At 44.6% G+C, this 72,089-nt stretch overlaps 1 protein-coding gene and 1 long non-coding RNA gene across 2 annotated transcripts in view; both read right to left on the bottom strand.

Annotated features, from left to right (window-relative positions):
• Positions 1–1,770, bottom strand: part of LOC149873590 (uncharacterized) — a 15,716-nt gene extending 13,946 nt beyond the window's left edge. The window contains exon 1 of the long non-coding RNA XR_016439866.1: positions 495–1,770. This is a non-coding gene — a long non-coding RNA (uncharacterized LOC149873590). The remainder of the gene's footprint in view (positions 1–494) is intronic.
• A 12,657-nt stretch (positions 1,771–14,427) lies between these two features.
• PARP1 (poly(ADP-ribose) polymerase 1) lies at positions 14,428–68,862 on the bottom strand. Its single transcript, XM_090047626.1, has 23 exons — positions 68,677–68,862; positions 58,816–58,978; positions 56,458–56,576; positions 55,235–55,449; positions 47,828–47,924; positions 45,901–46,017; positions 44,941–45,117; positions 43,011–43,152; positions 41,268–41,408; positions 38,003–38,245; positions 33,717–33,785; positions 32,682–32,814; positions 29,628–29,823; positions 27,383–27,511; positions 25,012–25,095; positions 24,207–24,329; positions 23,196–23,324; positions 21,926–22,024; positions 20,968–21,120; positions 20,473–20,600; positions 20,018–20,079; positions 16,701–16,815; positions 14,428–14,994 (listed from the first exon to the last, which is right to left on the bottom strand). Exons 1-23 carry the CDS (start codon positions 68,794–68,796, stop codon positions 14,913–14,915), a joined length of 3,036 nt encoding a protein of 1,011 aa, XP_089903752.1. The 5' UTR covers positions 68,797–68,862; the 3' UTR covers positions 14,428–14,912.
• Positions 68,863–72,089: the final 3,227 nt, after the last annotated feature.

Raw genomic sequence — 72,089 nt, 5'->3', positions numbered from 1 at the left:
TTTTTAAAGAAAGAAGAACAATTAGAATAAAATAGGGGTGCACCAATAAATATTTTTTTTGGGCTGATACCAATCCAATTGTTTTGGGAATTGTTACTCTAGGTGGCATTAGGGCATGTAGTGTTGAGATGGAGAAATTCTAGGCTGGTACACTAAAGAGGTTGCCAGGCAAGGTGCGAAGATATTAACTCCTCATGAATAGGAAACTGCTGGATCACATACTGCTTCAGTGCATACACATCTGAATGTAGCTCACATTGCAGGGCCTTGCAGCTTTAGGTCCTTCTTACTTTAAACCAGGGATTTGTGCCTGGTTCCTTAGTTGAAAGATCCCATTAAGGTTGTCCAAGGAGGTAAAAACTCTCCCCACTCCCCTCCGGTTTAGCACCCTGTGCCTGCCTCTGTTACTTGGCAGGACCTGCAACTGCTCCTTTGGGAACTGATGCTGCTGCCTACCTCTTGGCAGCCCCTGTATTAACTATGTCCATGCTTACCGCAATGTTCTTTGTTGCAAACAGACAAGGGGTTGGAGCCACACTTTACAGCCTGGCTCATCCCATCTGCTCCTCCTGCACTCCTGGCACCAGCCAACACAGGGTGGGTTGCAGGGATGGTTGCTGGCATCTGCAGGAGCAGCTTTAGCAGCAGGGGCTCCTGTTGCCCCCTCAAGTACAGACAGGCAGGGAGGGAGCAGCACTGGAAAGAGCACAGCAGAGTCAGGTCCTACCATTGCTGCCTTTACCTAGCACCAGCTAGATCAGTGGTTCTTAATCTTTTTAGCCTCAAGGCACCTCTCTGCCTCTTCTGATGCAGGTTGGGGCTGAGTCACTCTCAGCTGGAGTGCCTTAAAATTCAGAAAAGTTATGGAGGGGTGCCTTGAGGTTAAAAGGGTTGAGGACCAGTGCTGTAAAGCCTTAGCTTTGAACAAAATGCTTCAGTTTCATTTAATCACTGGGATTTACTGTATTTTCCCCTTTGACTCCATATAATCATTTGCCCATGTGATTGGGGTTGGCATGTGTTCATATTTCTTACTATTCATCTCCAGTCTTCTGTTGGCACCACCTGTGTGATAGTGCATTGACAGTAATCATCTGATTATTGGGAAGCAGTTCTGGAATGCTAAATATTGTTTACTTTCATCTGAGAGTCATTTGTTTTTGTACCATGATAAAGAAGTAAAATCTTTGTTCTTTAGAGATGCCCACAAATGCTTTGGTATAGGATGTGTGATACAGCCTTTTCTGCTGCTTGGCATGTAATGATTGGTTCCTAAAAATGGCTCAGTTGTGCCTCCAGTGACTCGCATCTGTGGATTCTTGTAATCTGGAATTTGAAAAGCCTTTTACCTGCTGTAGAGACCTACATCTATGACTGGGACTGTGCTAGTGTTTGTTAATCACACATGAATATAAGGACTCCTTTGAGTGACTTTCCCTTGCCCTAGATGAGACTTATTTCTTTCATTTGCCTCGTGAATCTGTTCAGCGAGGGTGTGTATTTATAACTGCACATAGTCTGGAAAGTAACTGGGCTTTTAAATAATTTCTCATAATGTTTTTGCTACCACTTAGAAAACTTTATTCATTCCTCACTATAAGTACTTAAGGATATAAATCTGTATCTAAAAATATTAGGGTGATAAATCCTTTTATGGAAAAAAAAATTCCAGGCTCTTCTTAACAACTCACCTAGAATAGATGTAGTAATACATGAAGCATCTGAGAAGGAGGGTTAGTATATTGTACCATATTTTTTCTAAATGAAGAGTCTTTTAATTTAAGAAAACAGTGGTCATTCTAACATCTAGCCTTCTCTGACTAGAATACTACAGCTCCTTTCTCCAAGCTTGATGTATTGTATTTTCCCCTTTGACTCCATATAATCATTTGCCCATGTGTTTCTTCATTTTTTTAAGTTCTACTTCACAATAATAGAAAATCTCATTGAGAGTTGCTTTATATTACACCCTGCTATTGTTTGTGAGCTGCTTTTCATTGCTATTTCACTCTGAAATAGGCTCATCTTGGTTATGCTACTTTTGCCACCAAACATTAAACTATAACAATTATGTTTATTGTTAGCTGGTATAGCTTGGTTAGAGCAGGATTGGCCAGCCTGTGGTATTGGTGCCACAAGTGGCATAGGCAACCTCATTATGGCATGCAGAAGATCAGGGGCAGGCAATACAGGGGCAGAGGCAGGAATCAGAAAGCAAAGCAGTAAATGGTGTGCTGAGCACAGGGAAAGAAAAAGAAAGCAGAACAGCAGGGAGCAGAACAGCAGATGGGGATTGGAGTGGCACTTGGGTTATGGGGCTGATTTATAGCATATCTGCCAAAATTGTTGTCTCCCACTGACTTAGAACATACTAGCATGGGTTAAAAGTGCTGCCTGTCTTCCTAGGGATGGTCAGTAGAGTTGCTCATTGTGCATTTTTACTTTGTTGCAGCATCTTGTTGAAGTGGCAGCAATTTAAAGCAGGGGCTTTCAACCTTTTAAAATAAGTGTACACCCAGTGGCTGGATGCAGAGGAGTGGGGGACAGGGTGGCACGCAGCTGGATGTGGAGCAGAAGCGTGGGGTGGTGGATGGCAGTGGTCATCGCTGCATGCAAGCTTCCTCCCCCCAGAGTCTGACCAACTGGGCAGTGCCTGCATGGCCTGCAGAAGGGTGTTACTCCCCTTGCCCCACCAGAGCTCTGCTCCTGGGAAGTGGTGGCATGGGGCAGAGAGTGGCAGCACTCCATCCCCACTTGCCCATGCATACCCACTAAGGCTTCCCCAAGTACTCCCAGGGGTCTGCATACCCCTGGTTAACAAGCCCCGATTTAAAGGGAAGCCCCATCTAGGACAACTTTCTGGATTGGTAATAGCCAGGGATGCTAGACCCGTCTCTGCAGGGAGACCCAAGCATTCACATTTTGCTGTAGTATCCCTGCTGGCAGAATCTGAATGTGAACATAGCATGTTAAAGGTCTTGACTCTTCATGGGTACACTGGAAGGATGCAACAGGCTACAATCAGACCAACCAACCAGCTGTTCAGCTGGAAGCTAGGATCCCATCAATTGGGAACAACTGATGAGGACAACTTGGGTATATTCGTTTGTCACAAAAATATTATGATCTCCCAATCCGATGCAACTATGAGTAAGGGAAATGCAATCCTAGAATGGCATAGTAAGGTATTTCCAATAGAAGTAAGGAAGCATTAGGGTCATTGTAAAAGGAACTGGGAAGATTTTGTCTGGAATACTGTACACAATTCTGGTTACCCATGTTCAAGAATGATAAATTCAAACTAGAACAGATGCAGAGAAGTGCTATTAACACATTTTCAGCTGGCCAAATTTTGGTAGTGTAGGCATGTAAAGAAGCTAGAGAACAGAATGTCCAAGGCCCAAATTTCACTGTTCTGCTGGTTCTAATGCATTGCAGTCAGCATTACTGCATTGGTTAAACAGTGTGTAGAACCTGTCCCCAGGCTTTTCTTTTCCATCTCTGAAAATATTACACCTAAACTGAACTGTTTCCTGTGGTGCGCTGTGTAAAGGAATCAAATGCCTTGTGCTACCATCCATCCATTTTGCTTATTTCAGATATGCTTCAGATAAATACTGCAATGGATGAAACAATGTCTCTGTGCCTTCCTCTGCAGAGGGGTAGCTGTGTAATACCTATTGACATTTACTCCTACTACTTCTTTCCTAGTGCTATACAACATGTCCAATTTGAAAGAATGCAAATGTTTTGCAAGTTTTAATACTAGTGACAATACAAAGGCAGAATTATCTAACCCCAGCCCATAGCCTCCTACATATCACTAAATGCACTTAACGTTCTTCCTACTGTGGTTAACAACTGTGAAAGTGTTGCATGAAACTCATGTCTTCAATTATACCAGGTTCATGTTTTTACCACCATCTCTCTTCAAGTTCAGCCACTCAACCAACCAGCTGTTCTAATGAAAATGCTTCCATCTGATTGCAAACTCTTTCAGATTGGAAACATGGCCATTGAAAATGGAAAACAGCATTAGCCAACAAAATTCTTTCTAGGAATGACATCTACTGTAGACAACTAACTGAGGTTGCACGCATCTTTTTGCAAATACTGAAGCAATTCAGACTTTTTTTTTTAATTAAAAATTAGTGCAAGGGTATTAACATTGTAGGATCCAGCATTCTCTTAAGCTTTGCTATTTCACAAGCAACAAGCGCTTCAGTAACAGATTTTTTGTGTTAATATATACCACTTAACATGATGAAGCAGGTTGCCATCTTAAGTCCTTCTTAAGACTTCTGTTTCACATACAGTAGAACCCTGTTTTATGCGTATTCAACTTACCTGAGTCTTGCATTTACACGAATTAATATTAACACCCAAGCAGAAAAATATACCCCGAGACACGCGTCATTCACGTATATATCAGAGATGTGCAGAGCGAGTCAAATGGAGTTATGCACAGCTTGGGTTCCCAAGCAGGATTCTGGATTCAGGCTGTGCCACCATTGTGTTCAAGATGAGTGCTTCTAGTAGTGATTCTACAAGTGCTTTCGCCTCTCCGAGGAAAAGAAAAGCTATAACTTTGGAAGAAAAACTTGAAGTTGTGAAGAGTTATGAAAGAGGTGAGAAGACAAAGGAAATTAGGTGTGCTACAGGGCTCAGTGAGTCAACTCTCCATACAATTAGGGACAATGTGGAGAAAATGAAGAAGTCCTGTAAGAGTGCTACACATTTATTTACTGCCCATGTTTCATTAACAAGTTTGATCATCATGGAGAAAATGGAACGCATGTTGACAACATGGATCGAGTACCAGAATCAAGAATGTGCTGCTTTTGACCCAGGTGATTCAAACAAAGGCACGCAGCATTTATGAAGTATTGAAGCGTGATGATCCTGAAGCCAAGCCATTTAATGTAAGTGCTGGCTGGCTTGATTGATTTGGAGCACGCCATGGATTTCATGTTCTCAAACTGGTGGGCGAAGCAGCAGCTGCTGATAAAAGTACTGCACATAAATTTCGTTCAATCCTACAGGCTGCCATTGAGGGAAACTACGGTCGGAGGCAAGTTTTCAACTTGGATGAAACCAGACTCTTCTGGAAACGGATGCTGAGTTGAAGTTTATCTATTGAGGAGAAAACCGCCCCAGGGTGCAAGGCCATGAAGGATCACTGCACACTGCTGCTCGGAGCAAATGCAGCTGGCAACTTCAAGCTCAAACCGCTAATGGTTTACCACACTAAAAACCCTTGGGCGCTTAAGGGTTATGCAAAGGGACACCTGCCTGTTTATTGGCAAGCCAACCAGAAAGGATGGGTTATTGGATCGTTGTTTGAAGATTATTTTTCCAGTCTGCTGCATTTGGAATTGAAGGCTTATTGTGACAGGCAAAATCTACCTTTCAAAATTCTACTGCTTTTTGATAATGCTCTAGGACACCCCACAGGCCTTGGTGACCTCAGTGAGAACATTAAGGTGCTGTTCTTGCCACTGAACACAACGTTGCTCATCCAGCCCTTGGATCAGGGTGTTATTTGAGCTTTCAAGAGCTGTTATCTATGGAGGACCTTCAAAAAGCTTATCAATGAGACAGAGTCAAAGGAAAAGGCAAATGTCAAAGAATTTTGGAAGACATTTAACATCAAGATGGCCATAGACATCAATCTGAGATGCCTGGAATTATGTTATGCAGCAGCGCCTTAATGGTGTCTGGAAAAACATCTGGCCTGATGTTGTGAATGATTTCTGAGGCTTTGCTGCTGACGAATTTATCAGTGAAGCAAGGCATGAGATCGTTGAGATGGTTAATAGTGTGGGCTTTGTGCAGGTCAATAAGGAAAATGTGGCTGAGCTGCTCAATTCCCATAGGGAGGAACTCTCAAATGAGAATCTCCTTGAGCTGGATAGGGAGTGCCATGAAGAGGAAGAGCCCATGAAAGAAAATGAAAGGCCCTTCCCCCAAGTTCTCACGATGAAAGGCATGGCTGATGTGTTCAAACTTTTGGATGGTTACCTAGCCTTCTTTGACAAAAATGACCCTAATTGTGAAAGAAGTGCTAAGGTTGCCAGGCTGATGAAGGAAGCCAATGTCTGTTACACAGAGTTTTACAGGGAGAAGCAGCACTGCTCAGTGCAGTCTTCCCTGGACAAGGTCTTCAGGAAGTGGGACAGCACTATCTCGACTCAATCAACCAACTTGCAGCCCTCCACTTCTGGGGGCAGCCAGCCACTTCTTGGGGAGAGATACTACCACCATCTTTTGATGTGTTCGACCTGGACTCAGCTCCCCATTGATGGATGGACTGAAGATTGTTGTATGTTTATTTTGTATTTTTTTATTATTTTACTTATAATGTAACTGAATAAATGTTTACAATGTTTTTGTAACATAATAAATAAAGTATTGGTTGAAAAAGGTTTTATTTGGTACCTTTGGTGTCATAAATGTGAGGTCCAAGGAACACAATCCCTCACTTTTTTATTATTTCCTATGGGAAAATTCACCTTGAGTTGTGCAAATTCAACATATGCAAGGTTTCTCAGGAATGCAATATACGCATAAGTCGGGGTTCTACTGTACATATAGCTTAATAGTTTTTTAAAATATAGCAGACAATAGAGCTAAGTGTAAATGATTAAGACAAGCTCTCTCTAATGGTTTGATCTGTAATGGATTGCTTAGAAAGTTATTAGTCTAGTAGTCATTAATTAAGAACTATTTGTAAACTAGTTCAATTAATGGAAAACAGATGCCCTGGTTTAAGCTGAATGTTTACATTTTCAGAGTAGAAACTTAAGGAAGGCAAAGCAGAGTTAAGACTGTGGGTTCCCCTCTAAGAGTTCCCTAGTACTACAGTGATCCACAATTTATATTAGCATGCTTGCTGAGCAGTGGTAATTTATGACCCTACCCTAAATTATGATAGGGTAAATGACTGCTTCATACAGATGAGACATGTTGATTGATATTAAAAAGCACAGAGGAAAAAAGGGAGCTGGAACACTAGAGTCAGTAGTAAATTTCACTTGGTAGCTATGCCTTAAAGGAAAAAAAGTTATTTATAAATAACAGAAACAACATGAAATAAAAATTAACCTGACTTTTGGGAAACTTAGGATCAGCAGAACTTTGTATTCTCAGCACTGAAAAGACATGGTGCTTAATTAAAGAGGACACTGGATTTAGATCAGCTTCTGCATAGGTAGAAGAACTCTAGTCTCTTCTACTTCTCTATATCCAAAGGATAAGACGCACACTGACTGGACATCTATCAGTATGAACTGTTACTCTAGGTAAAATAAATATCTATTTGAACACATTCAGGCCACATGGGACAATTAAGAAAAGTAAAATAAAATGGACTCCAGGGCCATGTCCACACATGGTGTAGACATTTGATTCCCTGGGGACAGCTAGCAGCAGTGCAACTTGTGCCACTACTAGTTGTCCCCAGGGAATATGTTCTACATGCCCTCTGGCATGTAGCAAGTTACCCAGGGTGGGGCAGGGAAGGCTGGGGCTAGCACTGTGCTGGCCTCCGCAGCCTTACCTGAGGTCCTGGGGGCCTCTCGAGGCTGCAGCAGCGGCAATCCTGCCACACAGAGCCCAGCTGGCAGCCATAGTATCTCTTCAGCTGGCCAGGGTCTGCTTTTCAGCAAGGCACGCTGAACCAGTGTGTACCGCTCTGCTTTTCTTCTCCATGGGTTTTATTGACCTCTGGATAGCCATGGGTAAAAAACCCCAAAAAGCCCGTGAAAACCTCTGTGCTGCTTCCCTACAGTGCGGCAAACAACTGACTGTGCAACATGTGGTGCCACAGACGGGTCTATGGCACCATGTACCCCATGGCCACACTTGTCTGGATGCAGTTAAGGGTTCCTGAGAGCTTCTAAAATGAAAGCAAGCATCCACCTACAGGTTTCCCTCATTTCATGTGGGTTCCGTGTGTGCGAATTTGCTCCTTTTTATACCAAAACTTCATTATATTCGAGGTAAATTCACTCTTATGCGATTGGTGGTGGCAGCCTGCAGTCAGCTGCTTTGTGGTGCATTGCGGGAGTGACACACACCAAAATATAGTCTGCTGTGTGCATCTGTGCTCCTTGCTCATTGTCTGTGGCATGTTTCTGTAGTTGCCAGCCCCATTATGATAGTGTCCTGTGCTTGTGTGCACTGTCTGCTGTTGGCAAGTACCAAAACTGTCTCATAAAAGTGGTAGAAATGGGGCTGGGGGTCAGTACAGTCGAGGTCTTGGAACATATCCCTATTTATTACATTGTATAATATGTTTATATGAATTTGATTTATGTGCTGTTTTCCAGGAATGTATGTACAGCATAAAGTGAGGGAACCCTGTATTCCAGTTTGAAAACTGCACATGAACAGGTTGGGTTTTTTTGTTTGTTTGTTTTTAGAAATGTTGGCTTGTTCTTCTCTGCTCCGCTGATTTATAAAAGTATGAAAGGGTTGCTGCTGCCTGCTTTAAAAATCTTAGAAATATTAAAAATGCCAACTGTTTTTTGACACACAACTTGCTGGAGGAGGCTGCTAAATTGATGGGGTTTACTAATATATTTGAACAGTTAACACTTGTGCCAAAATATTAAAAGTTAATTCTAACTTCAAAAAGTTGACCAACACTGCCTTCCCATCATTTGTAAAGGCTTTCACTCTCTTGGCTTCTGTAACAATTTACTGGTTAACTAGCTGTCACACCTCAGACTCAAATATTTCCCACCACTATAGCTGTAGTGGTAGGGCAAGAGGTACTAGCCATCTTGTGGTTTTTATCCCTGGTCCTGCAGACCTACAACATTACAAGATCAACAGTGAAGACACCAGACAGTCAAAAAGCCTCAGGCTGAATCAATTCGATCTTTGGAGGGCAGTGTAAGCTGCGTATATTGAACTGGTAAGCAAGTGAACAGACGTTCAGTTTTGATCTTGTAAGTGCAGCCCTGTGACTGCAGTGGCTTGTAAGGGGGGAGGGGGTTGCAGTGGAGGTGGATCTGGGACAGAAATTCAATAAACCAATTTAACCTATATCAGTTAAGTCTGATACTACATCCATCCAGGTTTATCTTGAACTGGTGTCAGCCATTTTGAAAGTGGTTTATATGCACTGAATTTCTGTTGTGTTACAGATTTGAACCAGTTTCTGATCCCTTATGTTTGTGTGTACTTTTTGTCCCTAGCCTAGAAGTTGCAGTGTCTTTTACCTATGCCTGAGCTTCCACCACAAGAATTTCACTGGAGAAACTTTTTCTTCAGGTGTGCCGTAGACACAGCCCCAGGGTCTACCATTCTATGTAGGACCCGAATATTGGGATTCATTGACAAAGTGACTAGTCCGGGGTCAACTTTATCCCCTTTGAAAGGTATCAGGTTACTAGGTCACAGGCTGCCAATTAGCTTCCAGAAGCTTCTACTGGACACTTCCTTGCTCCATTCCAACAGCTGCCGTTATTGCTGTTACAGCTTTTGAAAAATGCTATTCTGCTAAACATTCAGCATGTCACAAGATTAACAATCATTACTTCATATCCAATAAAATTACTGTATCTGTGGGCTTAAACATTGCATCCTCTTTAATTCCAACCCCCTGCCCCCATAGATGTGGTTTCTATAAAAGGGTTTGCACATACAAATGCAATCAATTCGATAAACCAGTTTCTGCTGGTATATGACCATCACTGTCTAAGCCCCATGTCTGGTCTATTTTTTAAATCTATAAAAAGGACATTAATGGTAAAATAAATGCCAAGAGTTTATACCTGACTGGTACCTGTTGTGCTTTGTGGGGATCATGGTAAGTTGAATAAAGATTACAGATGCAATGCCTGGCACAGAATTGGTCAGCCAGTCCTTTACCATGGAGAAGTACTTCCCCAACTTTTCCTCAGCGTGACCCCTCACTCCCAACCCAGAGCCGTTCCCCCCCCAGGTGCCCCAGGGCCTGCAGCCCCCTGCCCTCCCTGTGCCCAAGCCCCAGCTGCCACCCACAGGAGGCAGCAGCTACTGCAGCTGCAGTGGAGCAAAGAGCCAACAGCCCACAGCATGGCTTCCCCCCGATCCTGCCCCGTGGGCAGCATGGCTGTACTGGAGCCTGGGGGGGTGGGGGTAAGGCCTGTGGGCTCAGGGCTCCCTGCCCTGCTGCCCTTCGCCCTGGGGGTTCCACAGCCCAGCAGGCAGGACTGGACACAGGAGGAAGTGTTGAGCTGCCATGGCCGCCAAGGTGAGGTGCCCCCTGGCTACGTGGCAGCAGCAGGTGGCACAACTCCACACTGCCGTGCCTCACCTTGGCAGTCATGGCAGCATGGTGCTCCCTCCTGCACCAGGTCCCGCCCACTGGGCCGCAGAGACCTCTCCTGCCTGAAACTAATCTGGCCCCGCTGCAGTGCCATGACGCACTGTAGGGGCAGAAATCTTAGGGGAGCATGTGCCACCTCGCTACATCACCTTGGCCCCCGCCCCACTCCCCTCCACCTCATTGCCTGTTTTCCTGCCACATTCTCTATTAGCCCCCCACCCCAACACATCACCTGTGACCTATTTACTGTGACCCCATCTGCTGATGTTGCCATCCCATTTGGGGTTGCAATGCAGTTTGGGAACTGCTGCTACACACAGACTGTATACATCAGTATATTATCAATCTTCATAATGTTCATAGCTGACTCCACTACACTGCACAGGTTGAAGTTGGCTTTGCTTATTCTGTCAAGACATCCGACAGGGTCATATCAGGTAACTGCTCTTAATATACGAGGGGCCATTCTTATGAATTACTGACTTAAGGTGACTGATAACTAGGATGTTGCAGCCCTGCATGATGTGTAAACATGAGACCTTGGATAAACCCAGAGAATTCAAATAGGAATTCAGGAGGGTCAAAAAAACAAAACAAAACAAAAAACCTTGTTCTGCCCTGTTGTGGTCTGATTTTCTGTAACAGAAGAATTGCCCTATTCTTTTCCTGTAATCAAAAAACAAGAGAACACTAAGAGCTGTCTTTTCTGAGGGGTGCCTTGAGTCTAAAAAGGTTAACTGTTTGTACCCTAAGCAGTCAACATGTTCTACGTCTTTAAAACAGAGTAAACATAATGCTGTTAAGGGGCATTCACTCCGAATGTTATCCTTTTCAGCCCTGTTTTAAGTTCATGTTTCTTTTCCTTTATCTGTGCAGTAACTAAAACAAGAAGCTCCTTGCTCACGAACTGCAATATTTAGTGGTTCTAAAGGGGAAGGACGAATTTGTGGTTAAGGTCATCCAGGTTCCATTCTTCTCTCACCTGCAGACTTTCATGCCGATTCAGACAAGCCACTTCACCTACATGCCTCCTCTTAACTTCTGTAGAACAGGGATAACTATTTTTCCTTTTCTCCTTGTCCATTTAAAATTATAAGCTCAAAAAGGTGGAGGCAATTGGTGTTTGTTCTATGGACTGTATATGCTGGGGCCCCAATCTCAATTGAAACAAAACCACCATGTTTATTTTCAAGTGTCTCTTCTGCAGCTCAGGGAACTTGTCTGGCAATACTTTCCCTTCAAATACATTATCATATTGGACTAGACCTTTACAGGAACAGTTCCCCCACCTTCCAGATGGAGAATAAATCACATGGATCAATCAATCATGTCAAATAAGTTCCTTTCTATTCAAGTATTATGGTCAAAAAAGACACTGAACTCAGCTAGTCTGCTGCATGCACATATTCATGTATAATCTTAAAACACACTAAAAAGCTTCCCTTTTCTCTTTAAGCTTGTACTGCAGAGCCAGTACAACTACAGGAGAAAGTTAGATTCTGCTTTGGTCTGCAGCATCAGACTGTTCTTATTTACTTTAAGGGTACGCCTATATGGCAAGTAAGGAGTGAAGTTAAAGTAGGCACACCTGTATTCACATTGTCCAGCTAGTAGAGATTACAGTAGTGCAGGGGTAGGCAACGTTTTTTGGCCGGAGTGCCAAAAAAACCACAATGTCTACCTTGGAAGGTGCCAGACTGCTGATATGTCAGAGTCTGGAGTAGCTGTTTGCAGCCTCCTGGCTGCAGCCCGCCCGTGGAGCCCAGTCTGTTTGTGGCAGGGCTTGCAGCCTCTCGGTTGCCTGCTGGGAGCAGCCTGGGTTTCGTGGCTGGCAGCAGCTGCTTAGAGCCTGGGCTGGCAGTGGTTTACCAAGCAAAATTGTCTTGTGTGCCAGGCTTGTACACTCCACTCTGAAGCCTGTGCTGCAGCATCTTTGCTGCTATATGTTACACATGCTTCCTAGATTAGTTAGTTTGGGTATTCTTACCTGTGTTGCAGTCACATCTTTGACTGCAGTGTACACATCTGAAAGGATACATATGCCACTCTGGAAGCATAACCACATTTGAAGATACAGTGAATGCCCTTCACACTGCTCCAGGTCTCACAAGGAACTTAATGAGAGAATCAGGCCAAGACATGTTTTGGTTCTTATTGCTGCTAGTAACCACCAACAAAGCTTACAATTCTGATCCCAGGTTGAACTGGCAAGGCTGTTAACATAGTACTAGTATCTGCAAACTGAACAACTTGGCTATTGGGTCACAACAGTAAATGTTGGCTTTGCACATGCTTGTCTGTTTGAGACTTATTTTTCAGAAACATTTTAATACTCAACCAATTTTCTTTGACTTATTGGGAACTACATATGCATAAGCATTCTGTTCAAGCTTGTGACAGGACTGGCTGAAGTCAAACAGAAAAGGCAGAAATCCTTGCCTTTGTTTACTAATTCCACTTTTTAGTCTAATGCAGCTTCTGAAATTCTACTGGGTTAGAGCTACAGGACACTTCTTTGTTGTCATATAATTTCTTTTCCTCCCACCAATGAATCAACCACACCATCTAGCCTTTCAGGTCTTTGCTAGGTCTTTCTTGTCCTCAAAGCAGGTGGCAGCTGCAGCTGGGTCCAAAGGCAACATATAGCCCCACAACCTCCCATCCCCAGTGGTACCTGCACTGTTTACTTCCCTTTTTCAGGGCCACACTTCCATCCAAATCCAACAGTACAAAGCTATTCTGCCTTTAGCTCCTTCCACATTTTCTTGGTCCTGTATTTGGCAGTTCTGTCACCTCTCATACTTTGCATTCCCCTCTTCTCCAAGAGGTCCAGGTAGAGCTGCAGCAGAAGACACAACTATAGCTTTGAAACTCCCCTTTTGAAGACACTGGGTGCATAAAACTCTGTTTTACAAAGAAAATCTACTCTTTTCAGGCAAATCACCTAAAGACTGGAATAAAACGAATGGATCCAAGCTGAAATTACCTCTGCCAGTAGTTCCTAAGAAGGAAGTTTTTATAGTTTAGTGGATCACTTCCCCACTGTGACAAAACAGGCCCGCTGATTTTATCAAATACTTCTTTAAAGCTGCACTTAATGGTCCCAGCACAACCAATGCTGCAAAAAAGCACAGCAGCAAGCAGTAGAAATCTAATAAGCAACATTGATTCTAAATACTAAAAACTGCCTTAAAAACTAGGTACTCAGTCAGCAATTGCTGTAGTTTGCATTAGCGGTTGTGGTGGTACTGACAAGTATCACCCCCCCCACACACACAGTTTAGAGAGTTAACTATATTCTTCCATAGTCAAGCATTTTGTCATTTAGATGGCAAGTATGAGAACTGTTACATATACAAAACAGATGCTTTGAACAGGGATTTGAAAGGATGCATTTCAGCTCAAAATCTGTAGCTTGTGAACCAGTCACACAAGCAAGACAATCTATTTAGGCAGCACAAATGTGGAAACAGCTGGCTTATGGCACTGTAACAGCAGGGAACTAAGTTAAGAGGGTCAAAAGTCATCCCAGACAACATTGGAGCCTGTGGAAAGAGTTGGTTTCTTCTGAATTCAAGAGAACTCACCCACGTTACAAAAGGCACCACTTTTAGAATTAACTGAACCTCTGCCAGTTCTTGAACGAGAGGCCAAAGACAGAACAGTCCAAAGACATTGAACTTGCATCTTCGTCTAGGTCATAGGGAGTGTAGCTTATGATACTGTACCTACATACCTATTTTATGGATCATTAGGTCTTCAGTTGAGAAGAAAAACCTACACGTGCCCTACTGCACAGAAGTTTTGAGGGAGATTTCCTGGGGCCACCACTAAACAAAGCCAATGTGTGCAGGTGCTTTTCCTTCATAGTTACTATGTTAGGCCTCAGGTTCCTGAAAAATGGTTTAAACCATCAACTTTAAGTGACAAAAAAAAAATTCTCAAAGGGCAGTCCAAGTTTTTACACTCCATGCTAAAATGAAATGTGTCCACAGGTTTTAATATTCAGTGTTCCATATTTAGACACATGCTGTGCATAAAAGCATCACAAAATAATACACTGCAACTGTGAAACAAACATAGCAATTCAAAAGTTTTGCAACATAAAGTTGTTAGTATGAAATTAGCTTTTATTTTTACCTCAAAATAAATGCACATTTAACATTTATTCAAAATCAAAACTGGAAAAGAATATTTTAAACAAGAGGGTGATGATTCATTTTAACAGGGCAAATGTTTATAAACATCTGTAATTTCTTTCTCCTATCCCACTTCTGCTTGGCTAAAAACACTTCTGCCTGATCTTTTAGTCTACTGTGAATTAAAAGAAACACTTGACAACCGAAAAACTAGAAGTGGCATAAGACAGAACCAGATATTCATTCTCTTCCGAATTCAGTTCCATGTGTAGCCACACACTTATATATATAAAAAAAATTCACTAAAGTGATTTACTCAATTCAAATTTAGTAACTTCTTCTGCAACTTAGTTCTTTGATATCTTGAAAAGGGCAGTCAATGCTTAAGCATGTCAAAAGTCAGCGCTATAGCATAACTACGGCATAACTCGAGAACAGGGCTTCTATATAATTGTTCACCAGAGTGATGTCTTGTAGTTGAATTTCAGTTTCAGCAAGTACTTCAGGTTTACCTGAGCAACATCGTAGACAATGTATCTGGGAAAGAAACAGCAAGTTAAGGAAGAAAATAGCGTCACTATATGCAACTGGCTTAGAATTTAGTCTTGCTTTGTACTGACTTGAACTTAAGAGCAAACTTCTGGTATGAAATTCAAGATATACACCTGTATGATTTTCAAATTCCTATGGTATACTAGAACATTTCCGTCTCTCAATTTTCACCCTGTGAAAAGTGAATCTGCAAATCCTACAAAATTCATATAAACAAGGAAAAATGCTATATTTTGCAAATAACTTGGAAATGAATTTAAAAAGAATCAGCACCAAAAAACAGACACTTGGCTCCCTTGCTCCTGTAACTCTACTCCCTGCTTTGACTTAGAGTAAATGGGATCTAAAATGAGGAGTGATTCTCAGCCAGGATGCCATGAGGCCTTGGGGTGCCTTGAGACCTTTTCAAGAGTGCTGCAAGGTGCCACACAACGTTAGCACAGCTAGGCGTGCAAAAATAATTCATAAGATAAACCCAGACATTTCAAGTAGGAATTCTTAGTTTTAAAAGCATTCTGGCTTGTTGTAGGCTGAGTTCTATGTAACAGAAGAATTGCTCTAGTATTTTTCTGTAGTCAAAAAACAAGTGAAAACTAAAAGTTGTCATTTTCCAAAAAGGTGCCCTTGAGTCTAAAAAGGTTGAAAACCACAGTGGTGGAGTGGTTAGGAGCACTAAAGAAAGCGTGATGGGAATCTCAAGATACAAGCAGACTGACTTGAATTAGGGACTGAATTTGCTGAAGACTATTTACATAATGTTAGTCAGGTCTGCTAGAACCTCACTGCACCCACTGAAACACTCCATCCACATATCAGAAACAAAGCAGCGTGGTCTGAGTTTGGACTTGGGCATCAGGGATTGTTAATAATCATAACATTAAGTCATTTAAGCAATCTTGCTCTCTCCATCTGCATGAAAAGAAGCTGTGTACAGTGAGGACAATGGGACTAAAATTGGAAAAAAAATCCTGTTATCACTGTTGGTGTCAAAAGGCTCAGCAACCATCTAGGATGTGGAGTTATTAAGTCTGCATTGCCTGTTTTCAATATATGAAACTTACTTCTAAGACTGCTAAGTCAGAGGAAGCAGACTTAATGTTCTTATTAAGTACACTATAGATGATTCAAAGACATGCTACAAATAGCACAAATTCTGACCTAAATAAATTTAAATTTGTATTGTTTTGCTAAACAAACTAAGAAAGTAGCTGTATTTACAACCCATGAATAAAATCAAAGCTGTTTCATGCTCTCTGTTCCCCTCGAGAGGAATCCATTCACAGAAGGAGGACTCTCCTGAGTTTTGGACCTACCTGGAAAACTGTTAGTTTAGTTTTTGCTTATTTAGGACAGGAAGAGTCAAACCACGGATCTGGGAGTACAGACACCAGGGTTCTATCCCTGGTTCCAATGCAGACATCAGTGCGCCCAAGTACAGACAAATGGATTCATTTCTAGGCCTCTGTTTCAGTCTATTTCTTCAGAGGTATTGTAGAATACAAATTAACATATGCAAAGAGTTTTGGAAGTACTATACAAGTGCTATCCTTAACAATTTTTACTCACCAAGTGTTTTTTTCTTTTTTTTTAAGCAGGAGGATATTTTAAGATTCCTCCCAAGTAATTGTACAAAACCTATTCCCTATAAAAGATGCATGCTCTCTGGCTGAAGTCAAACAGTAAAAGGATACTCATTATACAGAAGACAAGTATCATTAATTCCTGTTGACATTCCATTCCCCAAAGGAACTTCTACACCCTCATAACTGATGGTGGCTGTGGGATCAGGTGCAGTTTTGCCCAAACCTGTAAAAGAGAAAGGGAGCATCAGTTACCAGGCTCACATGAAAGCAGGTCTTGGGTCTTGAGAAAACTAAATTTACAATGGCAATTTCACTCATCTATATAAGTGCAGTAGGTGTGCCATTCTTCACGGATTATTAAATGTGATACCCCCGCCCATAAAGGTTTGCCGAAGGAGACAGCTAGGGATCTGTAACAGAGAACCTGGACATTCAGTTACGTTAAGAGGAAAAGCAGCCTAGCCAGGGAGCACTGCAGGGCAGCGCAGCTCAGGTCGGGTCAGGTCTGGAGGCAACAGGCTAATGGGTAATTAGTAAGTACCTGACCAGAGGTAGGCATAAACCTGGGGCTTAAGCTGGCAAGCAGTCTAGCTCTGCTTGCTGCAGGGTTAGGATCTCCTGCCTAGGAGAAGCACCCAGGGACACTGGTCAGAGTACTTTGCTAGCTGGAAGACTAGGCTGGAGGAGCTCTCAAGGAGCCAGCCTGGGAGGTATGCTGGCCCAGGAATGAAAAAAGTTTTGCCCTCAAAGGTGCAGAGGGCTGCTTCTATTGTTTTGTTTATGTTATAGCCCAGGAGCTTATGTTATGTTAGTGTTTCCACCAGTGGTCTGCGATGAGGCTATAAGGGGAGGAGGCGGCCTCATTAGTGCCCAGCGGGGTGCAGCTACAGGAGTCAGAGAATTTGGTGCCAGAGAGGGAGCAGCCACACAAGGGCCAGGGGCTCAGTGACAGAATGGACAAACAAAGCTAGTGCCTCAAAGCCAGGTCCTATTCAGCAGGCCTAGACTAGAAGGCGTACCTAGATTAAAGAGGCAGAGGCCGAGGAGGCCAATGCTGCAACAGAGAGACAACATACCTGTAACACCCGCAAAGCATGGGGCATGATAAAAGGCAAGGATTTGGAGCCACACAATTAGCTGTTAAGGCCTTGAGTGTCCTGCCAGGCACAGCTGACTACAGAGGCCCAGCCAGGGGCTAGGGACCAGCATGACTGAGGCCTAGTGAAGGCCTGTGGGCAGCTTCCCTATTTATAAATACCGCAAGGCATGGTAGGTGGGACAGGAGAGTGCTCTAGGGTCGGAGCAGGGCATGGTCACAGAACTACCAGGGGGTGTCATATGGCCATCTGAGACCCCGATGTGTTACAGGATCCTGTAATATTGTTCAATCTTTTTGTCTTGTAGTTTTACTTCATCCACTTCAGAGGTGCTAATATCTAGAACACCTGCCATTTGTAGGTTATTTCCTTCTTTCTCTCCTTGGAAATACTCTTCCAGTTTAAGAACTAACCACAGAGCAATTTCTTAAGCCAGCTGCATGCTCCTATGCAGACAGTGTTTTCTTAACTTGCTTATCTGAATGTCATGTGGGACAGTGTCTTAAGATTTACTGAAATCAGGATGGATCACATCTACTGCTTTCAGCTATCCAGTAAGGCCACTCAGCCTGCCAACAAATGAAAATAGAATGGTTTGACAAGATTTATTCTTGACAACCCCATGGCCTCTCACCATATCAGCTTCTAGGCATGTACAAAACTAAATTCTGATCACTAATGGTTCAGACATTACTTCAGCCAGTTCCAAGTGTTCGTGGGTGAATTTGGTCCAGCCCTGCTCATTTGAATACATCTAATGTCGTTAACCTGTTCTTTCTGTATTTGAGGATGCACTCCTATCTCCTTGATAAAATTATGTTAGTTAAAAATCCAGTCATATTTCACATTTTTGAGGACCTAGGCAAAAGGTGGCTTTGAACTTCTCAGCCTTTTCTGCATCATCTCATATGCACCTATTAATAGACATGTTCTTCTATCGATCATCCTCTTTCATCTAAATGCATTTACTGAACCTTTTCTCATTGCCTTTTATATCAGTTGCTATTTGCATTTCATTTGGTATCTTAGCCTTTCTGCTTTTACCCCTGCATGCTTGTGATATTCCTTTATAGTCATCCTTAGTCAGAAACTCTTGCTTTCACTTTTTGCATGATTTTCTTCCAGTATTTCAGGCCACTGAAGAGCTTCTAACGTAGTCAGAATGGTCCCATACTAGTTTCTCTCTTTCTTTAGTGTAACAATAGTCTGCAATTGAGCAAGTCCTGTAGCTGCCAGAACTGCTGTGTTAGCAGGACTTGCACCCGTGGTATTAATGTTCACTGCTACATAACTTCTACTTTGAGATCCCTTTTGCAGGTGCCTTCTGGTTAGCTGGATGACTGACAGCAGTGTTACTCCATGGATGCTGGTTGCTCTGCCACCTAGTTTCCAGGTTGAGCTCCGCATTGGGGATGCCTTTTGCCAGTGGGGCAAGCCATGACAGGGCAAAGAGGACTTAATGCCACTGCCGCTCACCCTGATGCCTGAAGTTGGTTGTCCAGCTTGCCTGGAACACCCAGTGGTCCAGGCCTGGCCCACCAACCCAAATACTCTGGATAGCCCCCTGCCTTAGGTACAGTCTCTGAGATAATATACCAGTTCCTCAAGTTTGCCGAACTTCATTAACCTCATTCTGTTCCTCCCACACCTGTCTTTTCTTAGGACAGCAAACCCTCATTTTCATTTTCACTCCAAGTATCTTTCACCTTCATATTCTCAACCAATTTCTTATTCAGAACCAAATCTTAAATAAACATTTTCCTAGCAGCCTTGTTCTTCCAGAAGATAAAGGAAGCCACCTCTGACATATCTCAAGACCTTAGTGGACTTTGTACTGCCGTATTGTTTTTTTCAAACATTTAGGTTATGGAAGCTTCTATTACTAACAGACCCTGCCCATTTGGGTGCTTCCAGTAGCTGTTCAAAGAAAACCCTGTGCATCTTTACATTCCGATTCAGTAGTTTGTAGTGGACCCATAACAAAACACCAAATCTTTTCCGCTCCCCCCACCACCCAGCAACAGACGTTCACATTCAAGAAATTTGATCCTCAATTCTTCCTGAATTTCTGAGATAGACTAAGGAAAATTTCTGCCTGAACTTACAGACAACTGGTTAATACACACCAAAGCATGAAATAAGATGGCTCTGATTTCAAGTGTGTACACACACACACACACACACACACACACACACACACATATTACTGAAGCCAACAATGAAGGTATAGAAACTCCTTAGCTTTACAAGATACAGCTGTGACATAACTATTTTTTCCACTGAGTAAAGAATACCATAGGATGAAGCAGCTTCTCCATTAAGCTTTACCTTTGACGCTATGTTTCCCCTTCGGCAACTTAGTTATGTGAGAAGCGTTCTTTAGCTCATACCTGGACAGCAGGAAGAGAAACACAGAAAAACATATCTAGATAAAAGTTTAAGAAAACTCTCCTGATGAAAAAAAAAGTTGATAAATTGTTTTTCAAGTTTATCACACTATACTGAATTGAGATTTTATACTGTGCCTTAGAATGCAACACTATCAGGGATTTAGATATCCCTTCCTTGCACTCTGCATTGTTGGCATTTTAAAACTACACTCTTCATCTTCAGCACAAATCATTTTTCAAAAATACGCTTTCCTTCCAAACATTCAAAATCCAGGGATACTCTACAAAAGCTTCTCTTTCATTCTTGGATGAAGAGACAACGCTGTTTAGATGCTGCATTTTTACAATCATAAGGCAGTGCAACAATAGCTGTCAAATATACAGGTAACTTACATATTTCCAAGGGCAACCTCTCCCAGTAAGATTAAGCCTACTGGATCAGCCTGAGATGTGTGACAGTAGTTGGCGCTCTTGGAAACCATATCTGCAAAATAGACACCTTTTCCGAACATGTAGCCAGTCTGGGGGCAGGAAAGAGAAAAGAGCATAAATTTAAGTTTTCAGCATCAAGCAAGAAGGCAGCAATCAATGTGCCTAGAGGTTAGGCAGGAGAAACATGGCCACTCAGGCACCAAGCACCACCTGAGGCATCAATTTATTGGCAAAGTTGAAGGCCCAATGCTCAGCGACCTTTCTCTCTCGGATATACCAAATAGCATTTACTTGTCTGCAAATGACATCGTCCCTCTCCTTATCTAGAGATTCTCTTGTTTAGGCTCTTCCCAAGTGTGGCCATCTGGGACCTCATAACTGGAGAGGAACAAGAAAAGCAAGGCAAAGGAACAAACATATTTAGGTAGTCAGTTAAACATGTGACACTGTACATACCACAGGAGCTTCAGGCGGAGCTATTCGGAGACCTTGTGAGAGAATACCAGCAAAGTTGGTAGTACGTGAGCCATGCCAGAGCAGCTGGCGATTGTGAAGCTGTCTGAATGGCTTGTAACGCTGACTCTCCCCTTCGCGCTCAATCTTGAAGATCTGTACCATTTTAAAAAGGAGAAAGGAAAATTAAAAATTCACCCAGAAGAAGGTCATCTGAACCTGAAAATGGGAGTGATCTGCAAAAGAAAAAAAGTTAGCATCATGGTGTTCGTGTCAGCACAGGTTTTGGATTTCCACCTGCCAGTTGTCTATAGCTGAGGTTCCATCAGAATTTGTTATAAGTTATACCACCTCCATTCCTCCTACACACCTTTTCCTTTCTTAACAATTTTCTCAAAAATTTTCAAAGCTTGTTTTTGGGACAGAAGTGATTTTTCCTTTTTCTGAAGACTAAGTAAAGACCTCTTAAAAAATTCTAAATTCCTCTCCAGCTCTGACTTGGGATTATGTTACATTTAGTCAGCAGCAAGTTTTTTCTTTTGTGTGTGTTTTTTTCTTTTTCCTTTTTTTTTTTTTTTTACCTTAAAAGAAGTTGACAAAGCAGTTAGGAATTAAGGGTGCTGACAGACATGAACTCCCCCCCACCCCCCCAAAAAACAACAACAAAAAAGCCAAGGGGCTTTTTGGTGCTTTTATCTAATAGCGAACTCAATCAGCTATTAGATGAAAATGCAGAAAACCCCACTGAAGCACGAGCTCTACAGGTACTAGGTGAGCTGGGTCAGACTGATACAATTCCTCTTCTGGGCACGTGCTGCATTTGGTGCAGGGGTGCACCAAACTGAAAATAAAGTGCTATTTCCGCCCCCACCCCCCACACACTTCTGTAAATCACCCTAACAGTCTATAGACAGATTTTAAACACCTAGTCCCCAACATTACATGCCCTTACAACACTTACATCCACAACTTTCAGATCATATGCATTGTGGGTAGCAGCATGGGTATTCTTCACATATTGCTTTATGATCTTGGCTTCTTCTGAATCTTTATCAACCACCTGCAATAATAAAACAAGAAGAAAAATCTGAATTTTCATCTATGACCTAAAAGATGGGTTGGAGTGCACCTCAGCAAGTTTGCAGACAATACCGAGTTGTGGGGTGAGGGGGGCGGGGAAGGGTAGTAGATATACTGGAGGGTAGGGCTAGGACTCAGAGAGACCTAAACAAATTGGAGGACTGGACTAAAAGGAAAGTTCATGAGCAGGGCCATCCCTGGAGTAATGGTCTCAAGTTGCAGCAAGGAAAGGTCAGGATAGACATTAGGAAAAAAACTCTCACAAGGAGGGTAGTAAAGTACTGGAACAGGCTACCCAGAGAGGTCTGGGATCTCCATCCTTGGAAGTTTTTAAGACCCAACCAAGGCTTTATCTAGCTGGGATGATTCTGCTTTGAGCAGGGGGTTGTACTAGATGACCTCCCTGAGGTCCCTTCCAACCCTAATTTTCTACAATTCTATGATTTTCAAAGAAAACCCAAGCATTTGGCAATTGGAAGATTCCTTCTGGGCTAGTGGCACTCAAACTGTTCATTTGTTACAAAGACAGATATGTCTAGGTTGCTGCCCAAAACCAAAGGATGGTCTTGACATCAAATGACAGAATCTGTTATTCAAGGGCTAGGTACAGACATTCAGAACTCCGAGGCAGAATCGATTCAAGTTGCATGGTTTTCTGTAAGCATAATTCAGACCAGTAGCAAACAGAACACACATTTGCCCTTTGGTTGGGGGAGGGGAATCTTAGACTGGGTTCTGCCATTTTTAAGTCAGTTCTGTTCTGCTACAGGTATAAATAAATTTTGATTGCCGAACTACTGGTCTGTTAAGGGTACAGACTGGTTTCCAATCACTTATACTAGTACAAATGTTATGTCTGTACCTGGCCAAGGTTTCAAAGATGTGAGAATACATATAAGCTTTCCCACCCTACCTCTAAAACATGCACAGCATCAAAATTAAGAGATTTTTTTCTGAACAGCAAAAATACATATCATTATATATTGGGAGGTTAACATGAGGGATGGATTTTTCCCCTGCAAGGGAAATCATGTGAGTGCATTTTTTATTTTCCAACAGTATTCATTACTCAGCTGTTGAACTTCAAGTTAATGGATGCAAATACATATTCAGAGCTGGTCAGCCCCAGTCTAACATGTTATTTCCTTTACCTTAATTTCAGTTTTGAGCTTTTCATAGTTGACATCAATTGGGTCTTTATCGCCATCCTCGTTTCCACCTCTGAGAAGGCTGTAAGCGACCTCAATATCAAGCAGGTTGTCCAACATCTGCACTTTGGCCTGGATAATATGAAGAGGTAAAAAAAATGTTTACCCTAGGACATTATGGTGAAGTTTCTAAATACAGCAACTCATTAATTCTATCTTGGTATAGGTACACCTTTTAATGTACATCACAAGGCACCCCCGTTTACATTGATTTCAGAAGAGAAGTATGCGGTTTCTGTTAAGTCCAGCAAACAAAACAGGCCTAGCACATGTTATGAAGCTCACTAACAGGTCCCAAGGAAGGAACAGGTCCCAGAAGTCCTCCCCACAAATACTGTGCTGCTACCCACAGAAAGTTTAAGTTTCAGGGCTAGACACATCTAGAGCCATCTGACAGACTGTAGTCCCTCTGGTGGCTCACAGAGAGAAAAACAACTCCTCAGGTAAGCAGGTCCAGTGTGTGAAACCATAAGTCACTGGTGTTTAGGATGGACCAATGCATGAACCATACTATATGATTTGCTCTGCCTCCGTCAAGGAAAACCTCTCAAGCTTTTCTGATTTCCACAAAGCTAAGTTAAGCGATGGCATTTTTCCCCCTTCCATTAGGTTTTACAACTATTAAATTATCTCAAGTAGATCCTTTGGCAGTGATACCAAAAGAACACAAGAGGGAATTAAGGTGCTGAGAACAAGTGTAAGCTTGGATACCTAAGAAGGTAGGAGGGTGCTTGCTGAATACAGGAGCTTAAATAAGAAGAGCTGATTTTCAGAGCTCCCCAAAATTTCAACTTGATTTGCGAGTTCTCAGCATGTGTGGAGGAAGAGTCACTTATGATAAGTACATAGCAATTCATTTATATTTAGGCATCCAAGTTTGAAATTTGTCATTGTGGAAAAGGCAGGCAGAGTTTTGCTGACTTAAGAGTAGAAATCAGTTTAACCCATGAATACCTGAATATATTCTAGGTTATTTAAAAGAGGTGGCTTTTTCATCCCAAAGTCATGAGGTATTAATGTGTAGAAGCGATTGGAGAGATCCAGTATCTGAGAATCAGTGCCGCCACCAGAAACCGCCTAAAAGAAAAGCAAACAAGAGAAGAGGTAAATGGAGGAAGACCTTTCTGGGAAAGATCTCTGCAGCAACAGATAGGCTCAAGCTGCTTGTCAAGAGAAGCTTACAGTGACAAGCTTCACCACACTAACTGCAATGCTGCAACTCACCTACATAACTAAAGGAAGGATTCTGCTCAATAGTTTTTAGTGCACTTGTACCAAAAATCATAATAGAAATACTGTACAATGCTTTTCTAGTGAAGAGTATCTAATAAAAAATAACTGTTGAAAAAGAAGCTTTCAGCACATTAGGAGATGAAATGCAACAGACTTAAAGAATCTGTGCATTTGCTGTGAGAGAAGTTGAAATCATTATGTTGCAACAAGGTGCCAACTAGTGAATCTCAGAATAGTCTAAAATTTAGACTCTAAATTATAAGCAATAGTACCTTACAATACTCAGAGGTGAGTGTTTCTAGATGTACATTAAGCAAGCACATTCCATGCTCCAGCTTAATCTTTGGTCCTCTTTTGAAGTGTAGTGAAGAGAAGTGCTTCCAAGACCAAATCTATTCATTAACTTCTAGGGGTTCAGAAGTAGCATATCTTCTAAAGCACACCAGGAGTTGAGAAGTCAGCTGATTTCCAGCCCAAAATGATATCCAACTTCCCAGTGTTTTTGTGAGGTCTGTTTTATACTCACCTGCTGAACATCATTAAGGATGGAATATGCACTCTGGATCTGTCTCTTGCTCAGCTTTCCCAACGGCATCTTCTGGAGGTCAATCTAACAAAGATTTATTTAAATAATTAAAGCAAGGTACCATCACAATGAAACCTCCATAGTTCCTCCTCTTTGGCCACCAAAAAGCTCTCCCCCTACAGGCAGGATGTATAATCAAAAAATGCAAACCTATCAGGTTTGGCTTTTAACAGCAGGGATTGTAGGATGAAGTTGAAGAGACAGCAATGCAAACACAGTACTGACAAGATATCCCCTAATGCAGATCCTCTTGAAGAGCTAGAGTTTAGGGATTTTAGTCTTTGAGTAAATTTTCTCATGCATCAGGCTTCTAATAAGGGGTCTCTGCAAAAAACTCCACTCCAATGGCATTTACAAGGGATTATAAATATTCACTAAGGGCATAAATTGTGTTCACTGGACAATTCCTTAGCTCTTCAGGTCAAAACAGCATTGATTTAAATGGGCACCACAAATCCAAAGCCAGCAAACCAGAAGGGACTGCAGTAGAGCAGCTGGTTCTGAACATGATTCGAGGACACAATCTCCTACAAAACTATATGCATTATTTCTGTCTTATGAATGGGCAAAAAAGAAAGGGAAGACCCTTCACTTGAATCATTTAAAATAAGCATTAGCAGGTAACGATAGCCCAGCTTTTCCAATATATAGGAAGCACAATATAGCCTAGATTTCTCCAATACATAGGAAGCAAAAATCAGCTGTAAAACTGATTTTATGATGCAAAGGAACCACTGCACAGTGACATATATTAAGCCAGTGGTTCCCAACACAGTGCTGGCATGTGTCACCGCACCCCCTGAAGTTTATTTGGGTGTTCACGTGCATTTTCACGATTGGTAAAAATCATTATTCCAACAAAAAAATGCTGTCATATTGGCACCCACTGCTTTTTCTTTTAAATTCAAATGTGTTCTTGGGCGCACAAACGCTGGGAACCCCTGTATTAAGCAAGCACTGGATAAGGCTGGAAAAAATGTTGGAAGCAGAAGCCATAACCCAGCCTCCTTCCTTCCCAGGAGCACACTCTCCTCATCACTGAGCTAGGGTTGGGCTCCATCTTGCATATTCTCCTTCTGTCCCCAAGGACTTGCCATCTTCTTTACCCGGTGGCCCAGCTTCACCCAAAGGAATGGAGGATGCACTCAGCTCTGCATAAGCTTGACCCTGCAATTAGGAGATTTTCCTAATGGAAGATACAGGTTCAAACTCCTTATGGTGCAGTGGAGCTTAGAATCCAGGTCTCCCATACTTTGGCCAATGTACGTGGGCTTTTCTCTTTACCACTATACCAGTTGTTCTCAAATTGCTTTGGAGATTCTTTGGAGAGGTGCCTCAGGAATTGAGAGGAGATGAACAAGAAGTGAGGGGTTAAGTAAATAAGAACAGGCTCAGGCACCAAATATGGGGAAATAAGGGCAGGCTTCCGATCTTGCTCTCCCTAACTGGACCTTTTGCAAGGAGGTAAACACTGTAATAAATGCATTCGTTTTTGAAGCAGAGTGCTGCCCAATTCATGACAGTTACAGAGGGGTACCTTGAGCCTAAAAAGGTTGAGAACAACTGCATCATATACTGAAGCCAGTCAGTTAGATGCACTGGTGCATACAGATGCCTCCTCTCTATATGATATGGATTCAAAAGGAAGATCTTCTGTCTAAGGGAGCTGGACTGAGCTAGATCCCAAGAAGACAGAAACATATAATGCTATGTGCCGCCTTTCCACTGGAATGACCTCTGAAATCACATAAGATTGTCCAATGGGAGAGTTACACATTTCCGCAGGGCAGAACAGCACTAGCCTCTGGGGGTGCACTGGACTGACCACTGACAGAATGGGAAGAACTAAATGTCTTCCTGGGTGATGGAAAATTACATCCCTCACAGGCTAGTGGTAGCAGTGATTCAGAGCAGCATTTTTCAACCTGTGGGTCAACAAGACTATATGAAAGGGTCACAAACACACTTAAAAAATGCATCAACATATTTTAAAAATAGATTCTCCTTTAAAAGGATAAAAGCGTGGGAAAATGTGGCTTTTCCCTTGCAGGCTGATTAGGACTCCCCACACCCTATACCACCCCCTCGCCCCACACACTGGGGGGCTGGTGTCTGTGGGTGGGGGGGGGCAGCAGGTCATGAGTGAGGGGCACTGGGCCAGGACTGGCCACTGATATTTAAAAATGGGTCCTGCTACAAAAAAGTTTGAGAAGCACTAATTTAGAGGCCATAAAGGTGAAATACAAATCTGGGCTATGATGTTCAGCAAGAAAGATGAAAGGAAGTAGAAGACCTTAATATGTACACCTACCTCAAATTCCACCATGGCTTTCTTCATGCTCTCCACATCAAAGATCATCTTGATAAGGTCCTGGATTGATTTAGGAAGCTTTGACTTTGTGCCGGCACCTACTGTCAGTTTCTTCACAGCTTCTTCATCCTAGAAAGACAATACCCAAACTCAGAAGTGTAACAACATGGCCTGACACCCAGGGGAGCTATCCACACAGGGACAGCTGCAACTTCTGATTGTTTGATTTGGTATCAGCACAAGCTAAATCTAGTGGAACAGATTTTTCATCTCCCTACTTGTATTGCTGTGCTATCTGTAATAACACTAAGTGTACATTTCAAATGTACAAGTAACCCCTGCTTAGTGCTCTTAATTGGTTCCTGAAAGACCAAGCATTAAGTGAAATGAGCATTAAGCACAACTGAAAGTTTTTGACAACCCAAGATGGCAACTGCAGTGTTTTAAATGACCCATGACAGTGACCGCAAGCGTTATAACCAGGGATCCAGGTTTTCCATTTCCCATGGAAAAATGGAGTAAACTGTGGATTTTACCTTTTACCACAGGCAAACACAGATTTCTTGTTTTAAAGAGAAACCCATGGATTTTGCCATTTTGCAATCAGTTCCCTGCAAGCTGGCAGAGTTCCAGCCTGCAGGGAGCTGGAGGAAGGTGGAGACACAGGGAGCACCACATGCATGGACACGCACGTGGCCCCAGGCAGCTTGCAGAACAGCTCCAGCAGGTAAGGTCAGGAGAAAAAAAGAGGGAGCAGGGCAGGGCTGAGGCTGCTGCCCAGCTAGGTGGGGGTTAAGGCCCGGAGCCACAATGTGCAGCACCAGAGTCCCAGTGGAGAGCAGGATGGGGTCGTGGGTGGCTCATCTACGGGAGGGAGAGGGCCGGTTCCCTGCCGCCATGCACACTCCCTCCGTGTGTGTGTGGGGGGTGTGGAGAAGAACCTGTGCCCCCCAGATCTGTACCTGGGGCAGGCACAGGCTGCAGGCATAGGTTCCCACCCTGCTTCACTCCCCTGGGCTCTCCAGAGCAAGGCGAGCACAACCTGGTGTGGCTGTGGACAGCGGGACTGCACAGGGAGCTCCTTGCCGCTGCTCCCCACCCCCTGCTGCCCTGGTGACATCTCCTACACCTGCTGCTGCCTTGAGGGGCTCAGCCCCACACCATTACCCTCACAGCAGCCCCGCATGCAGGAGGCATGTTGCCAAGGCAGCATGGAGCAAGCAGCAATGAGATCCCTATGCGGCTCTGCTGCCGCCTGCTGTGCTGGTTCATGCCCGCTGGGCTGGGGACTGAAGCAGGGCATCAGGGTACACCACAGCCACTGTTCCCTGCTGTCCTGCTCGCCTCCCCCAGGGCCTCGGGAGCCCAGCGGACATGACCCGGCATGGCAGGCAGCAGTGGAGATGTGTGGGGATATCCTCGCTACTGCTCACCCCCCTGCCCCTACTGCCTCGGTGATGTGCCTCCTCCACATGGGGCAGCAGTGAGGGCAGTGGTACAGGGCTGCGCCCCTTAAATCAGGTACAGGAGGTGCATTGCCAGGGGGAGAGGGGTGCCACAAGCAGCGATGAAGAGATCCCCGCATGGCCATGCTGTCCCCAGTCGCACTGGGTTGTGCCCACTGGGGCTTTGGAGCCCACAGGGTACAGAAGCAGTGTGGGAGTTCAAGCCCGCAGCCTGCACCTGCCCAACATACAAGTCTGAGGGCCACGGGTCCCCCCACCTGCCCCGGAAGTGCATGCAGTGGTGGAGAGCAGGCCTGCCTGAGCCCACAGGAAGGAGGAGTGGGGGCAGGGGGCTGCGCACCTGGGTCCAAAACCCTGGTAGTCGGGAACCCCCTCCAGCAGGGCTGGGGGAGTGCTTTAATTTTAATCACTGATTTGGGGTTTTTTAGCAGAGAATTTGGTATTTTTTAAAACAGGGAAAACCAGGATCCCTGGTTATAATCAAACTCACTGAGCACTAAGTGGAATCAGGTGTCACTTTCAAATGAGTGTTATAGCAGAACAGCGCTAAGTGAAACAGCGTTAAGAGGAGATTGCCTGTACAAAGATTTCAGTGTGATCTATAGATCTATTTGGCTGCACCTCCTGGCTTCTACAGTCACTTGCTTTAGGAGTTTGGTAACAATTTTGAGTCAATTGCTATTGCATATTTCTGTCTTGTACAGGGAATAATACAGAAATCTCCTATTAACAATGATGCTGTCTGTGTACTTAATTGATTTAAGTAAAAGAACCATTACCTGTCCATAATCTATTTCTAGTGGGTAGAATTTCTTTGGATATTTCGTGAAGTTCTTGGAATGCCAGGAATTGCCCGTTTTTTCTTCATACAGATTCAAAAAGTGCTCAATGGCATCTTCTTTAGATGGCATCTGCTCCAACTTGTTACTCCCAATCACAGTGCCAACGCGACCCCATGACCTAAACACCCAGTACCTGGAAGCAAACGAAATGAGAGGAAGTGATGTAGGAACTCTGGCTTTAGCCCTCAGTCCTTGATAAATCTGACTCGCCAGTAAAAAGAGCATATGGACATCCATATCAGATCGGAATGGATATCATTAACTGAGAGTCCCTTTACATAAAGGGACAAGTTTGCAAATTAGCCTACCCCACAGTTGCCAAAAAATATGAGGTAAGCACCAGTATTGGATAGAATGCACAAATACTGCTGAAGGCACCAGAACTGATAATCTTGGCAAGATGTCTCCTACAGCTTGCTGTAAATCAAGGGTGGACAAAATGGTAGGTTCTGGCCAGCAGGCAGACTCCATTTTCCAGCAGCCCCTGCCCATGCCATTCAGGTTGGTTTCCATGGAGACCCCAGGAGCAGCACCAGGGATCTTGCATCGGTGATAGCGCAGAGATGGAGCCAGGCAGAGCTGTGATCTGCTGCCTGTGGAACCCGTGCTCATGACAGCGGCGTGTGGGCAGCAGATCGCGGCTCTATCCTAGCTCTGGTCCACACCATTACTGCCGCAAGAATCCAACCCCAGCCCCAGAGCAGCTCCCCACCCAGCCATGCACCCTGCTAGCACCACTCAAGCAGATCTCCATGGAAACCCTTGGAGCACGGAACCATTATGGCCTTGCTGCTCCTGGGCCATAATGCAGCATTTGAGCCATAGGGCAGCATTATGGCCCTGCTGCTCTCCATGCAGACTGGCCTAAGTGGCACAGGAAGGGGGTGCTGGGATACAGAGTCTGCCATGGGCCCAATCCAGCCCACAGGCTGGATTTTGCCCACCCCTGCTTAAATGGATATATTTGACTGAAATAGTTACGGCAGTTCATAGTCACATTGCTACAAAGGTGTCTTATGCTAGTGCAACTGGATCCATACTGGGAGGTTTGTACCACGATAACTACACTGGCAGAGATAAAGCAGAAAAAAAAGTGGAAGTGTGCAGACCCAGCCTAAAAGGGAATGAGCTCAAGCAATCTGGTACAGCTACTCCTGGCTTAATGTAATAGTTATGTTCTTGAAAAATACAACTTTAAGCAAAACGATGTTAAGCGAATCCAATTACATCACAGGTGACGGCTAAATGTTATAACTGAACGTTGCGCGAATTTAAATGAGTATGTTCTCTAATAGATCACAGGCGTAATAACGAAACATTAACCGGGATGACGTTAAGTGAAGAGTACCTGAACCATCTCAGCAGAGACTGCAGTTGCCAGCTGATGCTTGTTAAAGAAGTGAGCTCTGTGATGCCAACCCCTGTCCAACAGGACCTGCACTAAAACCAACTTTACTTCACCAAGGCAAGCTTCAGAAACACCTTTTGGTCACTGCCAACAAACACTTCTCAGATGCAGTTTTCCAGTTCAACACTACAGCCTGATGCTGTGCTACTAAGTCCCCTGTAAATTAAGTCACCCTCTATTACACAACAGTGGATCTTTTACATTGATATGCCAGGCTGATTGTTTTCCTTGTTTGCATTTTCTTCTTCCTTCCACCTTTTATCTATCTGTGGTTGAGACAATGTGGCCTTTGAACAGGATCAGCTTTCTTGTGTTTTGTAGTCACTGCATTTGGGGGTCTATTTCACCTTCCTCCTTCCCCTCTACCTCACTTTTCCCTCCTTCGCCAACACGGGCCAGTAGTTCTCAGTAGTTCCTGCCTGAGTGGTTACTTAAATGTTAACTTTCATAAGACCACAACTTCCTGGCCTATGATCAGTCACTGCCGTGACTATCTGCTGTTCCTATCCAGGTCTTATTATACCAGTTAATAGAAATCTTCAGTTTACTGTGTTCATGCATTTGACAGCAGACATCACAAAACCCTTATTAAAAATGTGCATCTTTAAACAACTGAAGGACTGGGTAAGACTTCAATCCTAAACTAAGCTCAAAAGAAGCTGCTAAGATTTTAAAGCTTTTAGCTGTTTAATTGATGCAACCTTAATTAACTTTTTTGCAATGTATATTCAATGAATAAATTTTCCAGATTTGTCAGACATGGAATACCAGCTCTGAAAGTTCATCATATACCAATCATAAATCCAGATACAAGAAATGGCCAAAATTTATGAGCAATTAAAAAAAACCCAAAAAACAAACAAGTAATCTACCACTGAAGCAGGTTTATTTTCTGTAGCCATTGACTCGCCCAGGTTATTGTATATTTCCCCTCCTGGGAGAATCACATTTTCCCAGAAAGCCTTTTGATCACACCTTTCTTTAATAATGGGGCATGTGAACAATCCTCACCTGGAACTGGGTAGCTGTTCTAAATATATGATGCTTTCTGGCCCTTTTTAGGGCACCTACTCAGTGCCTGATCTTCACATGCTTACACAGAAGTGGAGTAACTAACTCAGTAACTAGGCTGGGCTCCAGGGATTGCTTACATCACAGCCATATTTACTGAATAGGACTTAGAGGGAGGGAGAGACATATGGGTGGAAGAGAGAGGACTGGGATGAGGTCAAAAAGCAAAAACACCCCACCTAAGCTGTACTTCTGGGATGTTTTCGCTACCAGTGAAGTTGAACACAAACCAATCTTAACACATTTATCCAATTCCTAATTTACATTTCAGCATTTATATTTACTTTTCTATTTTACTTTACTTGTCAGTAATGAAATTAGACTAGTCAATTCCACTTTTTCGTACTCGTATGCAGGTCTGCTGTTTTGGGTTTTCAACACTTCAAAAGGAACATTTTCATACAAAACGAAAACCTCACACAAATGCTTAAAAACCACCACCACCACAAAGACATTTGTATTCATATTTGGCTTGTGTAAAAAGCTATACCTATGTTGAAAACCAAGCCCACCTGATTTCTCGGTCATCCTCCAGCAGCTGCAGCTTGTAATAGGAATTGGTTCCTTTGACAATATCCACCAGGCCAAGAGTGGCACTGTAGATTTTACCACCTTTTTCAAAGACGTGAGCAGAGTCCTCCAAACCTAGGAAGAAGAGCAGTGAATTAAAGCCAAGACAATGTTGTCATTTTGGAGTCTCCTTTCCTTCTTACATGGACACACGCTTAAACAGATGTTAAGACACACCAGAATACTATGGAGGTAAATAAAAACAAAACAACACAGAAAGTTTGTTACTCCCTCAGCAGAGAGAAACCCACAACAATGTAACATTTCACCAAGCAAACATTCTTCTTCACAAAACTACAGGGCAGGTACCATGCAAGGGAACTGCTCAGGTACCCCACTGAGATGTGAAGAAAATTAATTTCTAATGTCAGGTTTCTCAGCATTCTTTCTGCAAAGGATACTTTAAAAACAAAATGCCACAGGACCTGGTGAAAACTACTTTGAGAAGCTCTTATCAGTGCTTGACCTTCAGTGGTTTCATTTTAGAAACTGTGAATAGAAACCAGATAATTGGCCCTGAACAGCTCAGGGATCTTCAAGAGCAACTCTTCTTCTCCACATTAGAGTGCAGTACCAACCACTGACACCCAAAGTGCAGCTCTGTGCTTCAGGCAAAGAGCCCTTCCTGCTAGACCTGTAGTTTCTGCAGGTGGTGCTTATGTATTCTTGCTGAAAAAGCTGCTTCACCACTTGAGTTAAGAGCCTCAGGAGTACACTTAAAAATGAGGGCTACACTGGAAAAATGTGAGCATCTGTGGCCTGAATGCAAATCATTCTCACTTCTGTAGCATGAGGTCAAGACTTTATTATAAAAATTTTAAGGTGTCACTAGGCTGCATTGTCAATAAGACTAAAACTTCCCACCAGAAGTCTCCACCATTTCACAGACCGTTCTTTCTACAAGCTGACCTTCAAAATGAACAAGGCATTTGCACTGATAAAGGATCCTGGAGTGGCAATTGGTTTTCTGCACTCACCAGAATCAGGATCTACAGCTGCTCCTCCTTTAACCGTCAATTTCATTTTCTTTTCAGACTTGCAGGTCCCTGGAAGAATAGGAGATAGGAAGACCTTGGTTTTTTAATCTGATGAGTCAGGACTGTCTGGTTGTAGACAGAGAACACTACTTGACTCAGTGGTCAAGTTCTGTAAAAGACTTTGTGTAATGTTCATCTTGAATGGATTTATATTAATGGATTCATCTGCATAGATATACTGTTCTGCTAAAGCAAGACAAGAAATCCAATGCTGTTTGAGTCTTAGTGACACTGTCCTCTATCTAATTTAATTCAAGGATGTCAGTCTACTGAGATGATACCCATCTTCTCCCTTCCTGCTCAATCAAGTGGAATACATTAGAGCTGTTTGGCTGGAAGTTTGGTAGGTATTAGCCACTACAAATTAAGCTGCATGCGTCTGTTTAAATTAGATGATTAAGAGATTGAGATTCTTAGAATTCTCTATCTGTGTTTCCAGACTGATAATACAACATTCAACCATATGGCAGACAAATTCTGGTGGCCCTCAATTCTGAAAAAACCAGTGGCAGGAAGATCTCTGGGGGCAACATATTCACAAAGTAAATAAATGAATGGAAGAAGGCAGCATCTGGTAATTTTGCTGAGCCACTCCTTGCAGACAGATCAGCACTAACTGTCAGGACTGTGTGAAGCTTTGGTCCTCCAATTCAATTCGGCAGAGATTCAGTCACTGAATCTTTGAATCAGAGGAGCCTTTAATCTCTCTGAACTGAATCAGAACCCTTTGAATTGATTCGGAGAGATTTGGCGATTCAAACATAGACACAGCTTTAAATGATTTTTCTACATACTTATAGTTTCATGGTTCCATAGTTTCTAGGGTTGGAAGGGACCTGAGCAGATCATCTAGTCCGACCCCCTGCCATGGCAGGAAAGAGTACTAGGGTCAAACGACCCCAGCAAGGTGTTCATCTAACCTCCTCTTAAACACCCCCAGGGTAGGAGCCTGCACCACTTCTCTTGGAAGCTGGTTCCAGACCCTAGTCACCCTGACTGTGAAGTAGCACCTCCTGATATCTAGCCTAAATCTACCCCCTGCCAACATGTGACCGTTATTCCTGGTCACTCCTGGTAGTGCTCGGGGGAACAGGGACTCCCGCAATGCCTGCTGATCCCCGCTGACTAGTTTATAACAGGCCACAAGATCCCCCCTCAGCCTTCTCTTGTGGAGGCTGAACAGGTTCAGGTCCCGCAGCCTATCCTCATAGGGCCTGCCCTGTTGTCCCCTGATCATGCGAGTGGCCCTCCTCTGGACCCTCTCCATGCTGTCCACATCCCTCTTGAAGTGCAGCGCCAGAACTGGATGCAGTACTCCAGCTGCGGCCTGACCAATGCCTCATAGAGGGGGAGGATCACCTCTTTGGACCTGCTCGAGATGCATCTGTGGATACATGACAAGGTGCGGTTGGCCTTCCTGACTACATCCCCACACTGCTGGCCCATGTTCATCTTGGAGTCAATGATGACTCCAAGATCCTTTTCTGCCTCTGTACTGCTGAGAAGGGAGTTCCCCAGCCTATAGGTATGGTGCTGGTTCTTCCTCCCCAGGTGCATCACTTTGCACTTGTCAGTGTTGAATCCCATCCTATTCTCATCTGCCCACCCCTGTAACCTGTCTAGGTCCGAGTGCAGCCTGTTGCTTCCTTCTAGTGTGCCCACATCCCCCCACATCTTAGTGTCATCAGCAAATTTGAACAGAGTGCTTTTTACCCCCTCATCCAAATTACTGATGAAGATGTTGAACAGTGCGGGCCCGAGGACCGAGCCCTGCGGAACCCCACTGCCCACGTCCTTCCAGGTTGAGAAGGACCCATCCACTACCACCCTCTGGGTGCGGCCCTCCAGCCAGTTGGCAACCCATTTGACTGTGTGGGTGTCTACACCACAGCCCCCCAGTTTCTTAACGAGAACGGGGTGAGAGACAGTGTCAAAAGCCTTCCAGAAGTCCAAGAAGACTACGTCCACTGCTACCCCTGCATCTAATGATCTGGTGATCTGATCGTAAAAGGCCACCAGGTTGGTCTGACAGGACCTGCCACTGATGAACCCGTGTTGATTGCCCCTAAGCATGCAGTCCCCTGCTGGCCCCTCCTGGATGTGTGCCAGCATAATTTTCTCAAACAGCTTGCCTAGGATCGAGGTAAGACTAACCGGCCTATAGTTTTCCGGGTCCTCCTCCCTCCCCTTTTTGAAGATGGGGACCACGTTGGCCCTCTTCCAGTCCTCCGGCACCAAACCAGAGCACCACGAGTGCTTGTAAAGCCATGGCAGGGGTCCTGCAATGACCGTGGCCAATTCCTTTAGAGCTCTAGGGTGGAGATCATCTGGACCGGCCGACTTGAGTACATCCAGTCCCTCCAGAAGTTCCCCAACTAGTTCCTCACTAACCCTTGGCCCAGGTGTGCCTCCCCTGGGGCCGAAGGGGGGCCCAGCAGGGAGGTGACTGTTTTAGGGAGTAGGCGGCTTGAGAACACTACAATGCTGGGGCGCATGGAATATCCCATAGAAGCACGGGGAGCTCACCAGCGCGCTCAGCAGCAGACCCAGAAATGGACCAGAAGCACTTCTAGTTCTGCTGGGAAGCTTTCAAGGGCCTCCCCTGCCTCCCCGGATGGGCAACTAGTGTCTCCTGGGTCTAGCAGTGGGGCCATGGTGCTCACTGGGTGCTGCCAGGTGGGGGGGGGGGGAGGGAAGAGGGGCTATCCCCACTGCCCCCCACTGCATGGGGGCTCTGCACGAGCTTCCTGATGCCTAGGCCAGCTCTGGCCCTTTAAGGAGGAAAAAAAAAAGAGAAAAGCCCCAGGACTCAGCGCTCCTGCAGCAGCTTTGTGGGGCAGCAGGGATCACCCCTACCACCCCAGCAGGAGCAGCAAGTGTGGGGTTTTCTTGTTTTTTTTTTTAATTTCTTAAAGGGCCAGAGCTGGCCTGGGCGGGGCACCTTTGGGGGGGCTAGGGGAGCGAGGCCAGTGCTCGCCCATGCAGCGTGGGGCAGTGGGGGGAAGCAGGGACTGCCCCTCTGTCTGGCAGCACCTGCTGAGCTGGGGCTTCCCCCGCAAAAGAGCAGGGAGCTGGGGTAGGTGGGACAGCCATTGCTGGGCTGGCGGGGATGAGCCTGGCTGGTTCGGAGATTGGGCAGGAGCTGACTCTCTGAATCGGATTCATCTGAATCGATTTGGGACAGTGATACAACTCACCGAATCGAATCACTGTCCCCCGAATTGGCCGAATCCAAAGCTAATACTAGTCACTTTGCACAGGCCTACTGTTTAGTAGTCTCATAAGTGTCCCATGACCTCAGCATCACAAAGTACTGATCCCGCCTCAGTATATGTTCAGCTCTTGCACATTAGCTAGAATGCTGGCTCACTAGGTTGAGTCATACACTTGACCTGTTTGAAATGTTCAACACGAGATGCTTACTGAAGAGCTGCCTAATTAGCTCCGCAGCAAACCACCACCACCTAGACAAGTGATACTATTAGGCCAGAGTTAAGTAATTAACTCTGCGATAGGACAGTATTGCACAACACAGGTACTATTATACAGTAGAGATATTTAGTGTGCCAGGTGTAGATAGTGATCAGAGCTGGCTGGGTCATGAGGGTCCAACAGTTCAGAACTGCCTGCTGGTTAGCCCCTCCGCAGCAAGGTGAGACAAGCAGGAGCTGCCCCAGGGTAGCAGGCTGAGCCCCTGGGCTGCCTGCCAGCCAGGACTGCACCACCCTGGTTTCAGCATGCTGTAGTCCCGCACAAACATGAAAATGCTGCACCCAGGAGCAATAAACTCCAGTGCAAATGGTGCCCGAGTTTACTGCATCAAATTAATTTCACATGTAGACGTGCACAGTAAGTTGAACATCCCAAACAGCTTTTGTAGTTTCTGTCTTTGATCTTGCCCATCACTTAGATGGGCATTGCCATTAATAACACATACAAAACATGGAATATCTGAGGCAGCAGTGAGTTGGAAGGGAACATGTTTCAGAAGGAAGTTTAGAGGAGTTTTAAGGCCAGCCTTGCATCACAGTTCCATTACTTGAAGCGACTCAGGAAAAGGATGAGCCTGAACTATATTCCAAGCACTCCTGTCACGTTTATAGTATGTTCCCTTGAGTGCTTTCAGATTCTCGTATACATAGCATGCTGCAGAAGCACAAAGCAATATTTAAAAACACACCAAACTGAGCAGAGCTGTGAGAAAAAAGGTCTGTTGCTATTTTCACCTTGTTCTTCCTTGACTTTTCCAGCACTCTTCATATTTGGGGGTCCACTGGACTTTCCTCCCACAGTTGTCTCCATGCTCTCCTGCTTCACCTCTGCACCCCAGGATGAGAGCCCATGTACTGACAGCAGTTCCCGAAAGCCTTTACTAGAGGATTTCACATCCTTGAGAAACTCTTCTGAAACCACTCGGACTTTTGCCTCCTTCACTTCTTCCATCTTCTTGTTCATTTTCTCAACTTCCTCTGTCAAGAAAGGGAGGGGGGAGGAAGGAGGAAAGGGATAAAGAACAGTTCTAAGTTCTCTAAAGCAAACACAAAAGAAAGCACATAGCCCTGTCTAAAGGACTCCAAGCACAGCCTCACTGTTGAGAGCCAAGGTATTCTAATGTTACAAAGAACTCTGAAGTGTAGTTCTCCATATACCACACCCTGCCCTATACCTGGGCTACCTTATTTTACATTTCTTTTCAAGCCCTGCCTCACCTCTCAGCTGAGGCAGGGGCTAGGTGGGAGGTGACCTCAAGACACCTGTGGTAGCACAGGCAACAGCACCCCAGACACACTCCCCTTGCACAGATGTGAACGTTGACTGCACCTTTGAAGTGACTGGGAATTTTGCCAGTGACCATGAGAGCAGCATCATGGCCTGAGCCCCCAAGCTTAGGCACCAGTTGGAACAAATGCCTGGTGAATGCTTGGAGGGGAAGTCATCAGGGAAGGAGAGAGGGTACGGCTGACAGCTCTTGCTGCTTCCTTAAAGCAGCCAATGGAAGGATTCTGTAGTTCCAAGAAGCTTCAGCTCCCTTGCCCTGTCCTGTGGCACATTTTTCTCTCTGTTCCACCTAATGCTCCATCTTTGGGGTGACCATGCCCCAGGACAGTCCCAAATTTTGAAGACCAGTTCTTGCTGGTCAGCGAAACTTAAATCAAATGTCCCAGAATTGCAGGAGTGCAGTCCGGCAAGGAGGTAGAGCAGCATGGTGCGCCAGGAAGTTCAGCTCTGCTTCCTTGGCAGACTGCATCTACACTTCTGCCCATCAGCCTTTATTACTACCCTCAGCAGTGCTGAGGGGTGGGGAGCAGTGTCCCAGCTGTCCCAGTTTTCCTTATGGTCACGCTATCTGCCTGCCCCTTCCTTGCTCCTATCCTCTACCCCAGATAGTCACACTCTCAACTATTCACAGGGTGAAACACTACTTTCCCTGCAGCCTTTTACAAAAGCAGCTGGTGGCAATCCTAGATCCTCACCAGATCTACTTAATGCTGGTAAAACAGAACCTTTTGAACAAAAGCTGCATGTCGTTTCTTCCTTCTGCACACTCCAACAGCTTTACAAGGAAGCAGAAAGGGAAGCAACCCTTTACACAGAGGCAGTCAGTTGAGAGGATATCAAGGATGGTAGGAACAAGGCACACCCAGCCCCTGCCTCAACTGAAGAGCAGTCTTGCAAGGCTTGCCATATTTACTCAAAAAGAAAGTGATCCAATCATAAGATGACCCCTGAATAATTAGATTCCATATATGGAATTTAGTTATAATTTTCCAGGTATGAAATCCATTTATTGGATGTTTGCCTTGAATTTGTCCCCTTCCCACTTCTACAGCAGGGAAAATAAATCTAGGGGGTCAGGTATCCCTTTGCTCTCTGCTTCTCCCCAACTTTTACCCCTGGCAGCTCCTTCCCCCTCTCCTTACTGGCAGACCCTGCTCTCTAAGTACATGGAATCAAGGAGCAAATTAGAAAACAATAACCTTGAAATTAAACATGGACGCCACAATTTGTATATAGCACACTGGTATTAGTTTATTCAGAATTGATGCGTATTACCTTTTTTTGAAACAGCAGCAAGTTTCAGCACAGGTACTCCATAAACACACTTCTGAGCAGCACTTTGGTACCTACTTATATGTAGCCCAAAGTACACATGATATTGTTATTCCAAAGCCAAAGGCTCATGATTTACCACATAGTTCATGGGGCTGGGCATTACCAGGGTTAACAGCAATTCAAGCCATGGTGACCCTACAGCTCAGCAGTGCTCAGTATGTGTGCGTACTCCAGATACACCCCCATAAAAGGATCCATGTGCTAATTAGCACTCCGTTTATGACTGGAACTGGGTGCTCTTATGACAAGTGCTGGGATGCACCAAAAATTTATATGCAGGTGAAGTGCAGGGCACCCTGGTCTGGCTTTACCTCATGGAGGGCAGGGCCAAACTAAACACGTGCCAGGTTGAGAAAGGGGGTGATAGAGATTCTGGATGAACTGTATGCAATGTTGTGGCTCACCATGACTCAAAAAGAGTCAGTGGTAATGGGGACTGCACTCAGTAGACACTACCATATATCTTATTCAGATAGGTTCCCATTAGCATGTTTGCCTAAAAGGTGGGCCACGTGTTCTGTAGTCAGAATTAGGCAAATTGAGATCTGCCTGACACAGGACAGGCTCTCAATTCATGCAGTCTTCCTGCATCGCAGTGCTGCCCTCTGCTGAATTTACTGCCCATGCATACACAAGCAAAAAGGGAACACAAGTAAACAGCTTTTCCCAAAGGTATGTTCTGTTTAGCTTTTGCTAAAAATCATGCATTTTTAGTCCCATTTGCAGAGGCACTCGCCAGTTAAGCAGCCAGAAAGTGAAATTGGAGCATCAGAGAAGGGAGTGCTCCCCCAGTTCATTTGTATATTGGGTTAACACTGGAAATGGCACAATGAGACTCCAAAACAAAGCCATCAAGTAATAATGCCACAATCCAGTCTACACAGAGGTAATATCTACAACGAAGCTTCCTTTGCTACCCAGTTACTCTATAGGAGTCCCTTCACACAGTTAAAACATGCTTTAGCAGCCTTTAAAATCCACACCAAGGAATTCACCTGCTGCGATCAGTTTCAGAAACAAATTGGTACTGAAATCTGTTAAACGTTATCATAAGGACCCATACCACACTTGGCACAGAACCCCTGATTTCCCTATGCCTTGGACTGCAAGCCACAGACTACAATACACTGATGAACACTGGAACTTGGATTCTATCTTGGTAGAAACAGGTTCACTTGAACAGACCTCTGCTATGGGGCATCAGCAAATAATTGGGAACCATTCAGAATTAGAAGCACTGCATAAGAAATTTTTTTCCATGAATATGGAAACATGCACTATATTCCATGAATAAAGACAACCACCCCAGGTCCTCATTCAGTGCCTCTAATTCCTCTCCATATCCAAGGATGACAGTAATATTGCATGTCTGCTCACTTTGTGTGCTGATACACAGGTTGGCCTTATTGGCAGTTCCTGTCACTTTTCCTCCAAGCTCCTCAACTGTGGTCTTCATTTCTTCTTTGTTCCTGGATAATTTTCCAAGTATCAAAATCTTCATGTTGGATAATGGCTTATCTAGTTGTTTGGAAACAAAAACATCACATAAGAAAAGAGCATGTTCAGACTGCTGGAGAAAGCACGTGATACAAAGGAAAAGAAACCTGCTAAATCCAAAGTACAGCATGTCAACAGGGTAGCTAAAATGCATTAAGCAACTGTTGGAACAGTTTAGCTCCCCTAGAAAAGGTGGCATAAAATTCAGCATTACCTCATGTACAATAGGTTTCCTGGGGGAAGGGACCAGAAAAAAAAATAGAGAGGGTTTCAGATCAAGGCCATGTCCACAAAAACTAGGAAAATGCTGGCACTTTCTTTTTTACTTGCAGAGTAAAGGCAAGAGGCAAGGGGAAAAAAAAAGAGAAATCAGAAAAGCCACAAAGATCATTTCCTCATAAGAAAACTTTTCTTGGAGGAGTTAGGAGAATTCCAACATGTTACAGCTAGGCTTGGAAGGATTACATTTTCATCACTAAACACTGATTTCATCTGTCACTCTGAGACAAACAGAAATACTTCCATCAGTAATCACTGAAATTTAGAGAAAGGGGATTTAAACCAAATAAATCAATCTGGGCCAGGGGGGTACCCCACAAGCATGCACATGCACAGGCTACAGTGGGGACGCCTGGCTGCACCACCTGCACACTGCTCCTCTAGCAGCAGCTCATGCAGCAGCTGCTGCAGGAGCTTGGGGCCATGCTGGGAAGTGGGGTTGAAGAGGCAGGCCTGCTGCAGCTGGGAGCTCGGTGACAGAGGCTGCTTGCTCCACCCAGGTCCCAGCCAAGGACTGGGCACCAAACTCCTGATGAGCACAGCCTGGCCTACATGATCAGGGCTCACCAGAAGTTGGGCCCCTGCCATGATCTCACATGAGCTAGACCACACAAGGGCTCTGGGAATATAGGGAGAGGCAGCAGCCACCCAGCCTGGTGTGGGAAGCAGCTCCCTATGGCCCTTTAGGGGGCAGGCCCTGCCTGGCAGGCATCAGCACAGGGGCGGACTGGCCCTTTGATGGCCAGAGCTTCCCTTCCTCTTTGGGCAGCACAGGGACAGTGTCTGGGCCCTGGAGGGCACCCCCTATGGATCCTGACCTGATCATGCTGCCCCTCCAGTGGTGCCCGCCAGGCAAGGTTTGCCCTCTAAGGGGTCACAGGGAGCTTCTTCCTGCCCTGGGGTGGGCAGCCACTGCCCTTCCCACATGTTCCCAGATCTCCAGAGCACCACTGCCTCCTCTTCTGCTCCCCACCCACCCAGCTCTTTCCTGAGAATGAACTGAATGATTTAAAGCAGGTGCGCTTTATTGATTTATGGATATTTAGTTTTATATATTTTAACATGTGATTTTTTTAAGCTTTTGATAGTATACTGTAATTGCTAAATTGTCTGTCCCCCACACCCTTAATTTTGTGCAAGTGTGATGAAAATATAACCCTCCTCCCCACCCCACCCCCAAAAAACCTCCCCGAAGGAAATGCTTAAAAATAAAAACAAAATACTTCTGCCATCTCACTCTTCACTGCCACACTCATAAGAGTCCAAAGTGAATGTTCTTTGGCTCTAATGAATGAACAGAAATGCCTTCCTGAGCACACAAGTCCCTTTGCCCTGAACTTTTACCTGTGGGTGCAGATGCCTCCTCTGTCAAAGGAGCAGAAGCTGCAGATGGAAGCAGAGTGTTCACAGCAGCAGCCTCTGGAGGGAATACTCTGTCCTGCTTTTTACACTTGAATTTCTTTAGGTAAGGGATTTCCCGGAATTCCTGCAGGGCAAAAGCAGAACCATTTAAAACGGATATAATTCACACACTAAATTCAGCATTGTCTAGACCTTGGCACTTAGGAGAGATTTCACAGCAGGTTACAATCAATTTATTAAACCCTTGTCTATATCGCACAGTTCTGCTGACAGAACTAAGTCAATTAGGGCATGAAAAGATCACACCCCTTTGTCAACGCAGCTTTGCTGACTAAGCCTCCAGTGCGGATACAGATTTGCCAAAAGGAGGTGGCATCTTCCTGCAGAGCTTGCATTGTTTGGACAGGGTTACCATATTTCCAAGATCAAAAACAAGGACACCTGTGGGGGGAGGGGTGGGGGAAGGGCAGCGATATGCCTGTGTCTCTGCCCATCACTCCTACGCCCCGTCCCCCTCACTCCCAACACGCAGCTCTGCCGTGTCTCTTGCTCTTGACCTAGAGCCCCCTGTTGCTCCAGCCCTGCTGTGCATGCAGCTCCCATGCGCACACACTTGCCAGGGCCCTTGCACAGAGCACATGAGCCACCTGACAGCCAGTCACCTTGCCCACTGCTGTCAGCCCCAAGCGTCCAAACCGCTCATGCCTGGGAAAAGCCAGAGGCAGAGCAAAAGCCTGGACATTTGCTCTCATTTTAAAAACCTGCCTAGACACGAGGACAAGGGACCAAAAAAGAGGACATGTCAGGGAAAACCCAGATGTATGGTAACCCTAGCTGGGGCAGCTGAAAAAGATATAGCTCTAGCAGCAGAAAAAAACATCTCCTGTTATTGTTGTCAACAGAGTTGCATTGACATTGAAGACCTGGCTGCCATAGTTTAAAGCAGCAGTTCTTTCCATACTGGAGACAAAAGCTAAATAAGCTTTTTATTTACAACATCCCACATAGGTTATTGATTAGGAAACTGATGTACAAAAAGGCTAAATGGCTTGCTCAATATCAAAACAGCAAGTCAGTTGCAGTCAAGAATAAAACTGGGAATCCCAATCCTTCCCAATCCCTGCCAGACAATACTGCTCCCCTCTAGCTAAGAATCTAAATTCCCTAGAAATATTTGTTTCAAAAATCATGGAGAGAGACGTAAAATGGAGGAAGAATCTTGGTTTTCCAGTCAAGTGGTATTTCAATCACCTTTGACATTTCTGCCTTGATGCTGGTTGCCAGTAAAGACAATTTAGTTAATAAACAAAAAGCCAGGACTTTTTTTTTTGGTTCTCTTACTCTTTTCAGAATACCAATAATGAAATACCACAAACACATTTTCTGCAAAAGTTTTTCCCCAATTCAGGGGGAACTATTTGTTTATTTCAGAAAGACAATCCAGGCTGTAATTTTCAAATTCTGATATTAACATCTAACTTCTGGGAGCAAAGTTATTAAGATCATCTCAAATTAGTCAGAAAGAAAGAGATAAAAAACAGCAAGATGAGCCAGTCGTTATGAATTAAATTAACCTTCAGCCTCAACCCACAAGTAATATACAGTATGGTAACTTAAGTTCTGCTGCAATGTAAGGGCAAATTGGAAATGCCCGAATTATCAGAGAAGAAGAAATAGTACTTCCCAATCTACTGGGACTGGAAAATACGATTCTCCTTACCCCACATATATTACTTATCAGCAACTCTTCCCATCCTCGTAGGCACAGAGCTCTGCAGAAGCTGAAGCAGGCCCTGACCTCTAATATTTGTCTGTCTGTAACATTTGCCATAGACTTTTATTTTTTGTTTCCACAACCACTTAAGTCATTTAAGAATTGAGAGGGGTTTCAGGCCAAGTTTGCAGCACTTACCTTTGGGATAACCCATTCTTTCCTGTTGGGAGACTGTGTTTTGGCAACACATTTAGTCCAGGCAGTAATGTCTCCTGAACAGTAATACGCATCACTCTTGAACATAAACTGCCCCTTGCACTCTTCACAGGGAAGCAGAGCTCCAAATGCCATCCCATCTGCCACTCTGTCCAAGATCTTAAAACAACAAAGAGGCTAACAAATCACATTAGAAAAGGAAGCATACACACACACAGTCAGACAACGCAGAAAATTCACAGATGCCGTAAAACACTAGTGTAAAGATAAGAAGTGTTACTTGTCAAATCTTCTTCTTGAATATGAATTAAGAAGCTTCTCAGAACTACTTGATCCACAAAGCCTTGACACCACATGCCACTAAGTTTGTGCTATACCCTTTGGATTGTGCTCTCTGGAGCAAGGGCGTATGGTCAGAAACACAAAACAGAATTTTTCACAGAATGCCAAGCATGTGCAAGGTGGAAGAATTTAATTATGCTGTAGGAGGACGGGTGTTGTGCTTGAATATAATATATAGATGGGAGGAAAGAGTCCACAAAAATCCAATGCTCTTCCTTGAAAAGTGTTTCTTCTGGTGCACTGATTCTAGAGACTCAGAGCATCTGCTCCCCCCAGAAGCCCCCTGGAAGCAGTAATGATGCTTTAAGAAGTGCTGCAAGAAAAACATCTTTTTAAATGGATGAATATACAATTTAACAGCAGACACTACCATTTCAACCCCTATGCATAGACAGGTAGAGTAGCAGCATTCACTGGAGTGCTATGAGAGAAGAACTGAGCTTTGCAATCTGATTAGATTCTGTATTTGAGATTTTACAATATACCTTTGACTTCAGGAACTGGTATGTCACACTGCTTTGAGCCAAGCTCATCAACAACTCAGAGGTGCAGGCACATAGGGGCACAGTAACATTCTGCAAGAAAATAAAACCGACTCACAGCAGATTCCCCGGAAGGCACTTCCTGTTTGTTGGCTATCAGCAGCTCTTTCAGGTCATTGGTGGAACAGGCTTTCCTCAGTTCGTCTTTGATGTTCCAAATCAATTCTGTCTGTTCCTGTTAACGAAAACTGGCAGCTTAGATATTTGTAATTGCTTTCCAAGATCCATCCTGAAGCAGCAGGCTACTGACAGGCTTTCAATACACCATACTACTGAGCAATGGCACATTACAGATGACTTGCAAAAAGGTAAATCACTAAGTTCCAGCAGCTTTACCAAGAGCTGCCACCCTAAGTGGGACATTCAGCAAGTTATAACCCCAGAATTCAAAGCATGACCTACTTTCTTAGGTAATCAGCTGCTTACATGAATGATTAATCAACAGCTAATATCATCAACAAATCATACTTGTCAAGGGAAGCAACATCCCAGATGGATTTCTGACATTGCTGCCAAGCACACAGCAGAGACTACTGTGTCTCTTTCATACAAGAATCTAGAAATACTGCACTGCTACCTTTATTATGATTCAAAGGGTGTCCTGTCCCACAGAAAGGAGATATCAATTGATGCCAGCATTTCATAAGGCAAGGAGTGGCGCTTGTCATTCTATAGCACATTTCCTTGATAGATCTCTCAAATTTCACAAATACTACTTCATTAGCTTCAAGTACCATGATGAGCAGGTATTAACCCATTTTATAGATGAACAAATGGAAGCATTTGGGACCAGATGCTGGAAATAGACCCCACACATTCTGAGCCGGACTGTCCTCGTTTTAAGTTCACACACCTACAGCAGTAACTTAAACATGTCAATCACCTGGGGCAATAATGAAACTCTTCTTTGGAGTTTTCTGTCAAGTGGGGAAAGAAATGGATAAAGGAACATGCAACAAAAAGAGAGAGATTTCTAATAACGTACAGGTATTCATTATCCATCTACACTAAGAGAACCATTTTTTCCAATACCACAGGTGACAATAAATAGCTGATGGGTGTATTAAATTGGTTTAAAATGTAGTTGTACTAATAGTTTTGACAGATGAATTAATTCTACTTTAAAAAGCCTGAGGAATCCCCAGATTTTTAATCTGAGCATCAGATTAAATCAAATCAATTCTTAAAACTTTCATAATAGGGACATGGATTGTCAAATGCCATACCCTACTTAGGACATAAGCTGGAACTATGAAGCAAAACAGAAAAAAAAAATCTCCTCAACTATAATTTAAAGGCAGATGTGCAATTTTCTTTCGAGTAATCTGTTTTTGCAGATCCATTAAGACTTTGGCAAAAGCCTGCTGGTAATATTTTCTTGGAAGGCACCTACACCAAACTTCTAACAGCTATAAAATTCCTGACACTCCACCAGGAATTCTGTCCTCTGTATTCTAAAAAGCTAAGATTTATCCAGACTCATACGAAAGAACAGATGAGTCATAAACATATATGAAGTAATCAGCCAAGTAGAATATACTACTCAAACTAGTTCAAATCCTTACCTCTGTTCAAGTTTACATATGAAATGCTTCATAGGCTTCTGTAGCCAGACCACATTTATGGCACAGAAAGGGCTCAGATAAAGATGACTTCTCCATTGCCACTTCAGATCCAGACAGGCACAGCTCAATAGCTACCACCTAGTCCCTTTTAGTGACCTGTGTGAAGTGAGGTTGCCTTCAGCCCTGAACTTAGTGAATAAGGGTCCATATAACAGATCCTTCATATCTCAGAGATGCCAATGACCAAACAGGCTGAAATTGTCTCTCACTGGGACAGGGCAACACTTCCTGCAGCTTATGCTGCATCTGGTATGTGACAAAAGGGATTCTACATGTCTGCACCTTTTACCAGTGTTTAATTCTCTTTAAAAAACAAAACAAAACAGTTTTTAAAGATTTGGGATTCCTCAGTAAGCAAACCTTTAGCAGCTTCTCCTGTTTGGATTCTTTATCCTTTTCTTTTTTTTGTTTCTTTTTTGTAGTCACAGTCCCATCCACCTCATCCGCTTTTCTTTTTCTAATGGAGAGATAAATGCGCAGGACGGTTATTCAAGTGTTCATCATTAGTTACTGGAGCTCAGTGAGCTGACAACAATTTTACATAAACTCGAACTTTTTAAAGATAGTTTTTAATTTCCTCTGAGTCCACAATGGAAGACCTTGACTTCTGCCCCACTGAAGAGGTGGAAGGACTGGCAGAAGTGCACACAGAAAAAAAACAAACAAAAAACTGTACCACTTAAATCAAATCAATTCTTAAAACTTTCATAATAGGGACATGGACTGTCAAATGCCATACCCTACCATACCACCAAATCCCCAGGCCACCAAATACTGACATATGCCTCTAATTCCCCATGCTGCCAAAAGCTGGATTACCACAGGTTGGATCATCTCTTTGCAGGCTGCTGACCAGGGTGTATAAATCAATGATTTTTTTTAATTAAAAACCCCCCAGATTTTTATTTAAATCCAGGTGTTTTTTTTTTTAAATTTAATTGGGGTTTTTTTGTTAAGATGCTTTTTTAAAGATATAAAACTATATAAAGACAGTTTTAATATAAGATATGTTAAACCTCAAAGATATCATCATGGAACAGGGATTATAGCTTGTAATTATATACTATTTGAGACAATATATTCATGTAACCTTTTTAGAAAAGTTTTATAAATAGGTCACAACAGGCTATGGACTATATTAGGGGCCCAATCTTATGGGGTTCCCAGATGCTCCTCTGTAGATTAGTAAAATTAAATAAAACCACTTTACGCAATGGGACTCAGTGCTCAGTCTAGAAGATCCCATTAAACATCTCTGTGATGATTCATTTCAGTTCTCAAACTGGATTTGTCTCTCCAGAGATAATACTCTTGTTAACAGCAGTATATGGAAATGAGAGAGAACAGACCCAATTACCTACCGTCAGCCCTATCATCTCTCTGCAAGTTTGTGTACACAGAGTCAAGCCCTTACCTTTCTCAAGTGCAAAGTTTCAAGAAGTTTCAAGAAGTTAAATGAATAGAGGACATCAAACAACAGGAATGCACTTTTTGTAGAAAATGATGATTAAACAAGGATTCCTGACTAGTGATTTAAAATTGTGAATTAAATCATGATTTTAATTTATTTGATTTAAATCAAAACCACCCTGATTGCTTACCCCTGCCTTAAAGCATTCAATCCCTCTCGGCCGTGCCCCCCATACTGTTACATATGTTTAGAAGATAGGGTTTATATTACAGACCTCAAAAGATACTGAACAAGGTAGAACAATTGGACCATGTCCTTGAGATCACCTTTGTGTTTTGAGAAAAATTACACATTCACCTTCAAATCCTCTGTGGACACTTAACATTACAGATGGGCTGGGTACAAAGAGAAGGCATACATATAGAGCCTTGGCTTCCTCAAACTCATAAAAAAAAACTCTTCCCCAAGTGAGACCAACCAGGAACCTCTGGTGATCTCCTACAGGTGTTTTACTGCCCTGGGTCACCTGTAACAAACCTAGCCTGTGCAAAACATCAGTAACATCACTGCAAAGTGCCTTGCTGAACTGGAACCTAAGCATTTCCCTAGTCAAAGGGACTTTATGAAGCAAGTCTTTCAAGGCACACACTTAGGCATTCTGTTGAACCCAGGCCCTAATAACTAAAATGCCTCCCTTTTAGCAGGAAAATGGCTTAGAGAGCTAAGACTCACCCTTAGGTAGTAGTAAGTCTTTAATCCAAAGCTAGAGTCAGCAGAAAAAGAGCACAAGGTGTGCTATACCACAGGGAGGCATCGCAATGAAAACCCTGCATTCACTTTCCATCAATTAATTAGATTTCTGGCTCTCTCTCCTCAGTCACAGGGTTTTAGGTTTTCCCCTCCTCACTCAGCAATCACTGTGATTGTCCCATCCACTTTCATGAACTGCCCAAAGTTAACATGTGGAAGGAACACAGAAAGAGGCCTAAGACTGTCAGGCACAATTTGCTGCATCTTAGAAATTAATCTAGCACATCCCCAGTGAATGCTCAATCATCTTATTTAGGGTGGGGTAAGGTTAAAAATCAGGCTGTATTTTCCTCTCTCAGATCTCCCAACCATAAATGGATTTGTGTAAAGAACCTGAACTGCAGCAGCTAAGTGCTACTCCCTTCTTCCAAACAGAAAAAAGATGAAAGTCAACCAGTACTACTACATTCAGTATAGACAGACTTAAAAGGATGGGTGTCAGAAGGAAAAAGCAATTGTCCAGAAGCACTGCTTTCTCCTTACCTATATGCTGGATTTTTGCTTACTGGATTAACTTCAACTTTGGGAATGCTGAAGAGGACTGACATATCCAGCTCCAGCTCATCTGTTCACTGCATCTCCCAACAATGGTGTGTTCGTAATTGTGAGGGGAACATGAAAAGTTAAGAGAGGTGACTCACAGCAACTTGGGAATAAAACAAGCAGCCACTATGAAAAGACAACAACATGAGGACAACTGGCTTCATCTTCCCTCACAGATGCAATTTCTCTCATCAAGGCATGGACCAGTCAACCTTGTTCTCTGGCTGAGTGCTGTTTCCTGCAGGTTGCTACTGTGATGTCTCATACAATCCATGCAGTTAACCCAAGCCTATATAACAATATCCAGAAGGCAGCCCCCTTTTCCAGGAAAAATGAATGCAAACAGTAAATCCTACTCAGAGAGGAGATAGAAAAACAAGACAGTCCTAAGGCTAAGAACACTTGTTTTTAAAACATGTTCAAAAGTTGTCTTCAAAAATAATACAGACCAGAGTCTTCTGGCATATGACTAAAGTAGCTCTCAACTTTAAACATCAGCACTCCCTACAAGATGAAATTCTTTCAATATGCATTGAAGACCTCTCTTTTCATCAGTACAATCCCAGAAGTAGAGACAAGAAAGAAATGAAGGGCCTTATACCTGATATGGATAGCAGCATTAAAGACTCTTAAATGGCAAAGACTTGAAATCCAGGTCCCAGCCCCAGTTCTGCCAGAGATAGACACCAAGGAACCTTGGCTTGAGCACCTGGCTGAACAGCTGGAGGGAGGTGGCAGCAAGGTGGAGACTGTAGCCAAGGTAGCTAGGCCAGCTGAATTCTGTTAACTGGACAAGGCTCCTTAATGCATATAATAATTGCTGCTTTCCAACAGCTGCAGGAGCAAAGATTACAAGACTAAATGCTTTCTTAATGTAGGACCCTGGATCACAGCTCACTATGTCATGGGACCAAGCTATCTTCCATTGCAATTCACTTGGCATGTTACTTATTACTGTAACTTGGAAAACAAGCCCAAGGCCTATCTTTGCAAATCCTTCACAGTTTAAGAAGCACCACTAAAAAAAAAAAAAAAAAATCACACAGAAAACCAGGGCCAAAGTATTCAAGAAAAAACTTTTACGTAGTCAAACTTCTTCAGCCCTACCCAAGAAACTGGACCAAACCCTCTGAACATTATTCAGGCTAGACTCATTCTGGTTTACATTGAGTAATATATGTAAGCACAGAACAAACTGCACTGGCCTACCTGAAAACTGCAATTAAATGCACACATTCAGCCCTCTGCACATGAAATGGATGCATACTATTATCAGCCACTAACTGCGGATACTAGAAAACAACTGCATTTGTCACCATCAGCAGATAAAACATCTTATCAATGGCTGTCACAGAATTCACTGTACCTGCCAAAGTAGTGGTTAGGATCAACTACTAGGAGCAGGCCCAACACAAGAAGAATGGTTTTACTTAAGTCGCTCATTGTATATGATAACAAAATGTGTTGATCCTGGTACATTCAGAGGAGATATGGAATTTTGCTTCATGTTTACTGCTGCTAGCAATCAAGTTTCAAAGACCATGAATGATAGGAAAGCGTTGGAAGCTTATTGCCAAATACCAGCTACAAGTGTTGGCTAGAAAATGGTATTTAGAGGTTTGCTTTTGGAAATTGGCTTGTAGGTAAAGTATATGTATTGCATTAGAACAATGGTCCAGGGCAACAGCAAGGGCTAATTGATTTCTAAAAGCCTGTTCGTGATAAAGTTTCCTTCAAAGCCCATTGTGTCTGACACAGGCAAGCAGCAAGCTGATGCACAGGTTAAGAAATTGAAGACATGTACCACACTGTTTCATAACAAGTTGAGGGACTCTGCCATGTTGGCCAGGTCACAGTGCCCAACTGCAGAGCCCTTGGGATTTCTGGTTTTGGAGAACAGACCAAATTGGGAGAAACCGGTAAAAACCGAAATTAGGATGCATGCATGTGATGGGTTTGTAAAACAAAGGAACATGCTGACAGAACAGAACATGGACAGGAGAAAGGATACAAAAAGGAGGGATTTCAGAGCCGCAAAGGGTACCTAAGAAGGGAACCTGGGGCCACCATGGACAGAGGGCACACCACCACCCCATTTCCCCCAACCCCTTGGAGGGAGGATGGGGGGCAGACACAACATGCCTGAGCCTTTGACCTCCAGGCTGCTGACATCTGACATTCAAGAAAGAACCTCAGGGTGAAGCTTGTGTACTTGCCAGACGTACCGTAACCCTGCGAGAGGTAGGAATGGTAGCTATAGAACTGTTTGCATTATTCTCATCTGCTATCACTGTGTATCAATAAAATTTGCCTACTAATTGAATTGAGAGTTTGTGGTCAGCCTGAGGGTTTGGGTCTGCCCAGAACAAAGTATCTGGGTCATAAATCCAGTGCCAATACAAGTAGTATGAGGAAAAGCTTGAGTCTACAAGTGACGTTTCAAAGACACAGACAGCAAAGACTTGTCCACATCACATCTTCCAAAATCATTGTGAAACTCTCCTTGTAGGTAAGATGAGTCTCAAAACAACTGGAATTAAAAAAGCACTTCACAGTTTCTTACAGAACTATATTAGTTTGTCAGTCTTCCCAGGCAATCTCCCTATAAAAACAGTGAAGTCAAATGCTTTAAAACCGCAATTTCCAAACAAAAAATTAAAGCTGGAGATTTGGAATGTCTGCTTTTCAGCTACACGCACATTAACGTACTTGAGTTTGCAGTCATCTTCACATGTATCCAGGTTTGTATGAGGATTTCAAATTAAGATGAGGGCAATTAAGACCCAGGCACAATTCAGATATACCCGAGTACAGTTTACTTGGGGCAGTATGCAATCATTTAGCTTGCTTGCCTTCTCCAAGTGTAATGTCATTCCCTTTAAGCATCTGTGAGTCTAGGGATGTGCTCAGGGCAAAAAAAAAAGTGGCAACTTCTGGCTGCTACCACACATGCAATTGCAAATGGATGGGTGTGAACAGCAGTTGCTTTTGCTCCTCCCCTCCCAAGTCAGTGCCCAGAGCAGCTGCCCTTATTGCACCCCTTCCCACTCAGTTATGCCACTGCCCTTAAGAATTCCAGTCACTGTATTACTAATGCTGAATTCACAAGTGTAATGAAACGGAGAACAATGCCTGAGGATAACAAGATTTTGTAAAACTAGATCTTTTCCATCACTGATCAGGAAACATCACAGGATTGTCTTTTCCTTTTACTGCACCATGTAATAACTTTTCTATCAGATAGCATAACTATAGTCTGCATCACTATCAAAAATTTATTAAATGGCAAGAAAAAGTTGCTCAATGCTGCCAGATAATCACTAGGAACTACCAGTAGGATAAATTATTTCCCCACAAGGGCTGCACTTCATAGGATCATAGGAAGGTAGGGCTGGAAGGGGCCACACAAGGTCATCTAGTCCAGCCCCTGCTCAAGACAAGAGGCTGGATTGACTAAACCATCCCATCCAAGTATCTGCCTAACCTGCTCTTAAAAATGTCCAAGGATGGAGATTCCACAATCATTCGCCTGTTCCAATGCTTGACTACCCTCATACACAGAAAGTTCCTCCTAATCGCCAAACAAAATTTCCTCTGCTGCAACTTGAGGCCATTGCTCCTAGCCCCGTCTCCTATGGACAGATAAAAGTCCATCTCCATCCACTCTGTAATCACCCTTCAGGTATTTTAAGACTTATCAAATCCCCCCTCAGTCTTTTCTTCTCCTAACTAAATAACTCTAGTTCTTTCATCCTTTCTTCATAAATCTTTCTTCCCAGGCCCCTGATTACTTTTGTTGCTCTGTGTTGGATGTTTTTAGGACAATTAGAAATGGTCTCTATAAATCAGCTTTCAAGAAGGAGCTCCATGTGAATTGCCTTAAAAAAATTATACTGGAAAAGGTGAAGACTAGGCCATTATGCTTCAATTTTACCACTGAAGTAAAAAAAAATCATGTCTGGGCAGTAACCTTCATTACCCAACATGAATTACATAACCAAAGTAAATGAGGGTTGGAAGGAACCTCAGGAGGTTATCTAATCCAGTCCCCTACTCAAACCAGGACCAGCCCCAACTAGATCATCCCAGCCAAAGCTTTGTCTACCCGGGTCTTAAACACCTTCAAGTATGGAAATTCTATAATCTATCTGGGTAACCTGTTCCAGTGCTTCACTACCCTCCTGGTAAGATGTTAGATACGAGGAACATTTTTCAACTTCCCTGGCTATGACTGAGGCCATTGTTCTTTGTTCTGTCAATTATAATTAGGGACCTATCTACTCTGTAGGGGCTGCCCCCCCAGTTTTGGAGGCAAAATGTGGCCCCCCCCCCCCATGCCTCTGATTGGCTGAGGGACCCCAGGAGCCCCACCTTTCACTGCTGATTGGGTGCAAGTGCTTTCTGTCATGTAGCCCTGTCCCTCACCACCCTCTGAGGAACCAGCATTTTCTTTTCCATAAGCTTCCCCTCCCCCTCCCCGATTTCAGAGGCAATACCAGATTTCACAGAACCTGCAAAACTGCAAAATTGGTAGGCCCGTAACTATAATATATGAACTATAATAAGATTCAGTTACTGTCAGGTGAATGAGTAGGCAAAAATACAAAAGTGCTGAAACAATTTTTAAACAAATGAGAAAGAGACTAGGGCAACAACAATACGTGCAGAGCAACATGGAGTCCTCATAGCTGATCTTCGCCTTTATAAATTGCTTTAAAGCACAGAGCATTTTTTTCAAAGTCATGGCTGCTCATCCCTATATGCTAAATAGAGAAACTTGAAATGCAAGTTCCTCTTTTGTTACCTATGCCCAGTGCCTAACACAAAGGCATTCCTCACTCAGCACTGGAGCCTTTAAGTGCTATTGAGATACAAATAATTAATAAAGACAATTTGGTAAAATAAGTGTCTATATAAAAAAAGGGTAAGTGAGATTTTCAAAGTTGTGCCACATGTTGTCACAGATCCTTTAGATAACAGCCTCCAATACTTTCCCCACTTACCCTTCACTCTTGATGGCAGGCAGCTGCTTCTTCAGAGATTCTTTATCCTCAGCTACCAAAATGCCAAAGCCCTGGAGCTGACTGGCACCAAATGCAGGGAGAAAGCCCAGCTCTGCTCGGCGGCTCACAAAGCAGTCTGGATGGTACCAGTTATCTATCATTCCCAGCTGGGGCTTTTCCGGATGCACCATCTTCTTAGAAATTCTGATCTGACTCTGAAGTGGGAAAGCACAGCACAAACATATCTATGATGCTGCTATGAAGGCATGAAATGTCAAGTCAGAGGAAGAGGTCTACCACCCTGTAATAAATGTGACATTATTTCTGTGGTTGCACATTAGCAATAGCTATTCCATTCATCTCCCATTGACAACCACTATGCTTGAATTTACATCACTGACTTCATGTCAATCCTCTCATTTACTTACGCTCTCAAAACTCCTTTTGGGGTTAACGTTTCCATGTTTAGTCATGCCAGCTTAAAGAAAATTCAGGCCTTTAAATTACTTTGTCTGGAAATTACTGAAAAACAGCTAAACAAGAATATGTATACTTGGACTCAACCTTGAAACATTTACAGAAGCAAAGAGCCCCCAAATCCCACTGAAGCTGAGTGAGAGAACTTGCAAGATGGGGCCCCATGAAAGGAGTTCGACATTAATTTCTGGAGAAAACCTGAAGCAGTAAAGTATGAGCATTGTTAACATCCACAAAACTGAATCTTGAGTCTATTTGATTGTTGGGCAGATCTTACCCTCAATGAAGCTTTCCTGACAGTTATTTAAGCCTTCTTTTTTAACATAAGTTTAAGCCCCAAATTCTGCAAACAGAGCTGGCCTTCCACACCAAAGGCACAATGGTAGAGCTCCAATCAGAAGCCAAAACTTTTCTGCATGGAAGCCCTTTCTCTGCTAAAACACTGGCAGTAATCTGCTAATCAACTAATCAGCTGGCAATGATCAAATGCTCTTTCCCTATGCATACAGGAGGGTCATCAGGTCTAAATCCCAGGGGCTGAAGGTCACATTCGAGAGAGAAACATTACTACATCTTGTTAATCCAGGGCTATTACACTGTTCAGAACAGAGCAGTTCTTTGGAGACAGAATTGCAGCTTTTAAAACTAGAAAGTATAGCTCAGTTCACACAGAATCACTTGAGTCAGCTTGGAGGGTGGGGTATATAGAGGGAAGGAGAATACTGGTAAATTGCACGTCTCTTTACCTTTTCTATTTTCAGTTCACAGCCTTTGCAGGTACTTCTGTTAGACTTGGCATATTCTACTGCAAAATCATGTAAGCTTTTATCAGCCTTGCCACCTCCTTCCTGGTCAGCACCTTTACCTGGGCAAAGAAAAAAAAGACGAATATTCAACTCCAACAGGCATTACTTCTTAAAAAGTATCACTGTCTCTGTATAAACATATCTAATATTTGCACATATTTATTGAGAGATATCTATTCAGTCACAAACTAGTATGCTCAGGAAAGTAAGTTCACTGATAGAACCCGCGGTGCATCTTTACAATTCATGATCCCGCAAAAAGCATTAGGAAGACTGCACCCCCACAGTCATTACATGCTACCCACTCAAGCCTCTGGGAAAAACTATTTCAGTGTTTGCCTTAGCATTCATTATTGCAGCATGCTTTATAACAGTGGTGCTCAGCCTTTTTACCCAGATGGGCGATGCCCAGTCTGTCTGTGTGTCAGACTTTGCCAGTGGTCCTGATCTGGCGCTCAGGGCAGGCATGGGAGGGCTTCATCTGGCTGTAAGGAGCGGGCTGTTCAGCTCTGACGCAGCCACACAGGGGGAAGGGAGCATGGCCACACCCTGATTCGAGCAGCACAGGGTGCACAGCCCAATTCCACCCCACCATGCAGGGCTCGGGAAGTTGGCAGTGAGGAAGGGTGATGGCATTAATGGTCACCACTCCTCCACAAAATTTCCTGACCAGTGGGAAATCCCAGGGGCTAGATGCCATGGCTTCATGGATCAGATCTGGCTCACAGGCTGGAGGCTGGGCACCCCCCCCCTTTTTTTTTGTAACATTAGTTCCTGACATTTCACATTTATGAAGTGACTCTATGGGGGACATGAATATCCCCTCTGAGGTGCACCTGTTTGACTGAGCAAAAAGTATTATGCAAGAAATTCTAAAGCTCTGCTACTTGCCCTGTTACTGGACCTCTTGCCCACTTTATAAGACTGGTAAGAACACCAAGCTGGGAAATGCTGCTTCCACTGTAAAGTATTATGAAATTAAAGTTAAAAACCCCACCGAAATTTGACCAGAATGAGATCAACTAAGCTGCCACATGTCCTACAGAATGCCTCTTCCCAAATATTAGAAACATTTTCTTTTACACAATGTCCAGACAAGCAGACATTCTGTAAATTCACCCAGGGTTCTTGTTCCATACATACACTGGATGGATTTAGTTTGTCCCATATGCATTCACAACCTTTCAAACCATATCTGATCATTTCCCTGAGCATTTAATTTGTCACAGTGATCTCTAAATACAATGTTCTGGTTGCACAGGGTGTGTGTAGATGAAATTGGGCCCTAAATTGAAGAAGTGGGTTTTTAAAAATACTGCTTCAATTTCCTGCTATTTAAAACCCTATGTCATGCATGCACCCCACTAACTTACCTGCCTCTCCAGCGAGAACGGGAGGGTGAGCTGCTGATGGGCAGAGGTCCCTGGGCTGCAGGGAGGGCTGGTGCTTCCTTTTGCAGCAGAAGCAGCCCCCTGAGCCCATAGGCGACACCCAATTTGGGTGGTCCCGCGGGGCACCGCAACCACAGAGGGAAGCACCAGGTCAGGCAGGCAGGAAGGCATGGGGAGTGGGGTGGAAAAATCAGGCTCGCTGCTTTTCTTGGGCAGAGCTGCTTTCCTGGGCTGCTGACAGGTTGCCTGCAGGGCTTCCTGCAGAGCCATGGAGCTGCACAGAGCCCCATGCTTCACTCTGTGGCTATAGGGGCAGCAAACAAACTCCTCAATTGAATTTTAGTTTGCTGCGCCCCAAGTTATTTAAGGCGCATTACGCTGCCAAATTTCCTACAGCGGCTGGAATTAATGTGCAATATGCAACTGAGGCATGCAAACACCAACACCACTAAAGCTGTGCAAAAGAATTTAGCCCGTTTTAAAGTGTTGTGCACACACGCCTCTCATTTCATCTACATAGAGCCAAAATACAGTTACTATAATGAGATCTCAGGTTACTGAGACATTACTATTTCCACAGCACAGTACAGAACAGTTACTAATAGCAAATACACTAGAGAAAATGGACTATATTTAGGGATGCTCCTGGTGAATGCCCTTTCCTTCTGCACATTTGGTTCACTTTTTGGCTTGGCTATCTGACTGAGCTCAGAAATGGATTAGGTTCCCCTGTCAAGAGCAAGACTATGGAAGGATGCACTGATTGTTCCAATTTCCTTTCAAAGGGACAATGAGCATCAAATCCAAGAATCGTGACTGTTATTCGCTGACAACTTGAATGTAGATAGGATTGTTCTAAACAGACCTGGCTTCTTGCATTCCTGACCAGCCTTTAAGGTTTACGTACCTGTGGCAGGTCCCCCCGCTTCAATGGTTTTTTTTATTTTCTCCTGATCTTCCCATCGCAGCTCAGGGAAGCCATCAATATCTGCATGAGACGTGATCCGAGCCCGCTTCCAAAAACAAGTGTAATGATGCCAGTGAGGGACTTTGCCATCGAACATGGGTGACTAGGAGAAACATGATGACAAGGTGAAGACATTTAGATAAAACCAAAAAAAGCAACCCTCTCGCTCACAAATGTTCTGAGCGTTTCCTTGGACATTTCCATTCTAAACAATGAACAGTGATTCGGGCTAGAATATGGGAAGACAGAATCCCTTGATATTACTACCAATACAGCTCCCAGTGGGGCAGTGCCACAAGGAGGCTAAATGTAGAAGGATGACATAACAACCCTGTTGTTACAAACCCCACTATAATTCAAGAGGCTTATTGGGGAGGGGTGGGGGGAACACCATACAGACCTTCTTATGCTTGTTTTACTAATATTGCATGTTTAGCCCTGGTGAAAAGGCAGTGTTTTCCTCCATTTATTTATGCTGCTTTTGTCTCTATATGGACTAGGTTATGTTGTCTGATATAACCATAATTCTGGACATGGTTTAGCCAAAGGAAAAGAGGAACGCATATTTAAGGAAAAGGGCTGGTAGGCAAGATTGCTAAGGACCTTTTGCCCGTGTGTTACTAGGGTAAGGACAATTGCCACTCCCAATCACAGGCAACAGGGGCTACTTTTGCAATGGGCACCCATGGTGCTACCTGTGTGTGTAGGCAGGAGGAGGGAGAAGAGGGAGCAGGGAGGAGGAAGCGTAATGATCCAGCCTCAGCTCTCCATCATAGCTGTTTACACAGCCCAGCATGGGTGGGGAAGGGGAAGTGGGCCAGGAAGCTGCCAATTGATTCCATCTAGCCACAAGTTCAGCTACCCAGCGCTGGGGGCACCGGACAGATCAGGTCTTCACGGAAACTGGGCCACAACCCCCACAGGCAGGGCACACTCAGCTGGGCAGATGGGATGAGGCTGTGGGTTGGCAGGGAACAGCATCCAAGAGCAGGACAGGAAGGCAGGGCTGGGATCGTAGGGTGGTGAGCGTGGGACTGGGGTCCAGGGCAGAGCCACGATCCACTCCCCACACACCCCTGCAACAGGCACTGATTCTGTGGGCAGGACAGATTCCCCCACCTCTGGGGCAGTGAGGAAAGCAGCAGCAGCCGCCACTGGCGGAGGATGGGATGGGACAGGAGGGGCAGGGGCAGGGCTGTCCCGGGGGGTGGGGGGGGAAGAGACACAGGGACAAAATCGGGGGACCACCCCAGACCCTGCACTTTGGGGGGCCCGTGCAGAGCTGAGCGGAGCAGCCGCAGAGACTCCGCACTGCCACCAGCTTCATGTACTGCTGCTTGGCACGCCCCCCACCCCTCACCACCGAATCCGCTGCTGGTTTCCTCGGGCCTGGGGGGTGGGGCCCCACACATGCTGATTTGCCCCAGGCCTGGACCCTGCTCAGGTCACCTCTGGGCAGGGGTGAATTCTCCTCTGCTTTAGGGACTTAAAAAATGTCCCCAGAAGCTCCAGCAGCACAGTCCAGTCAGTACAAAAGGCAGAGTACAGCCATGCCACAGCAACCCCTCTGGATCCACCCCAAGCTAAAGGCAACTGCTTTCAAAGTACCATAAATAACAATGCTTTGCATGTCTGGGGCTCCTGAAGCACTTCACAGATTTCTGAGAATCACTGCCTGCTACTGAAGAAGAGCCGCCTGTGGGGCAACAGCAGCTCAGCAGAGTGCAGCAATAACACAGTCAACTGAAATTGCAAGAGGACCGGAGGGAGGGAGGCAGAAGCTGAATCACCACATATGGCACCTCTGATATTACAAGTTTTTAGCATCTTCAGCCAACATAAGAGGACAGACACTGGTACTACAGATTCAGAGGAAAGAGCACCACTCAGGGCTGGACTGATGTTAAAAACCACTTACTTTACTGGAAGAAGCAGCACATTAGTTCGAGCTGGTTCTGCAGCATCTGTATAGATTGGGAGCTTTAGCGGGGCTTTTTGGCACTTATCTCAATTTAAGTCAATCAGCTATTATATAAAAGTGCCAAAAAAGCCCCACTAAAGTGCCCGATATAAACAGACGTTGGGTGAGCCAGAGGCAACTAATGAGCTGCCTCCTTTGGGCATGCACTGGGATCAGCACAGGAATGCGCCAAGTTTCAAGTGTGGGGTTTTGTTTTGGGAGAGGTGGGGGGGTATTTTTTTTTTTAATGTCTGCAAGCAACTTCAGCAACTTGAGCATGTAGGTCTTCTCTGAAGGACTCCTACTTAGCACTGACCTGGCCTAAATCTTACTTCGCAATCAGACAGCGCACCATAAAGTATTGTGATTGCAAGTAAGTAACACACACACCATGGCCGAAAAAGGTATCCAGGTCATATTATGGTTATTTTACTACCATGGAAGGTATTAAAAAAAATGGAATCAACAAGAGGTCTCCTACAGACCCTGGACAGGGAACTGTGAACCTGAATTATAGGAGTGCGCTCTGCAGTCAGGAAATGGAAGGGAATGAGCCTCTCTCATGATAAAGGAAAGGGACAAGACAAGTCCACTGTCCTAGGTCCTATTCTAGGTTATACTGTTGGCTCACTGAGGAGCTTTAAGTTCTGGGCCCCTATACCCAGTCAGTGAAATGGAGGTTGTAATTCATAAAGGAGTGATTAGGTTTTCCCGGTCAAAGATATATAAATATGACTGATCAAATGTTTATACAGTCTGTTGTTAACTATGGAAATGAAAAGGTAATGCTTGTAGAAGCACAGACACTCAGGCTTGCCAGAGGCAAGCATCTCAGTGTAAGGCTTTTATCGAAGATCACCTGTCCATTTCCCCATATTATGTGAAAACAAGGCTGGTTCTTCTGGCCCCCTAATCCCAGAGCAATGTCAGTCTCCTACTGTCTGGGATTCAAGCTTGCCAAAGCATTATCCTCAGTATTTAGCTGGCAGCCACAGGGTGCTTAATAACACCACTCTGGTGGATTATGGGGCAAAGCCAAAATACTCCAACAGTGACCTCTTTCTCAAATGCCAAATATTTTGGGGATGCAAGGATTTGGTGGGGTGATCTCTTTTTATTGAACCAACTATGTAGCTGGGATAAGTTTAGACAAGCTTTCGAATGCAAAACATTCTTTGTCAGGTCTGATCACAGGAGCCAGGCAGGGAGGGGAACAACACTGAAGCCTCAGGGAGCCTCAGGAGGCTATAGCTTCATAGCAGTGAACAATAATCTGACACACAAGTCTTACCTCAATACACTGTGCACACAAACTACTCCCAACTCACCCTGCCCTGAACCAACTAACAGCAGGACAGTGATAAAGGATTCCTGCAGGGCATATGCATAGCTAAGAAAGCTGCAAGGCCCAAGAAGAGCTTGCTTTCGAAGTGATTGTACTAAATGCTTCTTACCGTACGACTTCTCCATCAGAACATTTCCCTTGCTATTCTATTAAAGGGAAGTCTTAAAAAAATTACATGCACTTGTCCCATAACTAGGAACCTGCCCAGCATTGTCCACAATTGCTAAGAAATCTGGTATTAGTTGCAGTTTCCCGTTTAAAAAAAAAAAAAAAAAAATCAACCAAAAAAAGAGCAGTAGTGAGGTAAACTGAGTGAAGGCACCCTCCAGCTATCACAGTGAGTGGCTGAGCAAAGAAAGCAGTAGTGAGTAGTCTAAGTGCTGAGGCCCTCTGTCAATTAGCAGCGTGGGGCAGAGCTGCTGGGGACCCTCTGCCAATTAGTGGCAAGGGGTGGGGCTGCTATGAAATGCCCAAAAAATTGGTCCTGTGCTTCGTGAGCAGGCCGTGAAAAACCGTTGTCTCACTGTGACTTTGGTAGGTCCCTATTTGTAACTCACTACGGATTTGTATGACATCTGAAGAAGTCAAATGCATGATCTAAATCACAAATGGGCTCAGAGCGAACCACAGAGCTAGACAGTTTCCGTTCTGCAAATGGAAATGAAGGTTTAAGGCTGGTTGCATACCCCACCTCAATCCAACCCTTGCTGAATGAGCCACAGATACTGTAACACTTCTCTATTACAGAATTTGAAATCATTTAGGGCTGATCTACATTCTGCAGCTGTGACACAGTAGCTACACTGGAATAGTGATGATATCGATGACCCCTAAAGCAAATATGGCACATGCTGACAGAAAGTATTTTTCTGCTGATATATATATTGTTCTGATTACAAGTCAACATTACTTAAAAGCTCATCCTACATTTTCAGATTCGATTTTAGGAAAAATGCCTTTTTCCCCCAAATATAAATCAGTAATAGAAAGTCCCTGAATGGCTATTGCCCTACAAAATCTCATGGAGGAGAATCAAATATGTAAGGAAGAGATCTGAAAGGTTAAATAACAAAAAGACTTAAAAAAAATCCACTATACCAGGAGCATCAAACACTTGGCCCATGGAGCCATATGATTTGGCCCTAGCCCCAGCCTCTGCCCCACACGCGCTGAATGAAGCACAACGGGTCTGTCCAGGGTGCACGCAGCAGCCCATTGGGTCAGTGCACAGGGCCCATCCAGAGCTGGTCTAAAATCTAAATTTTCCTAATTTTTTTTGTGGACTCTGGGGAAAGACAGGATGGATTATATTTACATCATGGTTAAGAGCAGGTATCAGATCAGATTTGAGCTCTCCTAAATATACAAGCAAAGTACTTTCATTTATTTTGCATTTTGGAAGAATGAAATGTCTTCTAAAAGGCATAATTTAATCTCCGATTTGAGGTCACTGTTAGACATTTTCAGGACTGTTAGTCTTTTCCAAGTAGTAAACCAACATTCCACTGCATTAAAATGTGTTTTAAGTGTTAGATGTCTGCACTGCTGAAGCGTATCCAACTTTGCATTGTTTCTAGCCAGGTCATCTCATGGGTTATTTTTTGGCTCCGTGGCAACAGTGGTGGCCTGCCAGATTACAGCTCTGAGGTAGTCCGACTCAAAGCTTCTCTGCAGTGAAGCCGAAGAGCTGAAAACCTGGATGTGACAAAGGGCTCCTGGGCTTCTAAGCTCCTAGCTACATGCGGGAATATTATGAACTACTTCCCACTTTGGTGGAACAGACCACAGAGATCCTAGGGAACTGCAGGACAGTGGAGACGGACTGGTCACCCAGCCATTGTTGCCCTTCCTCACAACAGTGAGACTGCTATCCATGACAGAGCAGAACCTTTATGGCCACAACGGCTGGTGCTTCAGTGCCATACAGGGTCACCTGCTCAGTGCAACAATACTGTACTGTTCCAATTAAGGTAACCTTGCATACAAATTAAGTGAGAGTTACATGGCTGTTTTTGAGGGTAAAAAGTGTTGACCTATAGGTCAGGGCCCTCCCTGAGGGGGGCAAATTGGGGCAACTGCCCTGGGGACCCATGCTTTGGGGGGCTCTGCAGAGCCAGGCAGAGGGGCCACGGCTGCAGTTTAGCCCACCTGCCTGCCCGATGGGTTGGACAGCTCTTTGCTTGTTCTGGCCACCATTTGTCCCACTGTATCCAGTGTGCCAGGCCTTTCACTCCCCGGTGTAAGTGTGCCATGGGACGGGGAGGGGGGCCTCCCATGCAGGCTGCTTTGCCCCTGCACCCTGCTGGGATCATCTCTGCCTATAGTAGAACAATATGTTAGTTATACCACTTATCCAAATGATACTAGTGAGGCCAACAGAAGCTATCTTCCATTGGCACAGCTACACCTACACTAGGGATTTTCACAGCCCTAGCCAACATGTTCATGCCAGCAAAACCTGGTGGCATAGACCTTGCCTTGGTACAATACAAAGGTTTTGGATGAGGTACAGCATGCACTGGCCGTTCAAGTTCCTTGCCTTCCTCCATTCCAGGCTGCTGGAAGTCAAAATATGGCTGCTGGCAGGGAGCTGGCAAGAGCAGAAAGCAATAAAAGAGTTCTGTGATAGACATGGGACCCTGGAAGAACTTGAGGACCAGGTTTTATTATTACCAGGTTTTGCTAAAGCTGGAGCAGACTATGGGAAACAGTCTTTCCTTGTGAACAGGAAGCCTAGAAAGTAGCTTGCAGGTTAGCCTGCATGTGGATGGCAGAAGGCTGATTAACTATATAGACTGCATGCAAGGGCTTGATGAAAGGCAACATGGAGGAAGGAGGGAGTAAATCAAACATCCAGGAATGAAAGAAGAATTAGTGTCAACTGAGGAACAGAGAAGGAAACAGGAAATTTCAAAGTAGAAAGATAAGACAGTGTGGTAGGAGGCATGAAGGGAAAATGGAGGGTGGGGGGGTTTCATTTTAGAGTTAAGTACTGACATGTTACAACACAAAGAACACTACTGTGTGAACAAAAAGCTGGCTTATCTAATGGAAATGACTAGAAGAGCATACAGTGGCCCCTTGGGAAGCAAGAGAATGGAGCAAGTATCTTTCAGCCTAGCTAATCAATTCAGTCCTCAGGTTACTTGGGGGCAAGATAGTTTTTCACACCCTACCCACAGGGAAGGGATCTCTTTATTGTGAGTCTAAGTAGCGTATAAAAATGTAGCTATCAGAATGTAATTTCCTTGGCATTAGCTGGGATAGTTCTTAGTTACCCAAAATGTATTATTGAGGAATCCAAGAAATGTGTGACTAAGCTGTGTAGGCCTAACCTCATTAACACAAATGAGCCCCTACTCCATAATGGGTCAGCAAGAACCAAGGCAGGCTGACAATACATTTCCAAAAAAATAACTCTTCGTATTGATTTTTAAGCCATAGTACAACTAGCTGCCTTCTGTCACTGCACTTTAAACAGGAGCAGGAGTGCACATATTCAATCCAGATTCCATCAAGTGTGGTACAAGAACCCACTCAGAAATGTTCTTTCATCACTTGGAGAAGAACAAGGCTCAGAGGCTGGGAACTGACTTGCAATTTCTATTCCCAGTTCTACTGCTGGCTCGTTGCAAGACTGTGGGCAAGTCATCTGACACTATTAGTACCTTAGTTTCCTAATCTATAAAAATGCAGTAACACCTTACCTCAGAGTTGTAAGGCCCAATTGCATTTTAACACTGCTAAATATGGCTGAACATCATTAATGCTTCATAACGCAATGCTAGAGAATGTTGGTATCTGCATGCACTGTAAGTAAGGACCTACCTAAACCACGGTTTCCCAGAAACCATGAAAAAACAGCATTGTCTATGATCACCGGGAAACCTGTCATTGGTTGCAATTTCCTGGGAAATTACCAGGTTTTGGGGGGTTGGTGGCACAGACTGAGTGAAGATGCTCTCCACCAATCAGCGGTGAGGTGCAGCACTGCCAGGGCCCCCTCTGCCAAACGGCAGTGAGAAGCAGGGCCATCATGAAATGCCCATGAAATCAGCTCTGCGCTCTGTGAGTGGGCCACAAAATATTCTGCATCCCGCTGCAATTTGGGTCGGTTCTTAATTATAAGGTGTGAAGATTTAGCAAGGTTTTGCTAAAAGCGCAGACAGTGAACTGCATATATGTTTCCTTATCTACAGCCTGGACACAAATTTATACAATATTTTTACCTTGCGGAACAGGCAACATTCCCAAGCACATTATAACCTTATCTCTTCCCCCTCCACTCCTTGTTTTCAGAAACAGAAAAACAGCGTCTCTGTTAGTGCTCTAGAAGAGTCCTCTAAATCGCAATAATCCTCTAATAAGAAACTTAACTGGATTAATTTCTTTACTCTGGGTTAATTTCTGAAGGCTGTCATACCCTTGTCTACAGATAGCACTTGAGTCCAAGGAAAAGGCATCAGTTGAAGTTATTCTTATGGAAGGACAAAATGATTGGAAAAAGTGTTCCTGACAAGCAAAAATGAACCTGACTTCCCTACAGCGTAGTATCCTAATTTAATCATGGTAGTTATAGCAGCTTTGTCACGTGTGTTCCTCTCAGCTGTACAGTCTGGGGAAAAACAAACAAATAATTTCCAGGGCTAAAGCATGCCTTGGCTGCATTAGCCTTTTCTGCTTATATTTTTGCACTGGTAATAACAACGGTGGGTGCGATACAAGGTATCATCTGCCACTAATGTTTTAAAGGACCAAAAGGTTTACTCGAGGAGATCAGAAGTCCAGTCCAGGGTTATACCAGTGCCATCCCCCACCCCCCACCCCGCAATGGTGATAAGAAAGGTGGGAAATGCTGAAAGGGGAAATCAGAACAGAAGCTTTAGGTCAACATTTATTTTTCCAATGTGTTTCTTATTCTTTCACCCTAGTGAGCAGCCATATTACACTGCACTATGAGCAGACTATATTTAGAGACAGTTGTATTTACTAATTGCAGGCAGGTCCCGTGGCAAAAGCGTGGTCAGAGATCTTTCTCTTTGATAAAGCTAGGTAAACTCTTCATCAGCCACAAGGCAAGGAACAAGGGGTGAAAATGAACTGCTAGGATGGTGATTCATTTTTCAATTATGAGAGATCAAAGGAATGAAGAAAACATTCAAATTTCTGCTAAAAATAAATTCACCCACAAAGGGTCACAAGAAAGAATTAGGTCAGTGACAAATATGCTACAAAAATTTTAGAGTGTATTAAATCACTGGGGAAAACTAAGGAATATAAGCAAGAAACCTGTACAGCTCTTCAGCAATAGGGATTCAGCTTACACTTCAACTAAAAACAGTTTTGATCTCTAGCTTCCCCCCATCTGTTTCCACCCAAAAGTCCCCAAGCTGCAGACCGAGGTAAACAATCCCAGAAACATTTACATCCTCTGGTCAGTGAGTTAACGCACCAGGCTGCAGCCCCTTCACCACCTCAAGATCCTCTTGCTGATGTCCTGGCTGCATTTCTCCCCACACACTTTTGTTCAGGCACACCCCTTCCATGGCCCTACCAAGACAGCCATACAACTGACCAGGAGGGAGGCTGTGGCTGGGAGAGCACCCAGTGAATGTGGAGCCATCCTCTTGTCCCTCCTCCTCCGCAGTCCTGCCTCCAGGCGGTTTCACTGGGCAGGGCCTGCTGGCTCCTTGGACTCATTTGAGGGCCAGTGGGTCCCACCCAATGTGCTCTGCTCAGTGCCCTCCTCAGAGCATTTGGTATCGATCTCTAACCCTGGCGCCTGCCCCTGCTTCAGCTCCCCAAGAAACCAGCTGGTGCACACCTAACAGCCCCTAACCGCATGGGGTAAGGGCTAACTCTTCCTGTTTGGGCCCATGCCTGCAATTATGACCCTGTGACAGGCCTCTTTGATGCCTGAGACATCTCTGGGCAGAGTTTCGCCACTGGCTGCTTGGGCTCATTCAGGGCAGCGCACTCTCCCCCTTTGGAGCACTTGCTATGGCGCTCCCATCCCACTTTTCAGGGCTGGGGCACGCACTTAGTGACCCCCCTCTCCTGCCAGGGCCAGTGTCCCTGCAGACTGTGCCAGTGTGCCCATGACAGGGACTGGGGGAAGGGGTTACCTTGGCTCCCCCACCCCCACCCCAGCCACGGGGTTTCCTCCGAAAGCTTCGAGCAGCAGGGAGCACCGCTGTGTCTCAGTCAATGGGAGTCCAGGTCCCCTGGGGGAAGCCCCAGCTGCTGGCCCCCCAGCGGTGACGTCACAGCCGAGCAGAGCGCGGGAAGCCCAACGAGGCGGGGGTGGGGCACTGCGGATTCCTGCCCCCCCAGCTGCGCTCGCGAATGGCGCGGGGGCATTACCCATGCTGCAGCGCTGCTCTCCCAGCGTTTCCCCTGCAGCAGGGGAAGGCGCTGCCGCCCTCCACCCACGTGTCTCCCCCGGCGAGGATGAAAGGGGCCCGGCACAAAGCGCTGCAGCAACGCGGCGCGGTACCTGCACCATGATGGCCAGGCGCAGCGAGTCCTTGGCGATGCTCTCCCCGCATTTCTTGCACGAGGCCCTCCCGCTCTTGGCGTACTCGGCCCGGTACAGCTTATCCGCCGGCTCCGCCATCGCGCCCGGCCCAACCCTGGCAGCGCCCACCGCTGAGCGCCGAGCCTGCGCCGCGCTCGGCGATCGATTGAGGCCGCCTTTTTTTCTTTTTTTGGAATGTTCCGGCGGGCCGCCGCGTTCCATTGGAGGGGGCGGGGGGGAGGAGCCGCGCTCTGAAGCGGGGGGCGGGGTGTGCCCCGCCTATACCACCCCCATAGGGCCCAGGAGGAGGGCGGGGTGGGGCGGTCTGCAGGCTGAGGGATGGGGCCCGTTACCTTGTGGTAGTATCCCGGATTGGTGCAGGGAGAGGAGCTGGGGCCGGATAGGAGGGAAAGCTTTCTTAGCAGAAGGGTGGTGAAGGCCGGAGAGGCTGGGGAGTGGTTTAAGACCCTTGGAGGGGTTTAAGGCCCGGGTAGACAAAGCCTTGCTTGAGATGATCTAGTTGGGGCTGGGCCTGGTCTGAGTCGGGTCTTGGACTTGATGCCTTCCCAAGCTCCCTTCCAAGCCTTATTTTCTACCGCTGTGTGATGGTCCAGGACATATGGAAGAGGTGGGATGACAGCTGTTCTGTGGTAGGGTTGCCGTCATAGAAGACAGTTTGGTTGTCCTCTGTTGATATGAAACCGGATGCCTTTATGTCCTCTATTTTTCTCTTGAAAAATGGCCAGGGGAGAGAAGCTTCTCTTGAACAGAAAAATAGCGGCATCCGGTTTTTTATCAATAGAGGGCAGAGTAGCAAAAATCCGGAATGTCCTCTATGATGGCTGTTCTTTTTGTGGGTGATGGCTTTCTCTGTGGCTAAAAGCGGAGAAGATTTGCACCCTTGGGCTGTGTCCATATGAGTGGGAATGTGCGTTTCCCCCAGGACAAGTAGCAGTGGTGCACCTTGTGCCACTGCTGCTTGTCCCTGGGGAAAGCCTATACCACATGTGCTCTGGTGTGCAGCAGGTGACCCCAGATGGGGTAGGGGAGGCTGGGGCCAGCAACTGTGCTGGCCCCAGCAGCCTTACCTGGGGGCCTGGGGAGCTGCAGCCATGGTGCTCCTGCAGCTGGGAGCCCATCTAGCAGCTGGAGTGTGGCTCTGGCCAAGCAGGCTCTAGTTTTGGGCAGCCTCCACTACTGTCATATGTGCCACCCCACTTTTTTTTGGCATGTGTTTTTTGACCCCAGGAAGTAGCAGCATGGGGAAGGCCTGCATATGGATATGGCCTTGTAGATTAACCCTAGCCAAGGTGCATAGTCAGTTTTAGTAAGGTGGGGCTGCCTCATGCACAGAACTTACTTTGTCAGCATCTGATGGCTTCAGCCCTCTGCTGAGGAAAGCTTAGGCCATGAGCGTCTGATTGAGTTAGTCTGTGATGGTGCCGCACTACCCTGCCTCCTGCCTCTCTAGCCTAACTTGGCTAGCTGCCTCTCTAGTGGGCCAGCCGCATGGTTGGCAGAGGCTTAGCCAAGCTTTCCAATGCAGGGCATTTGGAGATGAATTCACTGCATTAGAAAGCTTGTCTAAGTCTCTCCCAACCAGTTGTGTAATTGTAAGGGGTGGGGGGCGGGGAACCAGCCCCAGGTGCTGACTTAGAGATGGCCCCAGAAAAATGCCTTTCTTCCCCAGACAAGGTTCTTTGGGTGAATCTGATATATTTTATTAGAACAACTTAAATAGTTGGAAACATTTTTCTTAGCAAGTTTTCAGGTTTAAAAACCTTCATCAGGCTGAGGAAGCATCTGCAGTTGGTGTGTGTGCTCTTCCTGCATGGAATGAATAGTAAAGAAGCCAGAGGCTAGTCTACATGCAAGAAAGGTAGTCAGTGAAAATGTAAATTGAGGAGTCAGTGGGTGAGAGACAGGCTGGGGAAGGGGAGAAGGGGGATGAATATACCAGGTAAATAGTGGAGAGGTACCTGGGGAGTCAGGTGTCAGACAGGATATAGTGTGTCATAAATCTAGTGTCTATATTTAGTCAATGATTTTTTTTTTTATCCAGGAGGTTGATAAAGGAGGTTCATAGGCTTGTCTGTGAAAAGCTTTTTGTAAATTCCTTTTGAGGATTAGAACTGAGAGATTGGAGAGAGAGTGGTTTTCTTGTGAGAAATGTGCCCCCCACAGGTACTCTTGTCTTTGATAGATTTGATAGGGTATTCTTTTCTTTGATAGATTTCTAGTGTGCGTTTGTTCTGGTACGTCGTTGTTTGGTCTCTCCTACATGTTTTCCATCAGGACATTTGGTGCATTGAATGAGATATATTACGTTTCTGGAGGTGCAGCTGTAAGATCCAGGAATGCTGATGGTTCTGTTTTGGTGTAGTAATTGTCTGCCTGTGTCCTTAGACGAGCACAGCTAAAACTTACATCTTTCTTCCCCAGTCTTTGCGACATTTGGGACAGCCTTGTGCCCTCTGACCATGAGAGCTGAGCTAGAGAAGCCCTGCACTGCCTAACCACAGGAGCCGGATGTGGGGAAACAGTGGGGGTGTTTGAGTCCCTGGGCAGGTAAGACCCATCTATGTGACTGGGCAACATGGGTCTGTTCCAGTCTAGCATCTAGGCTGGACTGGGCAACATAGGGCTGATCCTGCTGTGTCCCAGGACCCAACTCCCACAGCCAAGCAGCCAGCTCCTATAGCTGGAGAGAGCTGCGGCCCAGGACTACTCCTCCAGATCCAGCAAAGAGTCATATGCCCTCCCCAGAAGTTTTGTCCAGGGCACCAAAATTCTAGTGATACCTCTAATCCCAGCCAGGCAGTGTGTCATCCTGGGGTGATCTAGAAGGCTGAGAAACCATCTCCAAGGCCTGTATGTGGAAGTATAAAAACTTCTTGTGAGTAAAAACTACACAAGACCACAAGAAGTCATATGTATGCAGATATGAATTGACAAAAATAATGCTTATAGGACAGGACTATTATGTTGGCTCAGGTGGTGTCCAGGTGCAATACAGAAGTAGTTAGATACTCTACTATCCTCCCTGAATTCTCAAAGACGATTCAATGGTTCAGCGATTACATCAGCCAGTTCCTTAAGTAGTTGGGATGAATCTCATCAGGTTCCGCTGACTTGAATGAATACATGTATCTTACCTAAACAGTCTTTAACCTGTTCTTGCCCTATTTGGCCTTGCTTTGCAATCTTAATTTTAATATCTTAAAAGTTAGCCCTTTTTGTGGAAGCCTGAGGCAAAGAAGGCACTGAATGCTTTAGCCTTCCCTGCATCATTTGTGGGTGGCTAGAACAAAAAGGCAGAGGAGCCCTGGAGACATTTGTGGCATCCTGGGACAACAGAAAGAAGATGCTGGTCATATGAAAAAGTCAGGAGA

The sequence above is a fragment of the Crocodylus siamensis genome, chromosome 1, assembly GCF_052110815.1.
Source record: "Crocodylus siamensis isolate JL-2025a chromosome 1, ASM5211081v1, whole genome shotgun sequence".
Classification (NCBI taxonomy): Eukaryota; Metazoa; Chordata; order Crocodylia; family Crocodylidae; genus Crocodylus; species Crocodylus siamensis.
Note: the sequence above shows the minus strand (reverse complement) of the source record. Positions and strands in the feature narration are given on the sequence as shown.

Bases quoted from the DNA above. Each gene is read 5' to 3' on its own strand.
- PARP1 (XM_090047626.1), bottom strand. From the start codon at position 68,796: ATGGCGGAGCCGGCGGATAAGCTGTACCGGGCCGAGTACGCCAAGAGC. The intron at 47,925-55,234 runs GTAAGTGGGGAA...TCTCTCCATTAG, and splicing joins CCTGCCATCAAGAGTGAAGG to AAAAAGAAAAGCGGATGAGG. The intron at 33,786-38,002 runs GTGAAAATAGCA...CTATTCTTCCAG, and splicing joins AAAAGTCAAGGAAGAACAAG to GGACCTGCAAGTCTGAAAAG.